Source organism: Nicrophorus vespilloides, unplaced genomic scaffold (genome assembly GCF_001412225.1).
Source record: "Nicrophorus vespilloides isolate i.1.1-1 unplaced genomic scaffold, Nicve_v1.0, whole genome shotgun sequence".
Lineage (NCBI taxonomy): Eukaryota > Metazoa > Arthropoda > Insecta > Coleoptera > Silphidae > Nicrophorus > Nicrophorus vespilloides.
Genome location: NW_017100092.1, coordinates 332944 through 385715, shown reverse-complemented (window position 1 = coordinate 385715; position 52772 = coordinate 332944). Strand labels below are relative to the sequence as shown.

Below are 52772 nucleotides of genomic sequence, written 5' to 3'. Positions count from 1 at the left end.
AAGAAACTTAAGAAAAACACAAAACGTAACCGGAAAATCATTCTGTTTTGCATCTTCGTTTAATTGAAGGATTTGTTTTTTTTATCTTCTTTAGCTTCCCTTATCTTACCTAAAACCTAAATTTAGTTTTTTTTTGTTTTAAATTTATTCCTCATTCATAAATCGCCGAATATATATAAAAACCAAACAGAATGGCGAATTTCCATCATTAAATATAAATATGTACAAATCATTTTGTTTGTTTTTTTTTTGTGTTAATGCCTCAAAGTTCACAGATAATTTTTTACATTAGCCTAAAGTTCGATTTCTTTAAAATAAATCTCATGTACATAAACATATTTTTTTTTAATTCTATACACGTTCAATTTTTTTTTCGAATTTTCTTTTTTTGGTCATTTATTTACGAAATATAATTTTTACGAAAAATTTGCTTCATTTTTTTTGTACAAGTTTTTTTTTTAAACTATGTAATAATATACATACACTCGGGCCGAACGAAAAAATATGTATTATGTACACTCTGTAATAGAACAAAAGAACAAAGAAAAAAAACACAGGTAACAAGGAGAAACTTAATAGTGTTTTCTTTTACTCTTTGTTTCTTTAATTTTTTTTTTGCTCTTCTTCTCCTTCCTTCTTTCAAAAAACAGTCAAACCCTCTTTCACTCCTTAAAAAGAAAACAATAATCGTAATATAATAAAGTAAATAAAAAAAAAAAAAACAAAAAATTGTTTCCAACTGTAATAGATCTACAGTTCGTTTCGATAAATGATTCATGTACTTTGTTTTACAAAACAATATTTATATATATAAGACATAGGAACTTACGATAGAAACTAAATGAAAAAAAGCGATATTACTTTGTAAACAAAAAAATGGCAGTCAAAATAATAATAATTATTAAAAAAAAGAAATAATGGCATTTTGTATTATGTGTGTGTGTGTGTTCACATTTTTTTTTTCATTTCCTCATTCTGAAAAAAAAACTTGCGATCAATTTCAATCGAAATCATAGTTAATATGAAACCTAAGTTTATCTTAAACAATAATATAATAAGTCTTTCGCGTCGTTTGCATCTTCAGGATGGGCGCAAAAACAATAAAAAATAATAATATCTATATATAATATTTATATAAAAAAAACCTTCGGTGACAAAAATAATAATAATAAAAATAAAATATATTCAAATATAATTCTATATATTAATTAACGTATACGTAGAGATAATAAATTAGTTAGTTTCTTAGATTTTACTTCTTTTTATTTTTAAATATTTAAAACGTTTCCTTCATCATTCATATATCGTTTTTTTTTTAATTTTTTTTGTTAAATGTTTCCTGTTTGAATTCGCATCATTTCTTTTTAGTAAGTAAAATTAATTGAACAACCTGTAGTTTAACGTTACAGCATTTATTTATTTCTCATATATATATTATGTGTATGTAATATATATGTAGTATAAATTATCTAAAATTAAATAATAATAATGATAATAATAATAATTTAAAAAAAACATTGAGCCATTTTTTCTGTTTTTAATTAGAGTTAGCCAGTAGTTTTATGAACGCGTAGTTTGCGGGGTCAAAGGTAGAGCAAATCCGAAGGCTGACAGTATTTATTCTGGATGCTGATTGTATCTGGTCTGAGAAATATCAGACAATTTGTTCGAAAGTTGCGGTGATTTCGTTCCAGAAATAAAAAAATGTTAACCGTTTGGATTTTGCTGTTTACCAGAGAATCACCGCTGAAAAGTATCTAAAAAACTTTACGTATATATTTATATGTAATATTGTGTATAAATAGCAAAAAGCAGAAAAAACGTAAACGTAACTATGTAATCAGTAAGTGTAGTAGGCCGAGAGTAACGGCTCGATTTTCGAGTACCGAAGAACAAAAACAATTGCAATGACTCGACACCGACCAAACGGCTCAACGGATCATAAGTATTTCGAAAACAAAAAACTGGTATTATATAATTTTGGTTGAGTTTCGAATCGGTAAACAAGCTTGGTCCGCATTTTCTGTTATTTAAAAAATATATATTTTGACAAATGATCCGGTAACCGTTTGGAAGTGAGGAATTGTGAAGCCGGATGCGATCCGAAGGACTCCGATTGATAGCACCGTGTGCGCCCTGACCAACCCTCAACGAAAGAGACAAACAAATCGGGGTCAACCAAATACAGAACGACGATTATAATACCATTTACATTTACTATATTTGCTGTAACTATTGTATCGTTAGATTAACAAGAACACTAACCATTATTTCCAGTACTACGAGCGTGTCTCTGTGCGCGATATAGATTCAGAAATAAAAATGAAAAATAAAAGGGGCGGTCAACGTTGAGACGCAGAAGTTCCATCAATCTCTTCGGTTCTCGGATCTTTTGCATCCAGAACATGCACGATTTCGAGTCGAGCCGAACGAATTACTCGTGGAAAAACGATCGTTTTAATCGATTGGAACGAAACGAGAAAAAAAACAATATAGGTTCATCATTAATTTGTTTGCATTTCTTTGTTTTGTTTGAGATATCATAACTTAAACATTTATAACCATATTCTGTAACACAACTAACATTTAAACTATTTGCTTTATTTATAGTAGTAGTATTATTAAAGAAAACGAATTTTGTTTTTTTTTTTTATTAAATCCTTTTTTGCTTCATACATGTGGTTTTAAAGGAATTCCGAAAGAGATTTGCTTGAACAGAGTTTTACCTGAAACTTTATTATTTGTAAACTTTTTTCTTTATAATTTTTTGATAGATAAATTTGTTGATCGATGAGACGTATTTTGTGCGACCGAAAAGTTTGCCGAATGTTTATTTCTTTTTTATAATTTCCTTTAGATTTTTGAAATACTTTTTTCCCAAAAGTGACATATTAATATATATATTTATATTATTATTTTTATTATGGTATCCATTTTTTTTACACATTAATATATTTTCATGTGTGTGTAGTACGTGTGTCAATTGTGTCCGCGTGTTGAAAGTGTTAAAAGTGGAATTTTGGTAATCGCGTATTCCGAAAGTGGATTTTCTTCTCTTTTGCCTCGATCCGAAACAAAAGTAGTTTTTAATGAGATCGAGGCGAGTGTTCGAATTTGTTACTGGTGTGCGCTTAACTTTTTTTTATTTATTATTAATGAAATATTTTATTGTAAAAAACTGAAAATACGGACGGTCCTGTTCCGATCCTGGGACGCATCGGAATCTCATCCATTGCAGATTATGTGTGTTGTGTACATGGAAATGTATTTGAATGTGTCGTTTTGCGTGTGTGTATTGAGAGATTCTGCAGGATGAGAACTTTTGTGGCCTCGAGAATCGTCGCAGGCTGACGTCCGGAAAAACGCTTGAACTTAGGTGTGGTAAAATCGGAATTTTTTGTATAGCATAAGAGTTGCATCGTTATGCGTTTAGGCTATTGCATTTGAACTGAAATCGTAAAATTAACGCAAAAGTCCAGCGTTGCTCTCCCCGCGAAAAGAAAAGTCTTTTTGGGCTTTTTTTTTCAATTGGTTTTTTTCATCATTTTTTTTACTTGTTTAATTACGATTACATTGATATTGAGAAAGCACTACTGAAGCTATGTATGTGAGGTTCCGTTAATTACTTAATCATCTATTTGTGGGTGTGTTCCGTCCGAAAACAATCTAACACTTGGCATATTTCATTATTAGTTAACTGTCTACTGAAATTTGGTGTTTGCTGTGGATAGGGGTAGTTTGCTGATTATATAATTAATTATCGATATCACTGTATGGCCTACGCGAAGCTTACTATTGGTTATATGTGTTCATTTACTTTACTTTTTAATTTTTTTGGTTCCAACGGGAGAGCAAGGGTTTTTCGCTGGACTTTTCCTCTTGTTTCATTAACGAACTGAAGATTTTATCAACTGAAAGTTTGGTGAAAACGATTTTTTTTGTAACGTTTAGATTTTTTTCCATTACAACATTTTTTTTTTGAAAAAATTTCGCTCGGACGCGCGCTGGTGCACGCGCCCTCGCTGGTTTGGTGGGCTATTGCAAATAAATTTCGTTTCGCAATTTTACAATAAATATTTGTCCACTCGGGCATATAGACTTCATATTTATGTAAAATACATTATTTTTCTGTATTTTTTATTCTGGTTTTATTTCATTTTTATTTTCATTTCAGAGCTTGGGTGGCTCCTAGGGCATTGAAGATCTGTTCCGAAACAATTGAGTTGTGGGTGTCGGGGGGAACACCCCTGTATTCAGCGGGGGGAATCCCCGACCTGGGCTATTGCAGTTTGACTTTTTTATTTAGGCAGCGGCCTAAAAGCGGGCGCTGCATTATGTAATACGTGGCGGGCAAAAATTGTGTAGCACTTAGTGCAACCGGGCTATTGAGTTTGTATATTTGTTTGTTTATTTATGTGAATGTGTATTTTATTCAAAAAATAAGTCTAAGTCGGTGGGTTTTCGAACGTTTAGGGGATGATGAAATTGTTCAACCCTTTGCGTGGAAGGGGGGAGCGCAGCGCCCCCAACCTACGTTCGATGTGTGTATTTGTTTGTCAATCCAAGGTAAAAATTGCATACTTTCAACTTTTCTCAACCTCGGCGTCATCGGCGTCGTCACAGTTTTGGGAAATCGTTTACTATTGCATACATTATTATTTTTGTGTGTATTTATTTATCCATTTAAAATCCAATATTGTCTAATTATGAACTATTGTTATGTTATGGGAGAAAGAAACTAGATCGCGCGACCAATCACAACCTTCATCTTCAGGTTGATGCGATGAGTCGCGCGTTTGAGACTAAACTGTATTTTATGTACAAGAGCGGAAAAGGGGGCTTCTTCAAACCCCCTTTTATTTATCAAAAAATTTGAGATTTAATCGAAAACCACATTCGCAGAAAAAAAAGTAACATTGAACATTCTTGTCGTCGAACTTAAGTACTTAACTTAAATTATTGCAAGAGACAAAAGAAAACCGTTTATATTTGTTTGTTTCGTTTTGCTCTACAACTGTTAAAACAATAAAAACGAAATTACAAAAAAATACATTTATTACGTAAAGCGCTTTCCTCATTTGTACCTTTGGATGTAGAAACGTAAAAAAGAAAACAATAATAATAAAATAATCAAAAAGAAAATCCAAAGTCTTCTTTTTTTTAATCTTAATGTAGTCACTTAAAAAAAATATAATATAATTAATAATATATAATTAAACTGTATTTTGTACATTACAAACAACCACACTTATTTATGTATACTCTAATTTACAGAAAATTACTGTTTTGTTATATTATTAATTTTTTGTTTGTTTGTAAAAAATATAAATTCATAAACAAAAACGAAAGATAAAAATAAAAAGAACGAAAAGCATTGGAAGAAATAAAATGCTTCAGTAAATGCCTGCAGGACTACTGACTGACATCGATTAATTAAATTGCACGTTTCAAATTTTACTCACTCATTCATTCCTCAACCATTGTGGCGTCCACTTATACATTCTACTTTATATTTTTTTCTCTCTTAGTTTTGTCACCATCTTAAATTAAAAAAATAAATTTGGCGAGTCCTGCTCAAGGATCCAATCGCATCACAGTTTCAAACAATTGCAACTCATTTGGATTTCTCTTCACAACGAAAGATTTTTTTTTGTATTTTCTCCTCTTCTTTTTTTTCTCTCTTTCTTTCTTTTATTGCTAATTATTGTACCGGCCGCTAAACTTCTGGACGGGACGAGAGTCCGTCGCGACGAAAGCTTCTCGTGACTCTTCGGTTCATTAATAATGATGATCCGATGGAATTTTGAAAATTTTGCCAATATCGTACATTTTAAAACTTTATATTTTTTGACTAGAATTTTCGCAAATTTTTTAATCCTTCCTTTGACTAGATTTTGTTTAACTTAATTTGTATAGTTCATATTAAATTTTGAATCGTTTTAAACGATTTTGACTAGATTCCGAAAGATTTTGGAATATTTGGATCACCCGGAGAGCTTTAGACGCGGAACACGCGTACCGCCCGGACAGTCTTCTTCTTTAATATTTGATTTTTTCCTTTCTCTCTCTTTCTTTCTTAAATAGTTAAACTTTTTCTCTCGATGATTACAAAAGAAGAAATTAATAATATTATATAGTAAATTCGAAACCAATTGCTCCTCAAAAATTGAAACGAACAAAAAAATAAATCATTGAACACGAACAAGAAAGAAGGCTTTTCTTCAAGAAAATAAATGAAAAATAACAATTATCCTAAAACGTCATCTAAAAAAAGTCTTCCGGAGCAAAGAAGAACGATTCAACCGTCTTCTACGTCCGCAATCCAACATTCGCTCATCCAAATCCATTCACGCTTTGTAAATATATTTCATTATTTATATATTTATATGTACTAAAAACAATTCTAAAATTCAAATATATTATGTACACTTTTTAACCTACCGCTTAATTTAATTAATTAAATATTTATATATAACGCATATAGTTATATCTTATTTAGTGTTTACTTTATTAATATTTTTTTTAGTTTTACTTCTCCGTTTCCTCCACTGTCTCTCTCCGTATATCTTATATAACCGATAATTCTCGTTCGAATCATCCGTAATTATTTCTTTCTCTCCTTAATTAAACTCTCATCACCTATCTCTATAAATCTCCATATCCAGCGCAATTTCATTGCGACAAATTAATAAATCTATACATAGTTTACTTTTATAATTCCCATTCTCTTATTTATAAACACCTCTGCTTCATTACTTATTTACTCGTCTTCAGTTATACTTATATGTGTGTTTTTTTTAATGTTTAGTTATACCTGTTCAGTTTAACAGGAGTGCCGATTCACGGATACAAATTTGACGAAAACGAATTCAAAAGAAACGCGGTATCGTGAAAGGGCACACCTCATCAACGCATTGAACGCAATTTTTATATTTTTCTATAAAGGTATTAATTTTCTTTTTTCAACTTTCCTATAAAAATCGAATACAATTTTGGCACTGTCCAAAACGATAAATCAACCAAAGGAAATCATACTTTGTGTGTATATATATATATGATAGTATGGAAATAATAGAAAAACTTAAAACCAAAGAACCAATCAATCAACCATGACACACTCATTCACAATTTGTACTATATGTATGTAGTTATTATATATATAAAGTGTATATATACGTGATTCGATTTTTTTTTGTAAACAATTGTTTCAAAGAATAATAAGAATGGAAAAACGTAACCTGACTTTGTGTGTGTGTGCTTTCTTTTTTTTCTTTTACTTTTTTGGGTGCGTCCAATGCGTACGTTCAGTAGTAGCTGAATTTTCAGGGCTGTTGGTTCTGCTGTTGGCTGGATAATGTAAAGCCTAGCGACCTGGGATCGCTTCCGTGTAGTCGAAGGGCCTGTTCCAATCGCTGTTCCTGCAATCGCAGCGCCTCCGTCAGATCAGGGCTCAGTTGCTGCGAGGATTGTCCTTGGTGGCTCTGGTAGTTACCATTGTGTCTCAACGGACTGTTGTTTTCTTGTTGGTTCAATTGAGGTAGCGCCTAAATAATAAATAATAACGTTAACAACAAATTGACTAATGTGAATTATCTGAAGATCAACAAATTAGGATAGTTTTCATGTAATCACTGAACACGAATATTTTTTTTTCCAAAAAAAATGAAAGAAGAATTATTTTAAAAGATTCTAATGTGAATTGTTATATCTGTTTTTTATTTATCTGAGCGTAACAAAAATTAGAGCAAACAGTGTTGTACATATTCAAAAATTTCTCTGAAGAAATATTGTGTTTTAGCGTACAGTTCTCTACATATTATATTAATCATGTATGAGTGAAGTAGTTTTTAATATGTACATTAATGGCGTTGGTCGACACTTTCTAATAAATAAATATGAATAGAGGCAAAGAAACGGTTCGTATATTTTTTATCTGAATTAATTATATCTCTTGTGATTTCGTAATCTGCGATTGATGATGTTGAAAAGTTTGTAGGTACCTGACTCATGGCTATTCTAAGGGCGGCCTCCGCTTGCGATCGCAGCAGGGCTTCTGCCGCGTGCTGCTGCATCCTGAGGGCGTCCTGTTGCTGAGAGGGTTGCGGCGAGGACATGTCCATCACCGAGGACCGCATCGCATCCATATTCCTGATGCTGTCCATGGAAGCGCGCATTGCGTTCATAGCGGACACCGATAGCGTCTCGTTGCTTATTGGAGGCGTCGACGGATTACTCGAATTGTTCACCTGGTTGGCCTGTAATTACATCAGATACATCAGTAAAAGAATTACAAACAATTGTATGAATGTAGGGGAAGGGTCGCCAAATTTGGTTAGACGCCTAGGTTCAATTTATATCCTAGATTGAACTGTATAGGGAATGTCCACTATATGGAAACCAAAATATATTGTCTAGAAGTAAAATTGCACGAAATAATAATTGCTATTAGTGAGCAGTTCTTTTATTTTTTGTCAGTTAGCAATTAAATATTTTACTGTAAGAATGTATATTTTTAATAGTATAGTTGGAGAAAACGCACAAAAGGCAGTTTCTATAAATTCGATAAACCTACATCATTGTGTATATGAATATGATCGATATGCATCAACAAGTCAATCGATATTGATGCAATACTACTCACTTGGGTCACGCCTAGTCTCATGGCGAGGTTGGCGATATTAGCGATGTTCGCTGCCGCCGAAGAGGAATCCGATCCCAATCCGGGCGGAACGCCTCCCTGATTCACCATGTTGGCGATGACGGCCATCCGATTGGCGTTGTGCAACTGCTCCTCGACGTTGTACTGCTGATGGAGTCCGTTGTTACCTAAGAAATTATGATCTACATGCCAAAATTCCAATTAAAATATGTCGTTGTTTCTTTTGCTTTGTTTTTTTCTTTTGCTCGTCGTTCATTCGTCCGTATTGCCATCATACCATATTCGTGGGGAGAGGCCCCACGTCAGAGGCATATGTTTCGCTCATGTTACCCCAATCACCCACGATCCCACTTACTTCTCAAGATATCGCCAAGTTTGGTGTTGCAGTTGTTGTTGTTGTTGTTCAGTCCGCCCGCTTCTGATCCTGCTGAGGACAGGCGACCGTTACCTGAGGAACTGTCGCTGTGGGCGCTCGGCGATGCGCACATGGGACTCGAGCTCGCTGTAAATGGAACGGAAAAGATGTTCGTTAGATGTACTCCGGATAGGTGACAAATTGCTTTATATTTCTTACCTGCTCCACCCATCCCTGTGAGACCGAGAAGTCCGCTGCTGGAGGCGGAAGCAGAAACGGCGGCAAGGATGGTCTCCCTTTCGCGTCTCTCCGCTGCGGCGCGCGACAGCACGTACTGAGCAGCGAACTGATGCTTGGGATCCATCCTCATGTGTTCCATGTGGGTCAGGAGTCCTGAAAATTGAGCGAAACCAACGCGCGGACACGTGGACCAATATTAGCCAAAAGGAAACAGGTGATGAAGAGCAACGCGCGACGAGAGTAAGGAGCATGTACACGGAAACCATGAGGTGCTTGACTTATCGAAATAATAAGTATATTCATAAATAATAAACTTGAAACGATAAGGAGAGGAAATAAACAATAATAAAAAAAATTGGAGAACGAAAACAAAAAATTATATGTATTTGTAATAAGCGGAGATATGGAGTAGTAGTAGAGTAGTAGTAGAAGTAGTGATGGAAGAAAAAGAAGATGAAAGAATGGAGTCTTGGAGTTCGGTAGCTCTTGCACATAAAAACGTCGTTCGGGTGGAGGGTGGTTGTTTTGAAGTATTTCATGTTCAATTTTTCAGTTCGGTGTGTTGTATAACTATTGTACAAATGTTGGTAATATATGCGATTGGATGATGGTCTCGGTGATGTATGTTTGGACAATTTGTATAACTTATTATTTGCTGGAGCTACGAAACTTCATTCAGACTCAATATCTTCGATCTTCTCGTTCTTCCCATGGAGTTCGTGTCTTCCTTACCTGACTCGTGGGTGAAGACTGCCTGACAGACGGAGCACGGCCACATTCGTAGTGAACTCGTCAACTGCGACGTTTCCGGATGGCAGGCCAGATGCTTCCTGAGCGATCCTTCGTTTACATAGTGTTTCCCGCAAACGGGACACGGATGGTTCGCCGTCCTTCTCTTCGCTAAATAAGGATCGATGACGTCAACAAAAGAGAGAAAACGAGATCAAGCAAAGCACCCCAGGGATCTTGATTAAAAAGCGTTTTCGTTTCGAAAATATGTCACATATACACACACATATAATCAAATATACATGTATATATACTCATTTTTTTGGGTTTGTTTTTAATAATACCATCACATGAGAATGTGTGAACGATTCTGTGTGTGAGTGAGTGTAGTAAATGTATGGATGTAAGAAATGTGTATAGGTGAGATAGATGACGTGTTAAACAATTACAGAACTAAGCCACAACCGCGTGTCAGGTGGAAGGAATCCAACATAAAAGAGAAAAGACGAAACCAAAAGAAAAAATAAAAATAAAGGCACAATATATATTTTTATATATATAAACAATATCAACTTGGGATATGCGTAAGGATGATTGTAGTAAATCAGGGTTGAACCGCATAAGCAAATAAAAACCATAAATAATATATACATATAAATAAATAAACAAATAAAATAACCAAGGCATATTCCAGTTGCCGCAGAAAAGTTGTAGTTTCTTTCAACTAGAAATTGCGAAGAGAGAAAGAATCAGCATATTCTCTATTAACTTTTTTTTTAGTCTTTGACCCGCATTAAAGAATTATTAAAACAACAACCCTTCTACGGATCCGAAGAATAAAAAAAATAAATAAATAAGAAAATCGAAAAATTAAACGGGGCAAAAGAACAAAAATGCTTTTAAGTTCGGATTCGCGCGCGTCCATTCAATATTTTAAGTGCTCTCCGGACATTGATGGATCATGCTTTCTTTCATTCTTTATCCCATATTTTTTTTTATTTATGTACTTCTTTCATTTCATTACTTCTTAAGCTCTTGTCCCTTTATGGATTTTTATTTATTTACTGTTCTGCGACAACGAGGCGAAAGAAAAAAAAAACTTGAAGCTAGGTTAATTCCACATTACTCCATTTAGTTCATGATATAAATATACAAGGTATGACACTGGTTGGTTCTAATCCCTCCAAACTTTTTTGATATCACTAGTGCGTCTTTTGGAAACAAAACATAATCGTACCTTGTATATTTTATATCATGGTTTAGTTTGTTAACTTAGGTGACTTAAGATCTATTATCCTATTTTATTTTGTACATTGCATATTCAAAGCATCGAAGCCTTGGCGGTAAATACTTACTGGCTACCCCCGATGCATTGGGGTCTTTGTGTGTATGCTTCATATGTTCCATGAGGGCTTCACCGCCGAGGAACATCTTATGGCACAGCGGACACGAAGTGGCATTTGGGCCCCCAATGAGAGCGGCGTGTTGCTGCAACCGACCAATACACTGCTGACAAAAGGCCGCGTTAATTCAATCGAATTCAATCAAACCAAATTTTTGTTATTGTATTTATATTTTATTTGTTATGTTAGGATTTTCTTTTTCCCTCCCTCTATCTCTATATATTTGCATCCCCCTCTTAACTTTTTGCTTAGATAGCAAACGAAGGTGGAGTGGAAGGCAACATTGAACAACAATAATACGGCAAGGACTATTTATTCCTTTTCATCCCATTGTGCTCCCCAACATCATCCAACCTCGTTGTACCCACTCTCTTTAATAAGTCTTTTTTTTAAACGTTTATTAACTTATACTTAGATTCTCTCCAATTTGGTTTGATGTGAACTTTTTGATAGCACCTTTAAGGAATACACATTGACAAATATCTCAAGAACTACGAACAACTACTTGTTAAATACTTTGCATTCTTCACATAATATTTCTTTCATTGATTAATACTTACTACCAGATGAATAATTACGGAATCATTGTGAAACGAGCTAATAACAAAGATGTTTATTCTAATTCTATGTTTTTTAATAATTTAACAAAAATTAATAGAACCGTTAATTTGCTTAATAAATATGAAGTTATAATAATAATTAGAAATATATACATTAAAAACTAACTATTTTTTAAGATTGTCAATGAACCAGTTAATTAGATGATTTTTGACTTATTATATAGACAATAGTTGACAAATAATTGAAGGAAAGAGTAGGTAAAAATCATCTAATACTACGATTATAATATTTAAATTCGAATTACTTCATTAAATATAGCGCGAAATTCGAAACATAATCATGTTTCCACCGAGCGAAGGAGACCCATCCCCGCACGAAAAAAAAAAAGAGTGAAGAAAACAGAACGGTCCCTGAATAATTCACGCGAAATGTTGCCTCTCTCACCCCTAGCGCCTTAATGGCGCTAATAAGAAAAATTGCCTTTTTACGGGCGACCTCCTCCTCTACCTCATCTACATCCACCTTCTCCTCAGCGGCGGGAGCAGAAATCAGAAAAAGATAAAAATTAAGTGCGCGATAAAGAATGCATGATAATTAGCGCTTGTAATTCCACCCATTCTGGGCCGTTCCGCGTTTTAAAAACCCGCTTCACCAGCGACTACCTCTCCAACCCAACCACCCCTGCTGAAGCCGTGACAACCCCCTAATTACCGGTGCGCACGTAGTCGAGATGAGGAATCTCGAGGAATTGCCCTAAATTAAAAACAAGACGTCGAGTGCCTCGGAGTTTATTTTATTTTTATTATTCCTGACCATCGCTGCGAGGGCGGCGGCGGCGTCAATTAAGGGGTTGCGAATTATGAAGAGTTGGAGATAGAAAATACTCGAATACGGCTCTGCTAGCGTATCCAACTCCATAGTAAACTAAAATACCGGTTTAAATGGACTTTTACATGCGTTCTTATTAATTTTATTGCGATGCCGCAGCAATTTCTAATCCCTGAGAAGAATACCAGAGAGGAATGATTATCAAAACAAAGTTAAAAAGAACATCAAAACAACGCTGAATTGAAGAAGTAAAAGATGATTGATGCATTTTTATAATTTAATTCGATTGTTTATTTATTATTACTTTAAAATCATTGCTCGTTGTCGTCGCGATTTAAAGTTTCGTTAATTAACGAGTTGCAAAGCACAGGTGGCGGAATTTTTAAATGTATCTATGCCAGATGTGTATAAATCATTAAAATCCCGCAAGCCGTTGTTGTTGTTGTTGTCGTCGTTGTTGTTGTTACTGCTTGCGTCTCTTTTTCGCTCCGCATAGTTTCGTTGTTTCCTTCTTCTCTTCGAGGATTGCGTTCGATGCGAGTGCGAAGAGGATGGAAAGATGCAGGCAAGTGCACGCGAAATATAATAATAATTGAACGCCGTAAAAACCTTGATTAGTCCCGCCCTGACTTGACTTAAGTCAGTTGAGATAGGTTAGGAAGGTTATAATAAAATACCAAGTGAATGAACTCACGTTATCTCATTTCACTGCAAGATTACGTCCTCCGCACGGTCTATCTCTCTCTCTCTCTCTCGCTACTTCGCAGCTCCTTGGCCTCACTCGCTCCCAGCGTTCCTTTTTACTACCATTTAGTTTTATTACCAACAATACCAACATAAAACCGACCGTTCGAAAACGCGCCACCGCCGCCAATACCATTTACCCGCCGTTAAAATTTAAATTTCAATAAGTCACCAATTCTTTCTTTTTCTTTGTTTGCTTTGTTCATTTTCTCCATCCTCGCATTTTTGTGCACAGAAAAGTCTGTACAATCCATTGCAGATTTAAAAAATTTCTTTACACATATACTGAATTTGCGTGAAACGAAGAACTTTACAATCTTTAGTCGTTAATTTTGAAATAAAATCAAACAAAGCAAAATATTATTTTATCTACATTCAAATTAATATTATTTTTAAATTTAGATGAATTACTATACAATTTCATTTATATTTACAATTAAAGTTCATTTTAACATTCAACGATCTTAATCAAACGGAATTCAGTCTACTCAATTCCATGTGATCTCACGACAAATAGAATATGAGGAATCCCCATCACAATGTTTTAATGCAACATTTTACGTTCGCAAGACATTTTCTCATTAATTTTGTATATGTAATATATTATCTAAACTTAAAATAAATCAACAGACTTTCTTTCAAAACAGATACAATTTTAATCATCGTATAAAACGCGCCCTAACTGTTCCCAAAAAGCTCCATTAATAAAGCGAATAATTCGATTGCATTTACTCTCAATGCTCACAGTTGACGGAAAAGCTTTTGCAAATGTAATAAACGTAAATTTTATTTGCATTCCAAGTAATATTAAAAAGCTTAAAGTATCTTGTTGTATTTATTTTTTTCTCTTCTGCTAAAATTCTCCCCCGTCTAATTTCATTCATATTTCATAAGATAAGCTTCCTGCTGAAGGGTGTGACGACAATTTAATTTTTTCACCCCTTTCGCAGCTGAACATGCTGCGAGAAAAAAAAATGTATATAAGTAAAGCGAAATTGAAATGAGAACGTTCTAATCTAATGGAACCCAGATGGAAAAAAGACACCTGAGATTACAAATTGATGAGTTCAAGAACTTTAGTTTACAGTAAATTATTTATAAAATCCTATATTATTATTTCTCTCAAAAAATATTATTTATAATTAAGTTACATATCCAATTTATATTCAAATGTATTTAATTAATTTTGTATTTTATCAGAAAATAAGTTTTCAGATATTGTGTGCTATTGATATAAAATAATTAAATTATAATAGAATGTCTTATTTTATGCCCGAAATCTGGGATTATAGAAAAATTAATTTGGTTTGGAGGAAAAATATGAGATTTCCTTTTGTGTTTTTTTTGGTATATTAATTAATGTTGTGCTTAAAGATGTTGTATGAAAGAATCGGAGTTTGGGGGTAAGTAAAAAAAAGATAGGAATAATTAGTAGAAGGATTAGGGAACGCATGCGGTACGAAGCCCTTGAAAAGCGAAAGGGTTAGAAGATGCGACGAGATCTTCCGCTCACCCTAAAATCAGTTATGAGTCACTTGGGGAGAAGCGAGTGTCCTTCGAGGAAAGTAAGTAAGTGGGTCAGGGGGGTAAATACAGCAGCACCGGCAGCATTAGAACAGAAAGAAAAGGACAAAAGTGCTCGCACTACAGGAACCGGAAGTAAATAGAGAGAACGCAACGGACGAATCGGCGAGAACAGGTTAATTGATTGGTCAAAAAGGCGGCGGTTGACCAGTGCGCGCAGTGGTGGCGCTCTAGAGGGTGTAGGTGGTGTCAACGGGAATTTTTTTTCCAACCCCATTTGTGCGATTTTTCGACGGGCGTGGCGCGGCAATCGCGTGAGCGGAACTTCGGGGGGAATGAGAATAAAAAAAAGAGAGAAGAACGTACAGAGAGTGGAGAAGAAACGAGGCGGGAAAAAAATCACGGCGTTGTTTGGAAGGGGGCGGCACACGGGGGGCGGCGGGTCGCGGAGTAGAAAAAAAGGGAGGCAGCGCTCTTCGCGTCCCACACGCGCGCATTTCTCGGATAAAAATGCGCATTTTGTCAGAATCCGCCTCTGGTGGGGACAACCATTCTCTTATCAAATAGCACCTGCGAATGTAGATTTTGGTTACGCACCGGCGCGCACCCACTAACGCCCACCAAAACTATTCCATCGTCTAGTAATAATAAACAAACATTTACCATTTGAGACTCAATGAGTTTAAAAACGCGATACTTTACAATTAAGACATCTAATACATATCTAGTCAACTTGGATAAGTTTTTCAAGTATGTTTATGTACTTAAGGTAGCGACACATCACTCAATTGAAACTTTGGTAGTTATGGAAATATTATACTTATTGACAAAATAAATAGAAAACAGCAACTGAAATTATATGGATTTGCTCCTGTAAGTGTTAATAGATTGACAACTCGTTTTCACCTATCAAAACATGTCAAATCACTTTATTTTTGTTTATTACTGCTAAAACGTTTACTTTTGTTACAGCTGATATTTAAACACTATTTAAAACGTGATACCAACTAAAGGTGCAATTATAAAAATCATTACATAACTTAATCAATTTAAGGTGACTTTACTATTTATTTTATTTGCGTAAATGCACGAAGATTGATATTCTTAATATCTTTATTAAGACTGGTTTGAATCATTCGACCTTTTCCTCCTACTACGATCGCAACCCTTCCGTTATTCTTCTTCCTGTTCCATGTTTTTTATTCTATTCAATTTTTTTCTTCGGTTTTTGTTTTGGTCGTCTCCTTTTTGGTTAATTGGCCGGCGGATAAACAAACGAGCAACGGAAATCGCGGTGTAAATATAGTGCTAATGCCATCAGATAAGGCAATTTGGCTTCAAATTGGAGCTCAAAATGAAATTATGTAAATTCACTAGTCGACGTTACCTGTACGGGAGGTTTTTATAATTAATCACTCCCCGAGCGAGAGGGAATGACTCTCAAGGAAGAGCGTGGCGAAACTTCTTTCTTCTCTATATACTCGCACACATTTTTCTTTCAAAACATCTTTCATAGATTTACCACTTTCACGATGAAATCTATTCGAAACTAATTATATTCATTATTAACAAATTTTACAAATACGTGAAAGGAAATTGTCTGTTTTCTACTTTTATTTATTCAAAAATCGTGTGTTCTTTGATTAAAAAAAAATCATAAATAAATTATGAAAGAATATGATGTTTGTGGAAGAAATGTTTTAGACTTTATGTTATAAATTAGTGACATTATTAATAATGACTATCTAATGAGCGTACTTTTTTTCCACTCCGTCTCGAACAAAAGGCCAATTATTTTGCCCCGCGTTTCACAAGTTTCTTTCCATTTTATTTTCCCGAGCTTTGTGATTTGCTGTGCCGCTCACAAAGAGTAACTAAATAATTTCTCCTACTCCCCGACGTTCTTCACCCCCTCTCTCACTTCGTACATCGTTTGTTTTCTCTGTGCGTTTCTTTTTTTCCCCCGTTTCGTTTTCTTTATTTTGTTTTGTTTTTACTTTCAGGGCAATTTTTATTCCCCAACCGCCTCCGACGGCGGAGTTGCGGGAGGCAATCAGTGGAGCGGAATGAAAGTGCGTTTCTGCTCGGAGTGTTCCTAATCTGATTCTTTCAATAGGTGGGAGCAGGTGCGGCCCTTCCCACACTTTAATAATAAGTAACGACACAAATTTCGAGGCGAAAAAGTTACAACCGCCGCCACCGCCGAATAGGACGAAGGAAGGAGCAGGAAAAAGGGAAGAAGGAGTGCTTCATCCCTCTCCAACTTCCGCCAAAACGAGCGAAAAAATAAAGGATGTTCGGGATACATCGGACAGAGAATAAAAAATATTATTAAATGGGAGCGCGGAAAACGGACCCCTTCTGATAATTAAAGTGCGCGGGGGGATTATTATTACCAATCCATTTTAATAATGGCTTTCGATATTTATGGCCATGGATGAGTAACACAAAAAAGTAAAAAAAATATAAGAGAAGGAAGACCACGATGTGAGAATAATAACAACAAAAAAACTAGAGCGAAGCTAAGAAAACGCCTAACGAGATTCTAACTGAATTTAAAGTTTGCCAAATTGAATATTATCATTACACGCCGCTCCGTGGAAAAGGAAAACAAAACCTATTTGCATCGACAATAATATGCACTTTACGATTTGTTTAACGAGCAATTACAATATTAAATAACAATGTTTGAGGAGAGGCGGCTCTTCCTTCTGGTCTCTTCCATTCGTATGGATTTTTAAGAGTCCGTTAAGGAAGAACGTACAAAGAAAAAAAAATAATGAAGAAGAGAAACACGGCGATGACAATAATAATTATGATAAACCCATGAAAATGTAATGGGCTTTAAAGACTTAAAGGCCGATTTGTGCGCACTTTGTTGGAGCACCATTTATCGCGCCATAATTACGCGAATAATTAGTTTTTATTTTGAATTTGCTTCGCGCGCGTCTTTAAATCATTTTTTACCATTGATGTTCGTTACGCACATATCTTTGCATCCGCAAATAGTATCACCGACATAATTCATAATCGTTTACGGCTTTTCGTTATGGTCGTCGTCTTCGGTGAACGATTGCTTCTAGATTGTTTCATTGCTGGACAAAATTGCGATCATTACATAAACGTACATTCATATTATTAATATTTTTTTTATTATCTCCTTTTCTCTCTCTCTCCCTCTTGTTCTTCGTTTAATTTAATGACTTCAAGGCAACGACTTGTTATTCATTCAATTTCTATTCTATTAAAATAGCAATGAACATAAAATAGCAGTTTTTACATAGTTATATTTGTTTTCAGCTCTAAAAGAAACACATTCACTCCAAGCAAATAGTAAATAAATTACTATGACTATGATATAATTGCCAAGTATTTGCCAAGTAACTTGTTTACTTATACAAATAATAAATTTGAACTGCTTTCTCAGTAATGAGTTTTAATACACATGTCAGCTTAAATATAATTTATAAGTTTGAACCATAATAATTATTATTTACATTTGATGTTATATTATTCATCAATGTTTTCTCAAAATGGGAAAGAATTTTTTTCTTACATAATTAATATATTAATTATGTGTTGAATAATTAATTACATTTGTATTGAATCGATTTGCTATTGGATTAGTTCAGAAAGGTCTTGTAATATTTAATGGAAATATATAAGAGAATTCAAATGAAAATGTCTGTTCGTTGTTTATCAAAGAAATAATTTAACTTTAAATAGTTCTCCCAAATGAGCCTAGAATCCCTTCCTTCCTCTTTGTACGTTCCATTCCTCCTTTTATTTTTTCTTCTTCTTTCTCGTTGCGAGTGTATGTGTGTGTAACACACGAATCCGACATAAATATAAAATGTGCCTTGATTAATAAAAACATGCGTGCGATGGGAACATTAAAAATCATCGCATGCTAAGGCACATTCAGTCCTCAACCCTTTTGCATCTAAGCGCGGTATCCCCCCGCCGCGAGCAGCCGCCGCCACCGTCCCCTTACCTTCGAGGGACCAAAGGGGGGACGACAAGAAGCGCCGCCGCCTATGCCGCCTCCCTTCGGACGAGCGCCGGCACCGAAACGGCACCACTTTCAAACCGTCGTTTATTTCAAGGCAATCTCTCCTTCGAACTCTTCGTTTATTCTTTCTCCTCCCGTACTTTTTTTTACCCCATCTCCAGTCTGCTTAATTTATTCCAAAAATTATTCTTGTAAACTTGAACACATACACGCAAGCGATCGCAATTACCGACTGAATATTATAATGCTGCTCAACAAAATAATACAAAAAATATTGCTATTCGCAATAAAACGTATGACAAACTTCAGAAAAGAATGATTACTCATCTAATTTATACTCAAAACTTTTAGTTTATTTCACTTTTACAAGTTATAATCTGTATTCAATAATATGATTGTCTTTCTTATATATTTCGTAATCAAATATAGATGCCCGAACAACATGCAATATATAAAACAGAATATTTTTTATTGCTTTTAGGTTGAGAAACCAATAAAAATTGTTATTCAATACTTTTTTTTAAATGTATTTTGATCTTCTACGATTCTTATTAGTACTTCTATATTAATAAAATAGCAAAATATGTTTATAACTTTAATACATATTATTGAAATTTAGTGATAACAAAAAAAAGTTTTAAGAAAATATAAATATTGTTGTCCTCTTTTTTAATATAAAATAATGATATTTTTGATTGTATATTATAGCAAGTAAATAGAAAAATTAAAATTTATCGTATGAGTAAAATTGATGTAATGATTGCAATTATATATCGATCGAGATAATTTCATAATCAAAAGGATAAAAAAAATCAGTACGTAATAAGGGAAACGCACACACGCACGATGTGGAAAATACGAAAGAAGCATAAAGGCAAATGACATAATTCTCCTATGAATAATGGATCGTAATTCATACGGAATGAGTAAATAGAAATCATTATAAATTTTTATTCTCTCCGCGTATCTGACTTTTCGCTTTCATCGCGATGACTTATTTACAAATGTATAATGTTTCCCCCTTTTGAAAAGCATAAAAAATGTATTCGAACGCCCACCCACCAATATAAAAAAAACAGAATGTAATCCGACCATCTTAACCAAACACTCTTTAATAAATCGCTTCCAGACGGCGAAATTAACCCCAATTTATACGACGATCAATCTAATCGTTACATTAAAAAACATAAATGGATTTGCAAAGTATTTAACACCTGATACAAAAAAACAAATTAAGGAATATTCCTGAGACATTTCGCATTGTTCCTTAAATTTGCATTTCGACAACACAGATCTGTTTTTTTTTTGCACAAGACGAGTTTCTAAGTCTACAGACGTGCACGCGTTTAAGAAAAATCATTTTTTAAACATATATAAAATGTTAAAGGAAATCATAAAATCATAAAAGGTTACGAACTGAAACATAATTAAACGGATTAAATTATATGTGTGTAAATTAAAATAAAGTATTTCTTGAATAAAGAAATGATACAATCGGAGTTGAAATCAAAAAGTTCAGAAATAATAAAAAAAAATATTTCGAAGCCAATTTGCTGCATTTTTTTTGTTACACAAATATTTCGAAAATGTGGATTGTGAATGACAGCGATTGGACTTCGATGAAAATTTTCAAACCAAGGAGAGAACTTGTGTATTGACATACATGGCTTACTTTCGACGTATGTGTTCGAAGACTGGACTCGGTGGCGAAACCTTTGCCGCAGATGTTGCAATGGAAGGGCCTGTTCTTGGCCCTTTCCACTTGGGCGTCGTGGTTCCTGAGATGCTGCTGGAGGTTGGACAGCTGGATGAAAGCCCGTCCACAATCCGGAAGGTGACACTTATAGGGACGTTCACCTGAAATAAACAGAAAAAAACTATATTAATCACGGGCCAATTAAGAGATAACTGGAAAAGAAAATATTGGTTCTGGGCATTAGGAGAGGGTTTGAGGGAGCGAGATTGGGATGGGATAGGAAGGGAGGAAGAAGAAGTATAAAAAGAAAGGAAAGCGAAATCGGAGGAACTTCAAAGCTGCCCCCTGTTTTCTTTTTGTATTCTCCTTCTGCCGATTAATTTAATCGGAATAATGAAAAAGTTTTTAATTTGGGATCGAAGGACGGGATGGGTTTTTGCCGATGCATTCTTTCGAACTGTGACACATTTTTAATAAAAAAAGGGTTATACCCGAGGCTTAATTGGAAGGAGAAGGAATTAATGAAATTCCCGATACTATCCAGAAAAAATATATTGAAAAGAATTGAAAGAAGATTAATTCACCATAATGCAAACAAAAAAATATTATTAATTATATTATTTTTATCTCAACTTAATGAGCGTAAAATCTCAATATAATACGCACAATTTGCAATAATTTTAAATAAATTAAATTAAAATATAAATGCGTATTATATAAGAATTTCAATGTTATCATATTGTCGCATTGACTAGCAATATATTAGTAATAGGTTTTCCTCCTAATTAACCATCGATTATTTGTATTGTGTTAATTTTCTATTGTTCAAGATTTGTCAAATTATACCACTCACCCATACACAAAATTCGTTGCTTAATTTTAGTAAATTATTGTGAGTAAAGTCAATGCATGGGATATTGACCCGATACCGATTGAAAAAAATTAGAGAAATTGAAAGAACTGAAATTGCAGATGCAGAAAGAGGGAGAAATATTACGAAAAAAGAAGAGACGTGTTCTGAAGATACATTATTAATTACGATAATTTGTTGTTTGTTGTTGGGGATTTTTGCTCGGAACTGCTGTTGCTTGCGTGCTGCTCCGGCGAAATCGTGGTCGTTGAGGAGGTGGAGAGAAAGAAGGCCGGAACGGCCGATGAAATGACATAGAATTAGGAATTAAATAAATGCAATTATCGAGAGCCCGTCCGCACCGTAATCAAATATACACTAAAAAAAAGGATAACGAAAGAAAGGAAGAAATAAAAACGCTCATATACACAGAAGGATGAGTTTGTGTGCGTGGGAGGACCTTCAGCTATTATTAATTGTAAAAACTGTAATTAATTTTCGCACATGGAGGACTTGAAAAAAAATATATATATATACACACACAACCAACATTCTTTGCGTCGCGTTTTTCCTCCACTTCTCCGGGCGGGGCGATTTGGAGGATGGTAGAAGAAAACGCACATATATAAGAATGTATAGGATGATGGGAAGGGGTATGGTGTGCTGCGTTTGCCATATTGTGGACGGAAAAATAGCTTCATTACCGGGACTATTAATTACGCAAACACATGAATTAGTCCACCTGAATGTACTAGTCTCTTCTTTTACTTTTTCTCTCTCTATCCTCTGTATAACCACTTTTTTTGTGTTTGCTTCTTGCGAACGTAAATTTTAACTAATTACGATCGGAATGTCTATAATTAAAGGTAAGAAAGGCAGCAATAGGTTCGGGCTATTTTCGGAAATATTACGACAAAACGAAAAATATTATTGTTACAAGTTTAAATATATTGATGTTAACATATGGTTGAAACTCTTTTCGTCGAAGAACTATTGTAAATCTGTATTTATAGTAATCAATTGTATTTTTCTTTGTTCTGAATATAAACACATTTTTGTCAAATCATCACTTGTTTAAGTTCAAATATATCTTTTATTATATGTTTTAAATATAAGAAACAATACGACATTAAAGTTAATCTCAATGTAGAATTGATACAAAAAATCACATCAATAGAGAAATTATTAATCGTATGATAATTGAAAAACCGAACAAAGCTACAATTCACATCCAATCGATAAATTCGATTAGAACGGCTCCGTTTTGTTGTTAAATAACTAGAGTCGCTGTTAATTAGAATGGAAAGAATTAATATCGCTCTGCATCGCGTACAGAATGATACTTTGAATTGGGTCATTCGCATGATTATTGTAGTTTCCAGTCGATGCGAACAACAACAAATATGTTCTTTTAATTCTCTTTATCCGACCAGATTCTTCTAGTGCTGATATTTCTTTGGATATTCTAAATGCTTGGATTTTGAGAGTAAAACTTGTAATATTAGAGTTCTCGTATGCATGTTTTTTTACTATTATTATTGCAGGAGAACATGTTTGAATTGATTAAGTAATTGACTTGTTTACCGTTTCGATTTTATAACTTGGACGCTGGGCAGACCGAGTAAAGCGCACTCAGAATTCTTCATGCAGAATTGCACATAAAATATTTGAAGGTTCTTATACTTAAAGTTATTTATAGTTATTTATCAAATAAAATATTTTTCTACAAAATTTATAAATTTAATCAAAATTTTAATACAATTAACTCATCTCTTGATATTACAAACATTTTTTTTTTGTTATATCATAAATTATATTATTATAAATATTGATAATAATTATTACGTATTTGGAAATAATTGAAAATATATATATATATATAATTTTTTACAAATAATCATAAAATATTTGAACAAATTGTGTTAATATTAAAATTAAAGCAATCAATAAACGTTTTGTTACATAAATATGCATGAAATTGCGCGAGATTTAAGCAATGAATAAGTGTTAACCACAAAGAGCAGATGTTCAGATGATTTTCATTTAAAAAAAACAATTTGAATAATTCGTAAACATGACCGTGTCGGCACGATCGTAAGTGTAATTAAAATGATGATTTTAAAAGAAAATAAGCAACAACAAGAAAGAGCGTGTTACCGGAAAGGGGTGAAAAGTGCGTATAACGAGGAAACGGGAACATGAAATGACTATCCGGTTAACGGACTTAATAATGCAATTGCGTTAAACTGGGGTGGGTTACTTAGTAGTACCGATGATGTAAACTGAGGTTAATCGTGACACGCTCGATCCATGTATACGGTGCAACACACTTTTCCCCCCTTCCTCAGGTGTAGCTTAATTAAGAAAAAAAAAAACACGGGTGAAAAATACAACAACAAAACGAAGAGGAGAAAAAAGAGGTGTTGGTTATAAAAATATGCATGTCAGTAATGAAAAAAAAAAAAGGACTCGTCTCGCCAGGCTAAACAAAACGTGTCCTGCTGAAAGGTGTCAATTATCAGGTAATTTTCCGGGTGGCCGAGTGCTGGAGACGCGCGAGAGCGCTCGTCGCGCGTGCCACATTGCGAGCGCACAACCCCCGATACCGAAAAAAAGAAATCGGTGGAATAAAGAAGGAAGATGCGTAATTCGAATGTGGGAAAGAGAAGCAACGACAATCGAAGAAGTATATCCAAAAAAGATGGTTACAATAAAACGCAATTACCGCGCATTCGATATGCGCCTAGGTACACTTCCAATGTTATTGCCGTTGGCCATCCCTAGTTTCATTATTATCCTTCCACTTCCTTTTTTTTTTGTTGGTTGGTTTATTTGTTTCTTGTTGCTCCGATCCTGCATTTATGTATTCGGAAAGCTGACCTGGAGCAGATGGTGCCTTCTGGTTTAATTTAAGGGTCGATGTTTTACTTGACCATATGCATGTAGTGTGTATGTGGAGCAGCAAAAAATTAAACAAAAGGGTTTTTTTTAATGGACACGGGTCCGAGCGGCTAATATTTATATTGGCTGTCATGGGAACGGAAACTGCTGAACTTTACGCTCTCTCACAACTCTTCACCTAATGAAGTATATTACACACATACATTTATTTTTCTTACAAACAATTTATTATAATTAAAAGAACAGAAATTAATTACATTCATTGGGAGATTTTTTAATTACATTCAGTAAAATCTTGTTTAAATTTTGAATACACCTGATCTTTAAAAAATCTCGAAAAAATAATGTATACGAATTTAAATTTGTATCGAAAACTTTTGCGACGAATCGTTCGCATTATATACAGATGCGTATAATATTGAAGATATTATTATTTTGTTAAATTTTATTAGTAATTTATTGCTTTCGAATATTTGCTAATTGTAGGATATTGCAGCTAATTCGGATTAATAACATTAATTGAATAACCGGTGTTTTGATGGTTATTAGTTCGATTATAGTAGAAAATTGCGGGATTATTAATATCGAACGTTCAGTGGCGTTAACAATAATGTTTTGCCGTCTACATTTTCCAAATTTCTATATATATATTGTTTAAATTAAAGACTCATGGCAGCAATCAAAACCCTACGCAAACATCCGAGCAGTTGGTAATTCAAATAAGTGGAGCTTCGTGATCGGAATTATTTTCTGTATGTTAGCAAATTCGAGACAAAATCAATTTACTATAACTTATGAAGACATTAACATGATGCAACTATTGTTGTAAAATCAAATTATTATTTGTTAACAAAGTACTATTGCATTTTATTTCAGACAAAAAATATTTCTGCAGGATGTAGGATTTTAATGTATAATAATTTGTCTATCTGAAACAATGGTATTTCTTCTATATTTTTTTTATAAATTAATTCAATTATGGGTTCACTATTGAATAATGTGCAAGTTTTTTCTTTCTTTCCGTTCTTGTTGCTACTGTCGCAATCTAAATGTAAACGATTATGCAAAATTACGCAAAACGAGCCTCATTATTGGCAGTATTAATTATTTCGCTCGATTATTTTGTCTGTATGTTTTATTTGCGAGAGCGTCGGTTGCACAAGTATTGAGAAAAAACATAACTCGGTAATTTATTAATTCGCATGAAATATACAATTTTAATTAACTTTGCCGATCAAAATATAGAACGGTGTTTACCATTAATTATAGTTTCATATCGTAATGCTTATTCAATTGAATGTTTCCAAAAGTTATAATTTTTAGTACAAAAAAAATGAGAAAGAACTACTAAGTTCCATCACGATTTTAAATTCATTTGGAAAATTTTAATATATCTAATTATTAGAGAATTTGATTGAAAATGTGTAAATTGCGTTATTTTTAAATAAATATAAGACGCACTTGTCTTATATAGGAATATTTATTAATGTGATCTGTAATCTATATCATTATTTTATTTTATATGATAAAATGTAATGGTAACGTAACAGAAGTTGGAGGTAGATTTCTTATCGAGGAGATGTATTAGAGCAGAAGGAGATTCGATTGAGGATTTGCAAATCGCGTTATCCGGTGTTCGATTTCGGTTTGCAGGTGATGAAAGAGGCGCCTCTGAATGGAGAGCATAGGAATCGCATAAACAAGCGATGGTCTAGGTTTTTTGGATTTTGATCGTTTGAAGTTCCACTGGCCTCTTCGCATTACTATGTGTATCTGTATGTATGCATGCATGTGTATCTATCTATGCATGGGTGGTGTGTGTATGTATGTGTGTGGTGCTGCGAGGAAAGGAAATATATAAATTTCGATATCGGCGCGGATCATGTCGTATGTAAATGAGCGCAACGCACACGCACAATGTGTTCCGATAAAAAGCAACAAATAAATTTCGTCTGTAACGAGAAAGGGTTGAAGGCTCCGAACAGAAATTGGAATATAATTTCCCTATCAAACAGATGCTTTGAATAACACAAAAAAAACAACAACGTGGAGAGAATGCGAGGTGCATGGGAAAAAAAAGGAGCCAAAGCGAGAGAAAAAGAGACAGACTGGTATAGAGGTAATAATAAGAGTAGAAAGCGTTAAAGAGAAAATTGGGTTTACCATGTGTGGGTGTGGGTGTGTATATGCATGTTTCGATGCAAGGGTTCCGCTTCTCTTCCTTCACTTTGTCTCTCTTTCTCATGCTTCCTCCTTCACCTCCTCCTCGTCCATTATTGTTATTACATAAAGAGAGAATAATTTAAAATTTCGGGGTGAAACGTTTCGAGAATTTTTCAATTTCCGAGTGAAAGTGCCTCAGTGGTGGCCCAACGACGACAAACGAGAAACAAGAGAGTTCGAAACAAAAAACCAAAACAAAAAAAAAGGAAAACATTCGTTGGCAGGTGCAGGAGGAGATCTTTCCTTTGAGGTTTAATTGCGGGTGGGCGGCCTCAGACGCGAAAAAAAAATTGGGACAAGGTGCATGTAACAGTCGAAGAATAAACCATAGGTACGTTGATAAAAAAAGTAAAAGAAACAAGCAGAAGAAGTTTAAGAGTGATTGCGTACCACCACATGTCCCATACAACTCAGTTTCATTCTGTTTTCATCATCTCTCCTCGCGAGGGAACATCATTATTAGAAGAAAACGATTGCGTGAACGGGTCATTAAGCGGAATTTCGCGAGCAATAAAATCCGCCGAAAAAGGGTTTCGCACGCGAAATATGAATTATGCAATCTGGGTTTGCTCTCAACCCTATGAAAGAAAACAGCGCACAGAGAGAAAAAAAAGGAGAGAGACAGAAAGAACTAAAAAAAAATCCAATTCAAACTGCGCGCACTACATAATATGAAAAAGAGAATCTTTTCGCTCACCCTTCGTATTATTTTTTTTTCGCTTTCAGTATTGTCCTTCTCGGAGGAACGAAAGAGTTGTACCCGAAATTCGTATTAACTCTAGCGGAGGGAGATAATGATGCGAAAAAAAATTACGCAACGCTTTTGTTTGGCCGCGGTTTCTGTTAGGGTGGGAGTAGGGTGGATTTTGGTGCACTAAATCACACAACTTCTTTCTTTAATTACGAAAATGGAAAATTCTGCGGCGCGTCGAAAAGAATCCCGCAGGAAAGAAAACGCGAAATTTATGAGTTTTAATGAATTATAGTTATACCTTAACTCATTTATCATCAATTGTTCTACACATTTGAAATAAAAAAAATGCAAAAAAAAAATATAAAAATAAAATTAAGTTTATTGGTATTATTTATCTCTTACATTTTCAAAAGTGATATTTATTTCAAAATTAGATACAAATATATTTTTTATTCAATTCATTAATAAAGGAAAAGCAATAAAGGAAATTAGTAATTCATTATTATAAAGTATGGAAATAATTATATTTTTTCTTGGTTTCATTGTTTTCTTGCTTCATTTAATCACTTAAATAATGATAATTTTTATTCGAATTTTTGTACATAAGCTACTATCGATACATTATGGGTTAATATAAAAAACATACCATTTAACATTGACATTTTACAGATATGCTTGTACTTGAATCAATTAAATGTATTTACCTTGATTAAAACAATGCATCAAAACAGTATTTTTTAGTAATTCTATCTTTTTTTCTATCAAATTAAACCAGTTTAATTATATGGAAAATAACAAAAGAAAGCACTTTAAAAAATTACACAAATTACATAATGATCGACACAATAATAATGACAGAAATAAACTGAAGTCAAATGGTTCCATTATGCATGAAGAGTTTCGTAAGAAAATAAAATATATAAAAAAAAAACATTGTATTGAGTCTGAAATATATGCTGAGACTTATCTCCTGAACGCAAGGACGCATGGCACACATCGGTTTCTATAAATTGCATGATTCGAATGTGAACGGAAATGTCGTTATTCAATGGGTAGAAAATGTAGCTCTGTAGGTATGTGAGTGCGATGAAGAGAAAAAATACAGTAGATTAGATGTCTTCTGAAATTTGCATTTTGACTTATCGTTAGGCGCGAAGGACGGAGCGATAAAGGCCGTTTCCGGTTTTGGTGGATATGAAATTCTTTTTTATTGCGCCACTTAAACTATGCCCTTCGAGTTTCCGTCCCGAGATATCAAGAAGAATACATTATCGTTGAATGGGATCAATTCAGATTTCAATAACAAATATGACTTGTTGTTCAAGCGAATAAATAATTGATTTGGATAATTATTACTTGTGATATAGAGCTATGTGTGTATCGATTACGTGGACAAGTTGAGAGTTAGAGAAAAAAATGTTTAGAAAAACGAATTTTGAAAGAAGATAATGCTGAGAGTGACAATTCGTGTGCACATTAAGGAGTAAAATGCTTTTTATTTTTGAAATTTGAAAGGTGTTTTGGAACCATGTGAGTTTTGATGACGTGGCCAAGTCGGGAATTTGATTGTTGTTACTCCTATGGGAATGTAATGGGGGTGCATAAGAATCGATCGCCAAAGCAAAGTGTATGTATGGGGAACGGGAAAAAGAAGACGGTTTTACCCCCAGAGCGAGAGAACGAGCGTTGTGTATAACGTTTGCAGTTCGATCCCCAGCAGATCGGTAAATCAGGCGATTTTTCCGCGTGCGGATTCAAAATGGCGTACATCGGCCCCCACACACTGCCTGAAATACAGACACACATACACACACACATGCATGCATGCCGACCAACCCCCTGCCACCCGCCGGATCCCCATACTCCCCAGCAACCCCCCACATTCACCCCCCATACGTGTGTAAACTGAGGGGGGGCAGCGGCGGCGCTATATCGGTGTGGGCGGTTCTAGGCTTATGTACTATTGGAATTTAGTTTTGTGCATGTACATAGGGGCACCGCCGTGTTTCGTTCGGTTTTGCATTTACGTCGACGACCGGACTCTCTCACACATTGCACACAAAACCTGATTGTGTTGGGGGGATGGTGGCGGCTGCAGAGACGATGGGGGCGGTGGAACATACTCTACACACGCCGAGCGCATGGGCCCCAACGAGCCGCGCGTTTCGCAAACGTGCCGGGATGATCATCACCACCTCCACCAACGACCACCACCTCTTCACCCTCATGATCATCATCATCCCCGTAATGATAGCTCTCCATCCGACCAATTACCGGCATTCCGAATCGCCAAAACACCGTTTGCGCAAACTTGATTTTTCATTGTAACGCCGCGTCAATTTTTTTTATCCTTCCCTAAACGATAAAAATTGCCGCAAGGACCATTTATCCTTTCGTTCTTTTTCAAACCCCCCGACAACCACTCAACCCACGACCGTTAATAGGTCGCACGCCTCGCGGAATACGTAATTTCTTAAAGGAAATATCCGAAACCCTTTCACAATAAATTTTTATTTGATATCTCAACCCCTTCAACACGTCCAGAAATTCTTCGCGAAGAGCTTAAAAACTGCATCCGTAACTTTTTTTCACCGATCAAGGGATTTTTTTACTCTCTTTCACCCCTCTCAATGCAAACCCCCATTATATGCAGGCTTTGAATGCAAAATGACGATGACAATTTGAACCCTATACACTTAAAAACCCTTTCAACTACAATCAGATGAAAAAAAACTTGCACGCATCAATCGATGAAACTCTAATCTCATTAATTTGTTATTTGTATATATTTGTTTTTTTTTGTATAGGTTCTTCATCGTTTACGCAATTTGCGCTCAATAATTAAAGACCCATTTTGTTTATGTTATTTTCTCCCTCGGAATTTCAATAGAGCCGGAGGATTAATTTCGCGAGGGCGCCCTACTCGGACGTTGGTCGAAATTAAAAAGGAAAATATTTAATTATTCTGATAGGGACAAGAACGAAACCCTCCTTTCACCCCCCAAAAGACTCGGCTGCTCCCAGCTCATGTTAATAAGAAAATCGTCGATGGGCAATCATTATTCTTTCAATAGCCGATTCCTGCCTGCCCCGACGGTTGATATTAAAACAGGATGAGCCGTGGGGCGGCGGCTCCGGCAAATGAATAATTCGCGGATGTTTGCAACGCATCGCGATGTACGCAATGAAAATTGCATAATGCCAAACCGAAAGCCCTGCTCGCTGCAGGGGGACATCGGACCGCCGCCACCGTTGAACAACCCCCCAATCCACCCCCTCTGCGTTTCGGATGATGAGCAACGCTGCTGGGAAATGCAACGCTGCAAATCGAACGCATCGAAATACGCAATCCAACTCTATTATAAACGCAAAACCAATAACGAATTTCCTTTTGCGAAATACATTATAAAATTTTAAAAAAAAAGAGTGAAGGATGAGCGAAAGTGAAAAGTTCTCGTGGAGGTTCGGAAAAGCGGATCTTCCTCGCCCCGTCGAAATCAAATTTTTAATCTGAGCCCGCCCGCACCTCTAAGCAGATAATCCGTGCGCGCATTACACCCTCTCTCCTTTTTACTGGCGCAATAATAAAAAGGGTTAAGGTTTGAAATTAAATTCAACTTTTAGCCCACCGTCCTCCTTAGCCCTTCAATCAAAATGCAAACAAAACTTCCGCTTCTAATAGCCGCCGCACCACCAAACCCCCAACCCCGTCCAAACTTTGATATTAATTTAAAAATCCTCTCTTTCTTTGAGAAAACCTCCACTACTAAAACCGATTGCAATTAACATTAATGATCTATTAAGGAAGGAGAGTGGTAAAATGGAGAGGAAGACGATGAAAGAGAGAAAAAGATAGGAAAAAAAACATCGTCAACGAGGTTCCTTTCGATTTTATGAAGATCCACTAGAACGAAACTTCACTTACAGCGACGAAAGCAGAAAAAAAGTAGTCGAAAAACTTCCGTTATGCGGATTTTCCTTTAAAATTCTTACGTTTTAACAATCCCATTTTTCAACTGTTAAGCTAATCTTAGTTGGCGTTTTAAACAGACTTCGAGTAATAGAATAATTCTTAGAAAAAACAACCAACATTTATTATATTTGTAGACTGATTAGAAGTAAAAAATATTATATATTTAAACACTTAATTATAATATGTTTTTAATTATTCGAAAAAAATAATGGAAACAAAATGCAATTTCATAAAAATAACAGAAATCGTAAAGTTTACACTTGAATCAAAATCATTTTGTCACTTTGACATTAAGAAATTTTATAATTATTCTCAACATTATGTTTCTATACATAACAGTAATTAAATAATTTAATGATTGAAAGGATGAGGTTGTTAATATAAATCAGTGGAATATAGGTTTTTGTTTCATAATAGGAGAAGTCATAAACTAGTAGTAGTAGTATCAGTAATTAGGAGGAAAAGGTATATTATTGATATAGAATAAGTTGCTTACCTGTATGCAGTCTGGTGTGTTGCTGGACATGGCTGAGCTGCTTGAAGCGGCGATCGCAGTAGGAACATTTGTAAGGCTTCTCGCCGGTGTGGACCCTGATGTGCTGAACCAGCTGATGGTTGCTGCTGAAGGACTTCAGACATTGCTGACACTGGTGTGGCTTGACCTCCGATCTTCCGCTCATCTCGCGCACATGCATCTGCATCGCTGATTTGTGCATGAAGATCTGAACACGGCGTTGCGGAATTGACGATGGTGACGGAACAGGGAAAGAAACAGAAACAGAGAACACACAAAATTAATCATCGAGTACAAGATTAATCAAGTTGGGCAAATCTTGGAAACAGAGAAGAATCGAGAGAAACTTTGTGTTGAATTATTTTTTTCGTTGTATGCTTTGTGTAATGTATAGTGTAAGTGAAAATCGCAGATTAAAAGAATATCAGGTGTTTCATTCTCCTTTTTTTTTCGGATGATTTGCGGCGTCCCGCGAGATGAAATATATATAAAAAAAAAGGGGAGAGAGAAAGAAGCAACACGAAACACTTTGCCAAATGAAAAACGTAATTCAATATAAATCTTGTCGGATATTTGCATTAAAGATATTAAAGGATGAAGATGAAGAAGGGTTGATCGCGTGGGATCGATAGCTTTCACTTGCGTTTCTTTTCAAACCGAAAAAAAAAAAGAAACTTTATTTTCCCTTCATTCTTCGTTTCGGTTTTTTTTTTTTATATAATCAGAGAATGAAATAACAGATAATAAGCGGTTGCATCGGGGGCGAAGAGCCGGAGAAGACGGATTAAATAATAAGAAGAAAAAAGTAGTGTGTATTGAAGGAGCCGAGCAGATGTTTCCGAAAAATGTAAAGCAGCTACCTTATGGCTTGACCCCTTTTGTGTAGCAACGCTTCTACTTCGGTCCCTCCATCATCATCATTGTTCTACACGTTAATTTTTCAAAACGTTTATTGTAACTCTCGCTCCATCCGAAGGGAATCCATACCGAAACAAATAATAATCACCTCCATTATTATACCTGAGCGTAGAGTTGTTTTGTTGCTGTTGTTTCTATATTATTTTATTTATTTATTTATTTATTTTCACAATGAATTGTTATTATTTCTCCGTCTGTGTAACATTTCGCAATAAATTCCCTCAGAAATTAAAATGCTTTTGAGCGAGAGAGCGAAGTTTTGTTTTCGCCGCGTCTTTTTCCTCTCTTTTCGTTTTTCCTCTTACTTTTTCGTCCTTTCCTCTCACTCCGCGCGCTTGTTTAATTCCTGAGCGCCACCGGCTGGAGAAATCGTAATGAAATATTAAAACTGAAGCATTATTTTAATAATGACGAATTAAAACGGCAGGTAAGCGTCGAAATCGCAGAAAGGCCGTGATTAAAAACGAGGGTCTCAGAGTGGGGTAGCTTAGGGGGATGGATCCAACCTCTCTACCGAACGGGAGGAGGTGGGTTGCTTTTCAGTTCGAGAAAAGTTGAGAGCAAGAATCCTTTTACTTTTTTTGCTCGCACTTTTTTATTCAGCTTTTTTTATTCATTTACAGATATTACCAAGAAATACTATATGCAAGATTAAATATTATTGTCTTAATCAATTAAAGCTAGCGAAAAAATAAAACATGTTCACATAACACTTGTAGTAGACAAGATTAGTGACTATAATGGAATAGTTTTGTAATAATTATAATATCATATTTATAAAATATTTTTTATGCAATATGATAACGGAAGTAAAACCTATAATCTTTAAAGTTGATTTTTGTTAAGTTTCGCAGTGTTCGAGATTTTCCACGGATGTTATACGAGGGAAATTTTTTGTAATTTCTTGTTACCTGATGTTGATAATCGAAAGGTGGATAAGTGCTGAATTGAAAGAAAGGCTGAGGCGGCGCGGACGGCGGCTCGAACGTTCCGTAAGGGTGAGCGGTGGGAATAGGCGCGGGGGAAACCCACGAGGAGGAGGTCGAAGACGGTCCGGGGGCGGCATACGAAGGCACCCCTCCGTCCGTTTTCTCAAAGCCACCTTTTGTATAGTTCATTGTTTCATATCCGAAAAGACAAGAGGAGGTTTGGTTCGGTCACTGTGCTTGCCGATGCAGCGATATTCCGTTTGCTGGTTATTATATCACACTGTCTTGTCTGTGTCGTATTCACACATACACACACCACTCACTACGGATTCGGTCAGGTGCAGAAAGTGAGCGCGCCACGCAGAAAAGAGTATTTGGAAGTAGTATTGCTCACACAAAAGTACGGAAAGAACTAAACGAATAATTTAAATATGCCCCATATTTATAATAATTAATATAAAATCAATATATTAAATAAATCACATTTGCTTTTATTTCGGACGTCGAATGGTGTGCGAGTGTGTGTGTGTGTATGAGTGTGCATGAATGTAAGTGATTTACGCAAAATTGTGCCTTATTATAATTAGTCGTTAAGATAAGCGCAGACCCAGAGCATGGGATCGAAAATGTGCAAGAAACTGCATCGGACCAAACGATCCGACATCGGAGAATAGATCTGAGACTATCGACTTCGTCGGATTGGACGACTATAATTGGGTCAAATTATTTGTATGATAATAAGTGCAAAATGCATTCGGATTTTTTACTTTGTTTTTGTTGTTTTCTCCGAGGGGGGAAAAATCAAAAAAGAAACGAATCGAAACAAGCGCACACTCGCTCCGCTCGCTCGGCTTACGCAGACGCCCGCAGCGTAACGGAACGGAAAGGAACGGAACGGAACCGAATCGGACGCACCGGAGAGCTGCGATAAGAAAGATGAGCATTCCTACTTTTCGATGATGATGCCGATTGCTTCTAGAATCCATTCAAATCGGGTAAATCCGAAAATCATCTTGCGCAAGTCGACGTCTCCAGACATATGCCGATCGTCCACTTTCTCCGAGTAAACATGCAGTAAATAAACAAACTGGCGTCAGAGATGCAGGACGATCGGCGCTTCATCCTCTTATCAGCTTATCCGTTTGTGTCAAATTGAAATAACGTCACCCACACGCGGCACTCTTAGTTTTCAGAAATGACAACACGCATACAATCAAAATGACGCATTTTTGTGTGTGCATTTCCATTACCTAAGAACAGTTTATTGGATGAAACGAAATCCGGACTTTATTCGTACAATGTAATAACCAATCAATCGACGCTTTGATTGAAACGAATTTATTTTAGGATTTTACAAATTCATTGAAAAATTAGACTTTGAATATTATTATCAACTTTATTAGTATTTAAAGAATATCTACGATAATATTCGTATAAAACATTAAATAAGGCACACTGGACAATGAAGATAATACCCAGATAATATTATAGTCTTAATATATATTATTGTTATATATAACACATAGTTAAAGAGGTAACCTCAAAATAAATGAAACCTAATAATAAATCATTCGTATTGTGTAATTTGTACAAATAATAAGCATTTTTTTGCAATAAACAAGATTGCACTATATACTAAATGTAGACGAACAGGAGTCGATATGTTAATAGTAATATAAAAATATTCCGCATCGTATACGTGTGTAAACATTTCAATTATAACTCCGTACGTTTAATTGCCATACGTTTATGAATCGAGTCGCTATTTTTAGTCTATTTTCTTATTTATTCGTTCTCTTCCTCGTACGTAAGTATTTTTTTTATCACTTCGTAATACGAATAATTATTGTCGTGCAATTAATGCACAATATAACGGAAATAAAAACTGTTCCTAGTAGAAGTATTTATTACTACTTAACTATTAGACTTTAGATGCAAACTGCACTATAAGACAATGTTACAATGTTTTGGAGACACAACGATATTTTTTTTAGTGGATTGTTGTTTTCAAACTATAGACGTGTCGAAGTATTTATTACTGACAGTACATGTAACCATCAATTTGAAGAGAGTGTAAAATCTAAATTTAAGTGATGATCATCTTGTAGTCCGAATAATTTTATTTTCAAGTTATTAATACTTAATGATAATCTGTTAATCAATTTAGAAAATTAAGTATTAAGATTTTCTATATGAATTGTAGTTAATCATGTAGATAGTTCTGTCTTGATTGTTGTTTGTAAAGGTTTGGATTGGATGGCGATTGGTAAGAGCCATTGGACAGGATTGGATCTCGCGGGGAAAGTGAAATTGAACATTATTTATTTAACGATAGCGTCTGGCGTGGAGTGTTGGAGTGAGTTGCGAGGCGCAAATAGAGACATAAATCGGCCGAGAGAACACACATAAGAAATTAAGAATGTTTTAATTGTACGACTTGTAATCCGATCCGTGGAATAGAAATCGTCATATTAAAACGGGTCTTCGGTTCTCTCCTTGCGACGTTTTTTGCGCCCATCGCCATATATACAAGTGCATTATAAATTTCCGAACGCGCGATGAGAGAGCACTCACACACACGCTCAGATAAATACGTATACAATAAGTACATATACAGGGTACGAGGAGATGCGAGGATGGATGGCTTCATGTATGGGACGAGGTTAGCTTATCCTACCTAACCTGGCGCAAAGTTATAGAGGAGAGGTTCGTATGTGTGTGTATGTGTAGTACGCACCCGGCAAAACTGGAAAAACCGACGGCAGAAACAACTTGTTAAATAGTTGAAGAACTATTTTAATGGCGTTTTTTATTGCCTCCATGGGCTTTATTAGATTATCGAGCTCGCACGGAATTTGCGAACGACCACCGGAAGTGCAGCCACCTAACGAAAACCGCGACGCGTCCGATTTTCAGGCGTTGCTTCTATCCTCCTTTTTTTATTTCATAATTTTATCTTCCCCTTTATCAATTCGTACCACCCAAAAACAATGTAAAGAAGATAAAAATGAGTTAACATAAAATACTGAAGGATATTTTGTTAGATAATAAAAGCTATAAATGAAGATACAAGTAAAAAAAAAACGGAATGGAAACGTTTCATCATTTTTTGCATGTAATTTTATAGTTGTTACAATAAATATTGTGGCTATTATTTTATACAATTATATTGTTATTATTTTTGTCAATCAGAACCAACGAAAAATAAATGAAACAAGTTTAAAGAACGAAAATGGTATCGGATCTCTTCATTTATTATTTTTTTCCAGTCGCCTTCTTCAATTTAGAAAGTTGAAGGTTTAAGGAACCGGGGGAAGGACGACTCATTGCCGCACCGATAATAAAATATCAACAGGAATTGTGATCTTGAAAAATCCAGACATATAAAAATAAATACGCACACTCACACACACACTTGCATACACCCGGTTTCTCTCTTTCTATCCGAGTGCGTGCATACGTATGTATGTGTGTGTGTATAAAAAGTCAATAAACTGACTCGTGATCTCAGCATATGGCCTTGCCATAAAATGCGTTTGTGCACTTCGGAACATAAATTATGAATAAAACTTTATTGCACCTTTAAAATGTTTATAAATACATGGACGCTGGTTATTTATACGTGGAGAAGAAAATTCGTGTGTTTGCGCACTTTTTTGTTGTTGTTTTTTGTTGTACAACTTCTTCCTCCTTCGTCTTCGCATGGGAATTACAAAATGAGAGGCCCTTATTGAATCATAAATAAGTGAATCCGCGCTAACGTTCCCCTAATTAGACGCTAACTGTTTATTAACGACGAAAGTATCGGAAGAAATCTAAATGGATATGGTTAACGATCATATATTTGCGACCTTTCCACCTTCTCTCCTTCAATCTGGCACTGCTCATTGCAGAATTCTTTTGATTCATACAACTTCATGCATCCACGAAGAAGTTAATGACCTATAGTATATACCAATTTTATTAGCAGTATTTAATTAATTACTCTCATGAAAACAATATCTCTTAAATCTCAAATACAATATGTAGTTCTTACATTGAAACTGATACTGCAAAGCGAAGTTTTGAAAAAAAATCTATTTTGAATAAAACATTATTCACTATTCTTAAAAAAAAACACCCTGACTCTAAATATATAGAATTAGCATTTTAAATAATATTTCCAGACAGAAAGATTAGCACATTTTTGTTTTGACGTATAATGCAATTTAAATTAAATTTGGAAAATCATAATTTATATCAATTTAAATGCACATTATACTCGAATTTTCTTTTTAAATAAATTATATATAAATTAGCATTAAGAAGTAGTAAAATTAAATTACTGATAAATATGTATAAAAAGGTAATTGCTAGTTAGTTGTAAGATGTTTTCAATCTTAATAATGATTAGTTGAAATGAAGGAAATTAAATAAAAATAAATGAATAAAATTTAATAAGTTTTCACTTGGTATCTTATAATAATTTAGTTTTCTCTCATGCATAATGCAATTTGTCTGAGTATATTGGTATAGTGTAGTATATATTGCTATATGATTGAAGGTATTATACCGATATTTGATCGAAGGAAAAGGAGAGAAAAAAGAGAATTGGTATTTGATCGAAGATTGAAGATAGAAGAGGAGAAAAGAAAAAAGATCAAGTTTAATAAATGAAGATTATGTATTCGATGCAGATGCCATTAAATCAAGTTCCAACGGAATCAAATTAAGATATATTAATTCCGCGGAAACTGTTTCTGGTTAATAAGTATGGTCGCTAGTTATCCAGAATTCCTTCGATTTTATTCATCAATTTGCTTCGCAGCGAACGAGCATTCGCAACAGTCAATTTACCATTTCTTTTTGCCCGCAGATTTTTGCTCCGGCTGCAAACAAACTAGTGTCATTAGGTTCGCGTTTTCAATAGTTCCGAAGGCGTGCGAGTTCCAATGGAAAATCACCTAATTGCCTAGGTCGAAGTAAAGATAGAGAACTGAGAATAATTAATAAGGATCACTGCAAATACCAGAATCGTTCTTGGTATTAGGAATTCAGACATTCGCACCAGAAGATTTTTTGATCCGACTGCAAATAGATTAGGTTTTGCGTTCTTAATAGTTAAATGGAAATCGTATAAAATAGCCTAGGTTAAAATTAAGAGTTACGAATGATTAATGAGGTTCATTGTATTGTTTCTGGTATTCGGAATTCGGGTGATATTTATTTGATCGAGGTATAAACAAGTGAGCGAACAGAACAATTAGGAAGAGATAGAGAGAGATGAGAGAGCGCGCGTTGCGTCAAAGGGAGACGGAGAGAAGAAGGAGAGCGTCATTTTTCTTTATGTACTGGATGATTAAATTCTATTTTTAAAACGCAGAGCAACATTTTCAAACTTGAGATAGGTTATGGCTCGGCGTACAGTCGGCCTGTTGTGGCGTGCGCGAGAAGAGAACGCGGCCGTCGCCACGCGGACGCCCGGCCGCCTGTAGGTGAACAGACTTTGAAAAAGCAAAGTCGTTTTAAAAACAAATAAAAATCGCGCGCGCGAGCACACGAGAAGAAGAACAAGAAGAAGGAGGTGGAGGAGGTTGGTGGTGGTAGAGGTTGGTTGAAGGCGGCTCTCTTCAAGGAACGCGGGGAACTCGTAGTGGAAGAAAAGAAACGTAGTCGCATATTGCATGTGGGATGAGGATGAGGAGAGGAAGAAGTCGATCGGAAGCTGGAGAGAAAGAAACCCTGGACCAAAGCACCTAAGGAACATAGGTGGTCCGTTCCAAAAGAGCCGGGTGTTCTTCTCTCCTCTTGTTCTTCTTCAACTCCACATTTAGAGTTTGCAGCCGAGTGCGTTGCCATTTGCTTTTAGGCGATCGCGCTCAGATATAGCAGTGTAATAACAGGCCTCCGCGCGTTCGAAATAATGACTAGAGAAAGCTTTATTAACAAATTTTTTTTCTCTCTCTCCCCCCTCGTCTCGTCCATTCTTCTTATGCCTCTTATTTTTCCTCTTCTTCTCATTCTTCTCTCGTTCTTCTACTTCTTCATCTTTTTCACGTGCTCTCTTCTGACTCCGTCTCTGTTCTTCCTCCGAGCAGAGAGAACATTTGCGGATAAAGCGGCTGGGCGCGCCGCTACATCGAGGGGGGCCGTGGGCGTTCTCTCGCGTTCGCGACGCGAGGTCAAAACGATACATTCTCACACATAAAATCCGAAAGAATTAAAATTAAGAATCGCACTCTGCAAAAGAGAGAGAGAGAGAGAGAGTAACAAGGGAATGGATCTTTATTCTAAAGATATTCAACAAACATCCACCCTTGCAACCAAGTTGCACTCAAGAAGGGAAGCGAATTAATCATTATCGCATCCATCTCTTAATTGGATACCATTAAAAGAAAAAGTTGTATTCCATGATTCACATCAAGGTTCCCACATTATTGTAGACGTTTCCGATCAAAGCAACAACACAAAAAAATGTATCGAGAAATTGACACTACTTATAGCTTAGTGCAGATGTGAGAATAATCATTAATAATTCAATTGCTAAATCCCATTTTGGACTTGTAAAGATACATTTTGAATTATTTTATGTTAAGATAAATTAAGATGAAAAACAAAACATATATTAAAAAGAAAATTGGATTGCTTATTGAATTGGTTTCAAGTTACCTGAAAGCTTAATCAGGCTGTAATTGATGACGAATTGTTTTAGTTAAAACACATAAATCATAAAGAATAATACTTATGACTCAAGTTAAATGCATTCAAATAGTATACATTATTTTAAGATTTATTGGTTGTTAAGATAAAATTAACTTTCTTAGACGATAATCAACTGACTTGTGAGTTTAAGAACAATAACCACAAAGCAAAAATAACTTAAACAAAGATATATTGGTTATTTAAAATATAATTTTAAAAAAAATATTTTGGTGTATTGAAATTGTAAATTTGCATACGTTCATTTAAACTTTAATATAAAGGTTATAATTCACAAGTTATCTAATTATGTATAGATATTCGTATATCCCGAAGAATAGATGAATATTATAAAAAAGCTTTCTTAGAATCTTCGTGCTTTGTGTTGTTCCCCAGTAAAGTAGATAAGTCGTAATAATAATACTGAAATGAAATGTTAAAAACGGAGGAGGAACGCGCATAGCGATAAAAGTTTACTGACCTAACTCCATTCCTGGCAGAATATGCGCGTAATCTACAATTCAAAACTGCGATGATAAAAGGCCGTGCGGACGAAACGCACGGAGGAATGAAAAAAAAAAGGAAGAAGAGAGCCACGGATCGTTTTGTTTGAAAGCAAAAAAAAAGAAGAACAGGACATGAAAAAAAGAAGTGTATTAAGGTGAATACACTTACGCCGAGCATCAAGTTACGGCAGGTCATGGTTGACCCATATGCTTTTCGCGTGGCAAAATTTCAGAAACGAAAAAAGAAAGAAGGTTTAACTGCAGTGATACTCCGTGTATTATGATGATTACGATGATCACGACGACGATGATTATGATGATGACGATAATAATAATAATAACAAAAACTGCGAATAATCATAACCATAATAAGGATGATAATTGAACGGTGGTGGCCCCCAAAGGCCAAACGGCCTCGGCCATAAATCCGCATTATTTACGACCGTGCTCGATAAATTTAATAATCCCGTCCGATTCCTTCCTCCTTCCCCATCCACAATCCTCCACTTCTTCTTCTTCTTCTGTAAAGAAGGTACACCTACTTCAGCAACAAACAAAAGCGATTCGAAATTTACGGGCAACAGGAGGCAGCCTAAATATTTGATATTCACAACATTGAACCCATTGTCGCATTCATCGCGCGCGGCCTTTAATCGAATTCTTTTGTTATAAAACGCAACAATAATGAATAATAATATCGACGGCGATCGGAGGATGCGAAGTCCTTTTTCGAGTAGTGAAAATATTGCTGCTCTTTTTTTCTTTATTTGCAACATATTACAGTTCTCTTTAAATTCTTTTTTTTTCAACTTTTTTGATGTCACTTCGGATTGCGGAGGTGATCGGAATCGAGAGTCTTACTGACACGGTATTTGTCGGATGGTCCGTGAGTTGCGTTCGCGATTGAAAACATCGGACGGCGCGTGTGGTTACAGGCTCTCAACGCTGAAGAGATTTCAGGAAAAATAAAGCTAGGAAAGAAAGAAAACGAAACGACTGCTCCGAGGAGAAAACACGGGAGGAAAAGAAATGCTTGTGCATGTATATATACATAGAAGCATGAAATAAAAACGAGATAAGCGTTCTGAGATCACTAACCTACCACAAATAACTCGGCAGTCGGGCGCGAGTGTGTGTGTATATATATGCATGTGAGTATATGTGTGTGTGTGTATGTACAGTCGCGTGAAAAATGTCGCGAGAGAAGCCCGCCAACGAAACGGAAGACTTTTCTTTCCTTTTCATCTCTTATCCAAGAAACACACACAGAGTACATACGCTAATAAAGCAAACAAACCGATTCGAAATAATTCCTTCGGATCGAGGCATCACAGAGGAATTTCCAAAATAAGATTAAAGGAAACATAAAGTTGTGAACTCAAAAGAAATAAAACATCTTGGATACAATTGTTCATTGATTGATGTAATTCTTCAAAGAATTAATCAAAAATCATCAAATTTGTTTGATTCTAATAATCTTACCATTTAAAGAATGTAATCTTGAAATATTAAGTCATGACTTTAGAATAATCATATTGAATTGCTTACTTTTCACCATTTATATATTAAACTTCAAACTAATGACTATAGCAGACTAATTATATTGTAAACTTATTACATGTTAAAGTAATGTATTAAACAAAGTTTTAAAATTTTAAATCTGTCTACGTTGAATTATTAAAATGTATAAAAATATTATAAAAAATAATAAAAATAAAACAAATATGAATCTTCAAAGTATACTATTTTTAAGAAACATAATTCAAATGTGTTTCTTTAAAAAATGTTAACATTGGCAACTTTTATATTTGTCTTTGATGGATGATGAAAGAAATAAAAATATTGTTATTAATTAAGAATAACAGTAAAAACATGTAGTTGGTCCAAAACTGCTGCGAAACAAGGTCAATGCATGATAGTGGATCGACCTTTTTCTCATGCGACGAAGCATCGGCTCTTTTTCTCGACGGCGGAGGAGGATGTTGCATGGCGATTTATTAATTGATCTCATTGAGGAATTTGCAAAATCGGGGTCGAAATTTCCGCCGGTCAGATTTTCCGATGGGAATTTTGCAAAAACCGTTCCGAGACACACATGATCGAGGCGCGTTACGCTGCGAACACACAGCTCTCGCAGATGCAATTTATTTATAATAAGGAACAAGAAAAGTCGCCATAACCTGTTGTATGTATGTAGTACAGGTCAACTTTACATACGTATACGCTGCAATACTCTCACACAACCATACATAAATATATATATATATATATACTCATACACAAAGTCGCGCGCGCCAACCGCACCGTGCATGTATCAACCTTACACTTTGCTTTCGTAGCACAATATAATACGATCTTGGTACTACTATCCTTATGATCTGTTCATCAATTTCTATTTTTTTTTTTTCAATACTAACCAAATTTGATGAATTATTCAGAGATTTTAACTTCCCTTGATGGTAAAAGGCGCCAGACAACTCGATAAAACTATTTTGTTTGTCCAGATAAATTCCCCAGTCGAAACTCGTGATTCACCCAATAAGAAGATCACCATTATTATTGTAAAACTCTGACCATTCACTTCATGATGATGTTACGATTATATAAACTGACAATAAGTCATTAGACATTATTTTTATAAACCAACAAAAATATCCATTTACAGTAATTAGTGACAGATTGTAGATGTATAATTATGTATTTATTTTTTATTGCATTATTGTGTTCATTTAATGATCAACACATGTACTTTCTATATTTTCAAATAAAACTGTTTAGTTCACATTTTTTTAGTTTTCAAATTATTACTTCCTTCACAAAATAAACAATAAATATTTTTTAGTCAAATTCAAATAATAATATATAATAGGTGATTTGGTATTATTTATTATTCGTATTAACAAAGTAAAAAAAACTTAATTGTACTTGAATTATTGTGAACAAAGAAATTAATAAGATATTATTTATTATTTAAAAAAATACTGAAAATGTTTAACTTTACAAAAGATTGAGTTAATATGAAATATCTTCGAGGTAAGCATAAAGCCTTGAGGTATAATTATAAAATATATCAATATAATAAAATGCTATTAATTATAAACAATAATAATTTGTATTTTTTGTTACATGAAAAAATAAATAATGCGAATATTCACCTTAAAGTAAAATATATAATTGTACTGAAATATAGTCAAGGTGAAAACCAATTGTTGTTTGTAGTAAAATAATCATTAATTAATTTCTAAATAACAATTTTACTACAAACTATAAATAAATGAGGCAATTTAGTTTCATTAACGTTTACAGACAAATAATTCAAGTCTAAGTTTAAATGCATTATAGTAAAGTTATAGTTATATTGTTTTTAAGTGGTAAACTAAATAATAATTGTATAGTAATTTTTATTTTCAAAAAATTATTAGAATAATTTTAAAGATAAACAAAAAAAATTATATTTTAAATTGTTGTGCAATAGTCAAAGAATTATTTATTGTATTTTTATTTGAAATAAAATATTACTATTAGTTATTAATAGAACTAAGTGTACTCGTATCATAAAAACTATAAAAATGTATGAAACGTAATATATATAACGTAAAGTTGTGCAAAAGTAAAAAGTCATGGTGACAAGTCATAAATTTAAGTAATTAAATTATTCTTTGTAGAGTATTCTCATAATAATTTTTTGTATACATGAAAACATGTATAAAATAAATTATTTAATTGATAATGTCCCAAATTAGGGGTATGGAAAATCGATTTCTAATGAACTTTGTAACTAGAAGTTAAAAATATAATTCTCGTTTAGTTTATGGTAGCTACAAGATGAGGGTTTCGTCATTGGTTGTGAAAATTCAATTTGGCGCGTATGTCTAAAGTGTAACGGCACGTTGTAAGTAAGTAATCGCATTTTAATTTCAGGAAGCGAAATCGAAAAGTGGATGGTTCTGCGCAGATGATGAAGAAGAGGAATAAGAAGATTGCGTTTCTGGGATTGTGCAGATTACGTGCGTGAAATATTTAATGTCCGTTTTTATAATGAGTGTTTAAAAGTGTTGCGAATCGGAAAAGAAGAGGAGAGGCAAGACAGAGGCCTGTGCGTTTTATGTGCGACCGGCTCGAAATGCGTTTCAGTAACAAAACACATTAAAGATTCACACATTTCCCATAATCGCATACATACACACATACATATACACGTATATATATGCAAGAACAACAACCCATTCATTCAGCAAAGCCAACTATCATTCATGAGGAGACCGGAGACCGAAGACATCGCCGTTCTCCGAAACGCTGTTTCCACCAAAAAATATTCGGAACATTGAAATACTGACCGCATTTGCTTCGGCTTCCATCATGCTATTAATTGTTGAGTTATCCTAAATTAAGAGATTCTGTTCGGTGGGATGTCGTGGTAATCCTGGACTATCCTCCAGCACTCGAAAGGGAAGTTTCTGTAACCGGACGCGGCGCACAAGAAATCCATCAATGGGTCTTCTTCCCGAAAGATTTCGGCTAACCTAGGAACACGTTGGATGATGATGCTCTCAACTTTTCAATGGAATTACGCAAAATCGCGCCCGCGGAACGCACATGTTTTCTCTAGATGCACATGCACTTTATGCACTCCATAGTAAATGCATTTGCGGATTGCTGCATTCGCGGCCTTGCTGCACACAACACACACACACAAACGCACGCACACGTACGTACACGTACACATCATACATACACACGTACGGAGGAACCCTGAATAAAGACATTTTTAAAGTGGGGATATAGAAATAAAACTTCAAGGGTACAATAATATCATACGGAGTACGCGTACTCGGACAATTATGTTCGTATAGCCTCATCATCATCATTGTTCCTACAAGAACATCAACATCTATCTAACAGGTACAAGATCTTTTACTTCTTCGTCGCACTCAAAAAACTAGATGTAATAATAATAAGTAAAGCAAACATTTTAATTGGAGCGAGAGAGAGACGACAACGCGAAAATAAGTTGTGAAAAGCGCAAGCGCGATTTCGATGCGTAACGTGCGTGCATCAAACGCGATTGGAGAGCACGAAAGTCGTTACGTAACTATCGAATCTTATGGAAAAGGAAAATCCGAAACCACACAAATAAAATAAAAATAATATAGCCACGTAAAGATTGTCGGAGAAGAGAAGAAAAGAAATGTTTCGAACGGAACGGAACGGGCAAAGGCAACGGAACGTCAAATAATAAATAACGAACGCAGCGCGCACGCAAAAGGCAATTTCTCTGCCTCGGCCGGTGCAAAAGCTTAGGAAATGTGGGTTAATCTAGATATAAAATTCAAATGAGACTCGCGAACAAAACCTAAGGAGTTTATCTTTCTGTTACATTGCATACACACATATTCACATACACACACTTAGGCGGCGTACAAGATGGAAAGAGAGAGAAAGAGAAGCATATTGCCAAATGTTGAGCGAGAGAAGCAAACACAAAAAAAGTTTCTCCGTAACTTTTACTCTTGCCAAGATTTATCCTTTGGCTCGGCCGAAGACAATCTATTAGCTGTATGGAATTGCAGTTCGTCAACACCAGAAACCCATCTGCGGTACAACCGATAAATACTGTTTAACATCATTACGCGATAAATCCAAACGTTTATTTTGTATAATTTCGCTGCAAATGCGCTATTTATATTTTTTTTCTGCTGCTATGGCCATGTGTCGGAAAGAGTGTGACCTTAATGACTAATGCAACGATAATAGTAATAATTATATATTTTTTTTAAATATCTATAGTGACCTATATCATGAATTGAATTCCTTCAGTTTTGTTTTATTGACAACCTTCTGTTTAAATACACAATTTTTAACTTCAATTCGGTCCATTTACCTCGTCCCTTATTTTCAACTATATAGTTTTAAAATGAGTTTAGCATTGGAAGTACTTCAAAAACATCACAAATTGGATGAAATACGGCAAAATAATTTGCTAAAAAACTTATTGAAAAAGCGTATACTAATTGAAACTCTAATGAAATGTGAAAATATGAAATTATTATAAAAAAAACTATTATTATGTAACAATAATAGTTTATTTTACTCGACGATTCTTTATATTAAATTATTTATATATAAATATCTTTAAATATAAAAACATTATAATTGATGTGTTCATAAACAAACACGTTACGATAAAATTTGTTATTGTAGCGTTTACAGTTTAAAAAATCTTTACGCAATACTTAAAAAATTTCATATTGCGTATCAATAAATTATTATGCGAAAGTAACGCACAAGTTTTGCTCGTATTTTCTTATTCGAAATTGTCATAATTACTTGGTATAATTAATTGCAACAGAATAATAACGAAATAGCTTTGCCTTGAAATTTTACTATTGCAAGATTTATTATTATTCGTAAAATATTAGTTATTTTTTATTATATCTATGTTTTTTTTACAAACTATCCATAAATGGATAAATCCATGTAAATTAAATGTCGTTCTAATGTAGTTTAAATATAGGTGTAAATACTTATAAATATTGATTATTGTACAGTCAAAAAGAAATTATTTAAAATTATGATATTGTTATTTTGTATTGTATTTGTATCAATTTATTGTAAATGAAAAGAGAACAACATATTTTTATTTGTAATATTTATATGTATAGTAAATTTTAATTCTAATATATTGCTTATTCTTAGAATTGCAAATTCATGAACAGAAAATAGTTAAAGAATTTGATTTCTACATAAAATAACATGTTTTTAGATAGAAGTAACTGTAAACACAATTTTCCGCTTTTAATTTGTGTCGTTTCGGTGAGTAACAACAGTGATTTGCATCATTTAATATTTTGCTTTTTTTCTGTTGCTGTTAAAGCGATTAATTGAAATTTCAGTGTAATTTTGTGTAGCTAAACTAAAAATGCGTGAAGTCTAAAACCGAAAATAATAGTCGTTCGGTAATTAATGTTTTATGCCTTCTGAGTTATGGTTTCATTATGTATCTCACATATATTAATGATGCAACTGCAGTATACGAAGAAACGTCGAGTATTAGGAACGAATGAATGTGTGTATATATATGTATGTATGCGCACATTGTGTTTATGACAACTCTTTGCGTCATTATAATTAATTAGCGTGCAAATACCTGATACGTGCGTAAATAAAAAATAATAACCGAACGACATAAAATTGTGAGTGGTTTGCAATGAATCAAGTTGAATAACAAAATGAAGAAAAAAAATAATGATGATGATGAAGAAGAAGAAAAAGGGAGGGGAAAACACATGTAATTTCTGTATTCGTGTTCGAAATGCATTAAGGGCGTCCGCTAAAAATTGGCCGAATTATAAGTTAAAACCGACGCCGGCGTCGCGCGTAATTTGGTGCCGTATATCGCATGTCAATGGATATTTTGTATTAGGGAATTGGCAGAAAATTGTCGGGCGTAAAATTTCTATTCTGCATTCGTTTTTTCTTTGTTTTGTTTTGTTTGTTGATTTGGAAGTGGAAGTAGTGGTGCGTCCGATTTATGCGTGAAATTCGACGTTAATGATTGTTATATGGTAACTGTGGTAAAACAATCAATTATTATACCTATTAGTAGTTTGAATATCTAATTGGGTCGCAATTAACGTGTACTGCGGATGCACCATTAGATAGTTTGATGGAAGCGACGCAGAAATAAGATGAGATTGCGATGAGCATGTTTGCTATTGTCGGCCCTAAGTGGTTACATAAAAAGAATTTGAAAGCACTTTGCGGGGAAGGCAAATTCGATTAAGGGGCGCGCGTTCGGTAAGTGGCGAAGCACCGCCACCACCAGCCGCCTCGTGCGCTCCTTCGAAGAAAAAGTGAACAAATCCAGGACATTTTTCCTTTGTTCAAGCGGCAATGAAAGGCAGGAAACAAAGTCGAAAAGAAAAGCTGCTCGAAACTCGCGGTTGTGTTGGAGGGGTGTAAGAAAACAGGGGGTTTTGAAACTAGGTCCAAAACAATCGAAAACAAGCAGCCTCGGAGGGCTGGTTGTCGAGGTGTGGTGGTGGTGGGGGGGTCAATTTTGGGGGGTTGCACGAATGCATCATTATAAAATGATGCCGTGTTCGTGGCCAATTTCTCCGAAAACCAATCGAAAATCTCGCGCCCACCCTAAATCGAAACCGTCAATTGCCAACCAACATAGTACACTCGATTACTTTAATTCCCACGAAACAAATCTTCGGCGCGAGAACAAATGCACGAAAATTGCCGGCCAATTTTCCAGTTTCAAATCTGAAAATAAACCGATTTCGATTTACAGCAAAAGCAACTTTTCCGGCTACACACACATTCCTGAAAATCGAACAGAAACGTGAATACGGTAAATCCGAGATTACAATCTTCATTCGAATACAAGTCATTTACATTTCACACACGCAGAAGTGAAAGTGCGAAATTTTGAAGTTTCATGAACTTCGGTTTCGTAATTCATTATAAAATCCGTTTTGTCCTTTAGAACATAATTATTTAATCATTCCATTGTAAAGATTATATTATTTTGTAATTTCTATACTATTTCATTACTTTTAATAACAATAATTATTATATTATTTGAATCGTTGAAAATATTACTTGCTAAAAATATTAAATATATTCAAATAATATACTGCAATATATTAAGTAGAGTCAGAGAATTGTGAAGAATTGAGAAGTGTTTTATAAAAATTCACAAAAGTCTTTGTTACAACGTAGATATGAAAAATAAATACATTACATTACGTATTAGTAACTGAAACCAGAACTTGAGACAAAGAATACTGTAAAGCATTAAAAGTCTTTTGTTCCATAATTTCATCTGTTTTTAATCTAAAGGCATTTCCGAAAATAGATAAATGTAGAATTACAAAGGATAATGTGACGAAGATGTTTTAAATTAAATATATCTTACTTTTTTTTCCAGTTATTTACAGATTTAAAAATTATGTGAAGAATTTATTAATTATTATTATAAAATAGTTTAAGTTATAATGATTTGAGATTCCATTTTAAAGATATTTCATGTTTCTAAAATAGATTCGATCCGTGATTTTCAGCTGAGTTTAATAGGTGCAGTAAAAGCAAATGGTCTTTCGCAATTTCGACCGAAAAAAACATAAAAGCTTAAAAAAACAACACAAATGAATATATATATATATATATAAAAAAACGTCGTACGAGAGAAATGCAGTATTTTTGCGTAAAAATAATCTCCGAGGTCGCGGGGCGCGTCGCGACGCCTTCGTGTGCGAAATACAAAGACGGAACGCGCGTATTTTTAAAACCCGGCCATGGGCTTGTTTTGGGTCAAACCGTTATTTATCGAAGTGCATCCATCCCGCCGTTTGTCTCTTCTCTTAACTTTATTTCAACGTTTTATTCCCTCCGACACTTTTTCGTTCATATTTTTTTTTATTTAATCGCCCACTAAATCACCGCTGGCAGATTTAATTTCCACACGGGGATGCTTACTCCTTTTCTTTTCTCATCTCTTCTCATTCTTCCACCCCCCGAATTTTCTTAGATCTCAACGTGTTGATCCGCGTGCGGTTCGCGGGAGGGTGAAATATTACGGGAAACGGAAAAGCTCGCGCCACCCCCGCATTTTTCAACGAACAACCCCGGTCGCCTTTTCTGCGCCGCAACTCTTTCGGAACGCGGAAATTAAAAACGGTAAACAACAAGAATAAGAGGTGGAGAAGGTTGAAAGAAAATTAAGCATTTCGTATAATGAGGAAATCAAGGGAAATCGAATGCGGATTGATAAATATGTTAATAACAGCCGTGAAAGTTTAATGTGCGCGGAGGAGTAAACTCCGGCTGTTGTTGTTCGTTGCTATTATTCCGGCTGATAAAACCGCAAAGTGCGACAAGTGCCACTTTTTTCGAAGGTCAGTGCACACGCACATGCATTAATGAAAAAAAAAGGAAGAGAGAGAACGCAAAAATGTCATGCAGTTAAAGAATTGGTAAACCGGATAAAGCGATTTAAAGCCTTAAAATTGAAGATGCTCGAATGTATGGAATTCATATGTGGTTATGGATCATAATAAAAATAAAAGATTTCAAAGATTCGGGGAAATAAATGTGCATTAAAAGAAACAAATAAATGAATTGAAAAGGAATACAAAAAATGTTCAGTAAAGAATTAGTCAAATAATCAAAGATGAAACTCTCTGAAATCATTATTTTACCAAAAGTAAATTAATTTGTTCATATGTGGTTATGAATCGTGTTCGAAATTCGCTTGTAAAGAGACTTCGTAGATCCGGAGAAAGGACTGTTAAGAGTAAAAATGCACGGATTGCATCGCCGAACGAAACCAAAAACAAACATAAAAATCTGTAGAAAAAGAAGAAGAAGAGGATGGTTGGATGGATGAGGTTGAGGAGGAGGAGAAAGAGCCGTGCAACGAGGACTGACCCGCACAATGTAAAATAAGTTGCGATCCTCCGCCGTCGCCGTCTTCGTTGTTGTTGTCCGCGGAGGAAGGAGACCTCTCTCATTCCTCTCCGGCCTCTGCTCTTCCCTCCGCGGTCTCGCGTATTAAAAAAACCGGTTAACAAAAGGAAGGAAAAACGAGATGAGCGGAAAAAATAAATGAGTATAGGAGAGTATAAGAGGTGTAACAGCCTCGGCGGGAAAAAAGGACGCACTCTGTTCACCATGGATCCTCGATGCGCGCCAAACGAAAAGCGTATACATACATATATGTGAAATTAAATCCGGGTAGAGAAAAAAAGGGCTCACGCATACGTAATAATGAGATGGGAAAGAAGAAAAGACTTTCTTCTTTCTTCGCTTCTTGTTTCAATTCCGTGCACCGTAAGCAGATCCCTTTTCTTACAAGATCTTAACATCTATTTCCTATACCATTCTTACTTATAACTTAACGTTAGTTTCATATTTTCAATACTATCTTCCATGAATTACTTACGTTCATAAAACTGCAATAAATTTACTTATTTATAATTACATTAAAAGATTCTCATATAATTATTGCAAAAGTCAAAACAAGTCTATCCATTATTCTTTTTCAAACTCTATCAAATTACTACTTTAATAGATTACTAAAAATTCTCACAATCACAAATGTTTACAAGGAATCTTTTCAATAAAGTTCATAGTAAAAATTTGTATTTCTAAATAATATTTTTTAATTCGATAATTATAATTAATGAATAAACTGCGTTCGCAAAATGCTGTCGAAAAAAAGGCCACACGATTTATAATTAATTAAAGCAAAATGCGAACGAACGAGCTTTCGAGGCGCGCAAATTCAAAAGCTTTTATCCGAAGCAAAGAATAGTTGGTAAACTAAAAAAAATAAACAGAGAAAACAAGCAGAACGAAACAAGCGATGATGATAATCATCTTGCCCTGCGAAATTAGGTGCAGCTTTCATTGTTTTTTTTTATTATATAACGTATGCACGATTTTTTGCAGCTTACAATTTTATCCAGCAAAAGTTCCAAACTGATTTTAAGCGGATTTGCTTTTTAAATTTAACTCCGTAATTACACACCTATTATGGTATTATTATTTTTACTTCTTAAATATTTATTAGAAATAATAATTATTCAATAATTTTAGTAATTCAACTGTAAGTAAGTAATAATTTGTTATAAATTGGTGGAATAAAATGTATATCGTTGTATTTTTTTTCTCTCTTATTGTTAAAGTGAAACGAGAAAAACGCGTTGCGTATTGCGAAATTCAGGAGAGTACGTCGACCTTCTGGTCGTATGAAAATGCAAGAAAATATGTTAATTTCAATGGAGAGCAGTGGAACAATAAAAGGCGGAGAGCAAACAGTTCAAA

At 34.7% G+C, this 52772-nt stretch overlaps 1 protein-coding gene across 1 annotated transcript; it reads right to left on the bottom strand.

The window, feature by feature from the left end:
- Nucleotides 1–7185: 7185 nt before the first annotated feature.
- On the bottom strand, nucleotides 7186–32132 carry LOC108567631 (zinc finger protein 384). The gene is made up of 9 exons (XM_017928219.1): nucleotides 31889–32132; nucleotides 20728–20912; nucleotides 11339–11471; nucleotides 9987–10178; nucleotides 9234–9407; nucleotides 9015–9161; nucleotides 8642–8841; nucleotides 8001–8255; nucleotides 7186–7544 (listed from the first exon to the last, which is right to left on the bottom strand). The coding sequence occupies exons 1-9, from the start codon at nucleotides 32106–32108 to the stop codon at nucleotides 7323–7325; spliced, it is 1728 nt and encodes a 575-aa protein (XP_017783708.1). The 5' UTR covers nucleotides 32109–32132; the 3' UTR covers nucleotides 7186–7322.
- Between the last annotated feature and the right edge of the window lie 20640 nt (nucleotides 32133–52772).

Excerpts from the sequence above, each read along its gene's own strand:
- LOC108567631 (XM_017928219.1), bottom strand. The coding sequence starts at position 32,108 with ATGCACAAATCAGCGATGCAGATGCATGTGCGCGAGATGAGCGGAAGA. Across the intron at positions 9,162-9,233 it reads CACAGGGATGGGTGGAGCAG|CGAGCTCGAGTCCCATGTGC; the intron begins GTAAGAAATATA and ends TTCCATTTACAG. Across the intron at positions 8,256-8,641 it reads TGAGACTAGGCGTGACCCAA|GCCAACCAGGTGAACAATTC; the intron begins GTGAGTAGTATT and ends ATGTAATTACAG.